The 72,089-nt window shown below is 45.8% G+C and overlaps 2 protein-coding genes across 6 annotated transcripts in view; one reads left to right on the top strand and one right to left on the bottom strand.

The window, feature by feature from the left end:
- LOC123069480 (monocopper oxidase-like protein SKS1) overlaps nt 1-1,761 on the bottom strand; it is a 3,264-nt gene extending 1,503 nt beyond the window's left edge. For all 3 annotated transcript variants that reach the window (XR_006432589.1, XM_044492353.1, XM_044492354.1), the window contains exons 1-4: nt 1,416-1,761; nt 1,065-1,335; nt 522-982; nt 67-426 (exon numbers count right to left, since the gene is read on the bottom strand). Coding sequence is in view for 2 of the 3 variants with exons in the window: in XM_044492353.1 (XP_044348288.1) it covers nt 67-426; nt 522-982; nt 1,065-1,335; nt 1,416-1,663 (1,340 nt within the window). In the remaining variant the exon portion in view is untranslated. The remainder of the gene's footprint in view (nt 1-66; nt 427-521; nt 983-1,064; nt 1,336-1,415) is intronic.
- Nucleotides 1,762-37,852: 36,091 nt separating this feature from the next.
- Nucleotides 37,853-41,761, top strand: LOC123069481 (espin). 3 transcript variants are annotated; one of them, XM_044492356.1, is made up of 3 exons: nt 37,853-38,139; nt 38,841-39,579; nt 40,253-41,761. In XM_044492356.1, the coding sequence occupies exons 2-3, from the start codon at nt 38,863-38,865 to the stop codon at nt 41,474-41,476; spliced, it is 1,941 nt and encodes a 646-aa protein (XP_044348291.1). In that variant the 5' UTR covers nt 37,853-38,139; nt 38,841-38,862; the 3' UTR covers nt 41,477-41,761. The 3 variants fall into 3 exon arrangements, with proteins under 3 accessions (XP_044348291.1, XP_044348290.1, XP_044348292.1); XM_044492355.1 differs by lacking the exon at nt 37,853-38,139 and adding an exon at nt 38,281-38,574; XM_044492357.1 differs by lacking the exon at nt 37,853-38,139 and adding an exon at nt 38,576-38,747.
- Nucleotides 41,762-72,089: the final 30,328 nt, after the last annotated feature.

Raw genomic sequence — 72,089 nt, forward strand, 5'->3', positions numbered from 1 at the left:
GATTAGCACAAAAGTAAAGATCAAACTCACACGGCGCAACCATTGATTCCAGATTGAATAATTTACCCGACGACGAAGAAACTGTGGCCGTCGAGGTGCCATGTCTGCATGGACGGCAGCCTGTTCTCGAACACGATCTGGACGTAATCCCTGTAGGAGGCGTCGATGACCGTGGTGCCGAGGGACGCGTTCCTCCTCTCCGGCCTGCCGGAGACGACCTTGAAGACGCCGGCGATCCTGAAGTAGTCGGCCAGCTTCAGTGGTGTGCCCGCGTTGGCGAAGGCCACGCCGTTCACCGTGCACCTCCGCCGGCCGCCGATGTCGGACTCGTCGTTCCGGAGGAGCAGGGTGCGGGTGACGTTGATCTCCCCGTAGTGGAAGGAGCCCTGCGGGTTGGGCCGCGCCGCGCCGGAGGTCAGGTTCATCCTGTGTGACACATGCACCCGGCCGGCCGGCAATTTTATTAATTTCTAACACATTATTCTAGTCCATGCATGGAAAGGTTGGCCTGGAACAGATACCTTATGGACATGGCCTGCTCCATGGAACGGTTGTAGTTGGTGTGCGAGGACCGGTCGTCCAGCGGCGCGTCGCCGGAAGGCGGCTGCTCGCCGGAGCCGGCGTATAGGACGGTGGCGACGCCGAAGATCTCCGGGAGGACGAAGAGGGAGCTGACGACCATGTAATACGCCTTGGGCGCCTGGTCGGCCGCCACGAGGACCGAGACGGATTGGCCGGGGTGGACGTCCAGCGACGCGTAGTGCTTCTGCAGGGTGTAGGTGCCCTCCGCCTCCACCAGCAGCAGCTTGTGGCCCTGGAGCCGGAAGTTGAGCGACGTCCTCGTGCCCACGTTCGACACGCGAAGCCGGTACGTGCGCCCTGCCTTGAACGTCACCTCCGCCTCGTACGGGCCCAAGCCGTTGATCAAGATGCCGTCCGGCGGAGGCAGTCCGCGGCCTCTGTCCAGGCGCTCTTTCATCTCCTGCTCCGACCAAAGCACACGGATTACAATCGAATTATGCACGACAATGAACATGTATGGGGAGTATACGTCCTGATGTAACCTTTGCGTCCATGTTGTACCAGTCCCCTATGAGGACGTCGAACTCGCCGTCGGGCTGGGGGAACGGGACGTCGATGACGGGGCGGTTGTTGACGCGGATGGGGCCGTGGCCGCCGGCAGCGGCGTGCAGCCCCAGCGAGGGCCGGTAGAAGAAGCTGCCAATCTCGTCCTTGGCCTGGAACACGTAGGTCCAGTTCTCCCCGGGCTGGATCGCGCAGTTCGTGCCCGCCACGCCGTCGTTCCACGAGTTTCTCCTCAACTGGAGACCGTTCCTGCACACAAACACTTGAGCTGCAGAGGAGGATGCATGTCTAGCCAGGAGAACTGCTCAGGCGCACGCACGTGCACGTACCATGTGAGGAGGAAAGGCTCGTCCAAGGTGTTGACGACGTTGACGTGGGCGACGTCGTTGGTGGTGAAGTTGAGCAGCGGCCCGGGGAGCCGGCCGTTGATGGCGATCACCCTCTTGGAGACGCCCAGCGGGGATCGCACGGAGTAGGACACCTCCCAGTTCAGGAAAACGTGCCGGTCCTCGGCGGCGACGAGGGCCGAGTGCAGGATGCCTGCTAGCACAACGGCGACAAGGCGCCCGCGGTCCATGGCGCTACCACGACCCGGGAGACGATGGTTTAGTTACTTCTCACACAAAGCAAAACAGATGCGTCTGATTAGTTTGGTGCAAAAATAACCACTCCCGCATGAAGAAGTGTATTAGTGTGAGTTACGTGGTTGTTCTGAAACTGGTGGGAGTCTGGCGGCTTGTTGCTGTGGAATAATGCTTGGGCGTGGCACACACGAGATACATGGATGTTTCAGTTTTTCCCTTGTCGGTCAACCTCTCACAAGGAGATTACGCTAGCTCATAATTATTGAAATTCAAAAATGCTGGACATACGGGCGACTTTTTATCCTAATTACTCAATCAAAACAAACCCACCTCAGCCCAGTCTGTAAAACTCCTGTAAAAACCGCGTAACTGTACCATTGCTCATGGAAATTTGCGCAAAATGGCCGCGATTACCGCTCCTTCTGTCAGGGCGACTAGGTGACGATCCCTGACCGGATCCGAGACCGCGATTTCGATGGATAGGAGGATTGAATCCAGAGAGAAGAGAGGGATTTAGACAGCAGAGGATCAAATACATGTGGGAGAGGACCCCTTGGTCTTCGCAATCCGTCGATCAGGATAGGAGCACGCGATACACTATGGGCGTGTTTGGTTGATTGCACCGATTTTCGGTGGTTGCATCGAAAAAATAAGCCAGACTGAATCGAGACTAGTTGAGAAAATACAGAATAAAATACCGTATATAGTCTTTTATTGGAATCTCTGCAACGACTTATATTTAGGAACGGAGGAAGTATATCATTTGATCCATCACGAAAAATAGTTTCATATTTTATCTATTAGGTATCTCAAATGTTGTCGAAGGGCCACATGCCGATCTTTTATTAGATAGGAAAGGGAGAATACAGCAAGGCTAAACAGTCTTAGGCGATCTAGAACTGTCAGCCATCAGGGTTTAACTCTGAATACACACTGAAACAGAGACAAAGCCCAGCCACAAGAGAGAACACCAAAGAAGAAAAACAAGTCAACAGAGATCGCCAACGCAGCCGGCAGCCCTCCAAGTTGCAATATCTTCTCTGATTAGTTCCAGCACCCTGTCCACGCTGCTAGCCACTTGCTCAAAGATCCGAGCATTCCGTTCTTTCCAAATCCTCCAGTGTAGCAGGATTGCGATAGTGTCAAAGTTACGTCGTTCCGTCTTGGGGACTTCCTTCCACGTATTCAGCCACCAGTCCTTTGTAGTACCAAAGCTATCATCTGGAGTCTGAAAGGCTGCCCTCGTCCAATCCCTGAATTTTATCCAAACATGCTGAGAGAAACAGCAGTGTAAAAACAGATGTGTGCAATCTTCGTGCGCCGAGAGGCATAGCGGGCAAGATCCATTCGAAGGACAACCCCTGCGTTCCAGATTATCCGCTGTTAAACACCTACGGTGGAGGACGACAAGCCACATAAAAAATTTTGCATCTTGGTGGTGCTTTGGATTTCCAAATCGGCCCATGGCATGCAAAGCGCACATTCGCTGCAAAGAACAAACCATACGCACTACTAACAGAGATTTTGTGGTCTCCAGTCCACTTCCAAACCAGTCTATATGTAGCTTCCATCGACAATGAAGTGCTTCGCGCAATGTCCCAAATTTTAAGATATTGAGCCATAGCCTGTACCGAAATGCCTCCAGAGATATCCCTAATCCAACGTTGCTATGGCTCAAATGTTCTTATTTTATTCTAGAACCTTGATCAAATATTCTAGAACCTTGGTTAAAAATTCAAATGGTGACTTGCACAGAAATAAATACACCTTATATTCTAGAACGGATGGAGTAGCATTTAACAATAAAAAATTACAAATATGCTTGAGATGTATCGGTCATTCAATGTGTAGGATTTTCATCCTAGTTTAGATACATGCTATCCTTGTTGTCTTCCCCTCCCATTGCCAAGTTTGATTATGATCCTGTAATCTTTTCAAAAATAGTTTTTTGAGTAGATTTTGCCTGCCTCCATCCACACACGAGTACATGTTCCATTTTAGTTGATCCAGTACTTTGCAGCCATGTATCTTTGCACTAAAAATTATTTACTGATTGTTTCTTTAAATTTTAGCACTTTTGTGTCATCTAGCAAGTACTCACCCGACAGAGACAAAAGTAAAAAAAAGTAAATGAGTTGATACAATCATGGAGATGATCCATTGACAAAGAAAATTAACAGTACTATGAGCACCTTAAATTCAGACGTTTTGGTGATAGTTCTTGCGGAGGCCAAACTAAAGTTAATCTATATCAGAATGCTAACATCAACATGACTGATAACAATGTACGTAATCATGATCACAATTTTAATCCATCTACTAGAAAGTCTACTTATCTGAGTAAGAACCAATTTTGATAATATGTATAAAGTTGGCGCGTCCCATGCCGTCAAATCTTCGTTGAATTTCCATCAGTTGCCCATTTCCACTTTCATGGGCTAGATATACTGGAGGGGTGTTTTCCAAAAGAAATTTTGAAGTATTTTGTTTGTTTGGCCTGTACAATGTAAAAGTACTTTCGCAGATATATATTGCATACCATGAAAGTCATTATAAAAGCATAAACATCAAAAAAATGCAATTTTAATTATCAAATAATATCTCCAACATGTCTATGTGATACAAACAATGATCATACATGTACTCTAATATAAACAACTATTGGCAAAATATAATGGTATTAGGGGAGGGGGGCCATAGCCCCCTACTCTAACATAAGTGGGGGAATGGTGTGGAAGCCTCCCTAATTCTAACTAAACTAGTTATGATATGATTTCTCAATGTTAAAATATTGTGCCTGACACTAAACCGCATACATTATATTGAGCTCTTTTCAGATAACTAAAATGCAAGAATACCTTAGCTGGATTAGCACATCGACTAATGGTTTGATTGGTTTAATCAATTTTCATTGCAGCAGATGTAGCACATTAAATTCAGGTGAACTGACAGGGGAGGCATTTGACGACATCTTTGGCTTTAGGTCATACCTAATGTCCTTCAGTTCTAGTTGCACAATTTGGAATTATCCTTTGGTGTGTTCTCTCTACGCATGGAGAGTTCGGAGGCTGGTGGCATACTTGTCTTCGGCGAAATTTTGGAGCCAGGAATTGTGTACACTCCACTGGTGTCTTCTCCGTAAATTTCTTAGTCCAATGCACGCTTCAATATAGATCCTTCATCGGTATATGCATATGTGGGCACAAGATATGAAGCAATAGCACGATACATGGACGAAATACAGGTTGTCCAAAAGTGAAAGTGACTAACATTTTACAAGATATGTAGTATGTCTTCAGATTAGTTGTATCACTTGGCAATAAATTTTTGTTGTATTTAAGTAAGCTTGTGTAGAATAGTGTACTCGCAAGTTCTTACTCTGAGAGTAAGTCTAGTTCAATTAACTATTGACCAACCATTTTGGGTACTCCTATATTTTGCCAAAGTTCATGCCCCAACTTTTTGATTTAAAATATAGGGAATATTTTGAACTGATTTTGGAGAGCTTTTTTTGTGAATGGTCAAGTTCTTCCATTTGATCCCTCGGTTTTTATCGGACAGAGAACTTTTGTGGATTCAGGAACTACATTGGCGTACCTTGCAAATGGTGCTTTCGACCCATTCGTTGATGGAGTTATACTAGTGATATACTTAAACCATTCTTAACTATTATGAGAAGTATGTGTCCTACTTACATTATGAAACTATTGCGTAGATAGCTGTTGCAGTATCTTCAGATATACGCCTAATGGTGAAGAACAGGGATAGATGCTTCATTACTTCTACAAGGTAATATTTTTCACCCTTTATGAAAGAACTCAACACATCTTGTTTATCCTTTCTTGTGTCATAGCCCCAGCAATGATTATATCATCCATGCGTACCAATGTAAACAACTATTGGAAAAATATAATGGTTTTAGAGGGGAGGGGGCCATAGCCCCCTGCCCTAACATAAGGTGGGGGGAAGGGTGAGGTGTCACATCCCTAGTTCTGGTAATGCCTAGTGCTAGCTTCATGTGTGCATCATGTTTAAATTCAAATGAATATGCAATGGGGATGGCAGAAACCCCAGCACCACTTAATCCAACTAGGGTTTCCTAAAATCTTTTTCAATGAACCTGAAATGCCCTTCTAAAATGTTCATCATCTTTGCCTTGGTCTAGAACCTCTCACAAAACTGGTTCACATTTTTCTAGGACAACAAAGGGTCACTGAACTAAATCATATGGTATTTGCATTTGTGCATTTAAATGCTATAAAATATTTTTAATGCCCAAATAATCATAAACTGAAATGCTTGTTGTTGGAAATATTCCAAACGGTGGCCTCAGTCAGTTGCATGATTTTTGAAAGTGCCTAGCTATTTTTACTAAATCCAGAAACAAAATAACAAAAATAGAAAAACAGAAAGAAAGGGAAGAGAGAGGCAACCCCACCTGATTTACCCGCAGCCACCTCGCGCCCCAGCTGGTGGCCCAGCCCACCTGGCGCCCCTGTCATCTTACTCCTTCGCCAGTAGGCAGAGGGCGTGTGCCCGACACACGCCGGCCACCTCCTCCCTACCTGGCTGTCCTCTCCTCCCCCTGGATGTCTCCCGCGGCGCCACGCAGCTCCCTGGATCAGTCCCTCACCCTCCTCGTCCCCATCCCTCCTCCTTGTCTCTATCTCGCAAGAACAGAGCAACCTGAGCGGAGCTCGTCGCCGCCGCTCGCTGCCACCGCGCCCACCGAGCTTCCCTCACCCCTCTGCCTTGTCCAACGGGTTCGCCTCGACGCCATGGAGCACCAAGATGAAGCACGCAACCGCAGGACGCCTGAAGCGACGCCATCATCTTTGTTTTCATCGCCGACCGCCGGAGATCCCCCTCGCTGCTACGCTCGCTCTCGTGCCTCCCCGAGTTCGCGAACGGCTCCATTCGATGCGCTGTGAGATTCTGCTCCGACCCCCTCTCTTCCCCATTTGGTTTGCCCGCTGCAGCCATGTTAACCACCAGACCCGAAAGCTCACCGCCGCCATGGTTCCTCGTCGTCGCGGCCAGGGCCACCGCAGCTCACTCCTAAGCACGGAACCGTCATCCTACCTCACCAGGAGCACGTAGCCATCACCAGCTCCTCCTCCCATGCACCGTAGCGCCAAACCCGACCCCTCCCGAACTTCGGCCGCCACCAGGAGCTCGTTTTCGGCGAGCTCCGACCACCCCAGCTGCTCCTACTTGCCCCGTTGGATGCGCGTGTTCGCCAACTCCACATAGAGCCCTTCCGCCACTTGTTTGGTCATCGGAGGGCGAAACCCGAGTCCTCCGCTGTGTCTGGCCTCGCCGGCGTCGAGTCGCCGACGGGTTTGACCCCGCTGACCAGGGGTTTGACCTCCCCTGGGTCGCTGACAAGTGGGCTCTGGCCCCTGCTAATCCTAGTTTAGCTTAACTTAAGTTTAATTAACTTCACTGACATTTTTAGTTAGTATTAGTTTAACACTAATTAACTTAGGTTAGTTAGTTAGTCACTAACGTGTGGACCCCACACGTCAGGTTTGACCTGGACCACACCCTATTGACCCGTTGATGTCATGATGACGCAGTGCTGACGCAGTAAAGCCTTTTTGGAATTAAAATAAATCAAAAAAGGTTTAGAAATTCCAGAAAATGCTTTAAACTTCTAAAAATCATAGAAATTAATCTGTAACTCCAAATGCAAAAATTTATATATGAAAAATGATCAGAAAAATCCAATCTATTCATCTGCACTGGTTTCATGCATGTTTAAACAACTTAATCTTGTTGTTTAGCTCAAAACATGATAAAGCACTATTTAAGTTCATAATTTGAGTTTGGGGTTGAACCTTTGGTTCAAAATGACTCAAGCCCATCTGGTTGTAGTTGCATTATCCCAACACACTCATTTTGCCATGTCATGATCATGCATCATACTGTGCATTGCATTGATTGTGTTTCCTCTCTGTTGCCGGTATTTGTCCCCTCTTGGTAGACGTGTTCCGGCGATGAGTTCGATGACACCGATGAAGAACTATACTATCTTCAGAAGTGCCAGGAAAGCAAAACTCCCTTGTTCATTCCGATACAATCCCACTCTCTCGCTCCTGCTCTCTTTTACTGCATTAGGACAACAACGATTCAACTGTTACATTCTACGATAGTTGAACCCGTTTCATCTGCATGACCTATCATTGCCATAGTAAATAGATGAAACCCACTCGCATGAGTAGGATTTGTTTGAGCCTTGATGTGCCTACTCATTCATGCTTGTTTGTCATGCCTGCTATTGCTTAAAGTTGTGTCAGGTCTGATTCATCAGGGATGAATTGGAATGTTGTGAAACATGTCCTACTGTTGAGAGCTAAATGTGTGAACACGATTTGGTAAAGGTACGGTGAGAGGCCATGTAGGAGTACATGGTGGGTTGTCTCATTGAAACCGTCCTCGAGAACTGAGTTAAGTGTCTATGACCCAAGACAGTTGCTACCACACATTGGGTTCCGGTAACTCGACCCCTCTCGACCCCTCTGAACTTATTAATCAACTAGTTTCGTCGGGCTCGATTGCCACGACTTGATGGGTGGCCGACTGACGAGCCACCGCATGTTTCACCCACCGCTGAAGCCGCGACCGACCGGATCGCTTGCGACAGCGAACAACGGGGAGTGAGGACACCACAGGAGCCGACCGATACTGGGTCGATGGCTGCCGGAGAAGGACGCCACATACGCACGCGCAAAAGTGTGTCGCCCCACGGACGGGGAGCACCTCGATGTCAAGGGGAGCTTCCTGAAGCGAGGCGGAGTCGTTGGTGACGAAGACAAGCGCGCCGAGACGGATCTCGCGGCCCTCAGCTAATCCACCGCCGGAAACCATGATGATAGGGATCGGAAAAATCGCAACTTCTCCAAAAAGTCGCTAAGACACCTGCCCCATGGTGGGCGCCAACTGTCGTGGTCCTAAGACAGACAGTATAATGGGGGTGGGTATGGAGAGGCAAGGTCTCAGCTATGGTGAAGTTGTACATACAAGATTTACGAGTTCAGGCCCTTCATGTTGGAAGTAAAAGCCCTACGTCTCGGTGCCCGGAGGCGATCGATTGGATTATATGCGTGTGAGTAACAGGGCGTGCGAACCCTTGTGCCAGAGGAGGAGGGTGGCTTATATAGAGTGCGCCAGGACCCTCTCAGACCTCCCTTACACAAGGTTCAATGTGTTGGAAATATGCCCTAGAGGCAATAATAAAAGTATTATTATATTTCATTGTTCATGATAATTGTCTTGTATTCATGCTATAACTGTATTATCCGGAAATCGTAATACACGTGTGAATACTTAGACCACACTATGTCCCTGGTAAGCCTCTAGTTGACCAGCCCGTTGTGATCAACAGATAGTCATGGTTTCCTGACTATGGACATTGGATGTCATTGATAACGGGATCACATCATTAGGAGAATGATGTGATGGACAAGACCCAATCCTAAGCATAGCATGAAAGATCGTGTAGTTCGTTTTGCTAGAGCTTTGCAAGTGTCAAGTATCTCTTCCTTCGACCATGAGATCGTGTAACTCCCGGATACCGTAAGAATGCCTTGGGTGTGCCAAACGTCACAACGTAACTGGGTGACTATAAAGGTGCATTACAGGTATCTCCGAAAGTAGCTGTTGGGTTGACACGGATCGAGACTGGGATTTGTCACTCCGTATGACGGAGAGGTATCTCTGGGCCCACTCGGTAATGCATCATCATAATGAGCTCAAAGTGACCAAGGTGTTGGGCACGGGATCATGCATTACGGTACGAGTAAAGTGACTTGCCGGTAACGAGACTGAACAAGGTATTGGGATACCGACGATCAAGTCTCGGGCAAGTAACGTACCGATTGGCAAAGGGAATTGTATACAGGGTTTGATCGAATCCTCGACATAGTGGTTCATCCGATGACAACATCGAGGAGCATGTGGGAGCCATCATGGGTATCCAGATCCCGCTGATGGTTATTGACTAAGAGAGTCTCGGTCATGTCTACATGTCTCCCGAACCCGTAGGGTCTACACACTTAAGGTTCAGTCACGCTAGGGTTGTAGGGATATGTATATGCAGTAACCCGAATGTTGTTCGGAGTCCCGGATGAGATCCCGGACGTCACGAGGAGTTCCGGAATGGTCCGGAGGTAAAGATTTATATATGGGAAGTCCTGTTTCGGGCATCGGGACAAGTTTCGGGGTTATCGGTATTGTACCGGGACCACCGGAGGGGTCCCGGGGGCCCACCGGGTGGGGCCACCCATCCCCGGGGGCCACATGGGCTGTAGGGGGTGCGCCTTGGCCTACATGGGCCAAGGGCACCAGCCCCACAAGGCCCATGCGCCTAGGGTTTCCAAGGGGGAGGAGTCCTACTAGTGGAAGGCACCTCCTAGGTGCCTTGGGGGGGAGGGAATCCCCCCTTGGCCGCCGCACCCCCTAGGAGATTTGATCTCCTAGGGCCGGCCACCCCCCCTTGGCACCCCTATATATAGTGGGGGGAGAGGAGGGACTTCATACCTTGTGCCCTGGCCTTTGGTTGCCTCCTTCTCCCTCCCCAACACCTCCTCCAACTCCATAGCGCTTAGCGAAGCTCTGCCGGAGTACTGCAGCTCCACCAACACCACGCCGTCGTGCTGCTGCTGGTGCCATCTCCCTCAACCTCTCCTCCCTTCCTTGCTGGATCAAGAAGGAGGAGACGTGGCTGTTTCCGTACGTGTGTTGAACGCGGAGGTGCCGTCCGTTCGGCGCAGGTCATCGGTGATTTGAATCACGTCGAGTACGACTACATCATCACCTTGCAAGCTTCCGCACGCGATCTACAAGTGGTATGTAGATGCAAACTCTCTCCCTAGACTCGTTGCTTAGATGAACTCATAGATGGATCTTGGTGAAACCGTAGGAAAAATTTTAATTTTCTGCAACGTTCCCCAACAGTGGCATCATGAGCTAGGTCTATGCGTAGTTCTCTTTGCACGAGTAGAACACAACTTTGTTGTGGGCGTGGATTTTGTCATCTTACTTGCCTCTACTAGTCTTTTCTTGCTCAACGGTATTGTGGGATGAAGCGGCCCGGACCAACCTTACACGTACGCTTACGTGAGACCGGTTCCACCGACTGACATGCACAAGTTGCATAAGGTGGCTGGCGGGTGTCTGTCTCTCCCACCTTAGTTGGAGCGGAATCGATGAACAGGGCCCTTATGAAGGGTAAATAGAAGTTGACAAAATCACGTTGTGGTGATTCGTAGGTAAGAAAACGTTCTTGCTAGAACCCAATTGCAGCCACGTAAAAGATGCAACAACAATTAGAGGACGTCTAACTTGTTTTTGCAGCGATTGATCATGTGATGTGATATGGCCAGAAGTTGTGATGAATGATGAATTGTGATGTATGAGATCATGTTCTTTGTAATAGGATTCACGACTTGCATGTCGATGAGTATGACAACCGGCAGGAGCCATAGGAGTTGTCATTATTTTTTGTATGACCTGCGTGTCATTGAATAACGTCATGTAAACTACTTTACTTTATTGCTAAACGTTAGTCATAGAAGTAGAAGTAGTCGTTGGCGTGACAACTTCATGAAGACACGATGATGGAGATCATGATGATGGAGATCATGGTGTCAAGCCGGTGACAAGATGATCATGGAGCCCCGAAGATGAAGATCAATGGAGCTATATGATATTGGCCATATCATGTCACAACTATATAATTGCATGTGATGTTTATTATGTATTATGCATCTTGTTTACTTAGGACGACGGTAGTAAATAAGATGATCCCTTATAAAATTTCAAGAAGTGTTCTCCCCTAACTGTGCACCGTTGCTACAGTTCGTCGTTTCTAAGCACCACGTGATGATCGGGTGTGATGGATTCTTACGTTCACATACAACGGGTGTAAGACAGTTTTACACAGCGAAAACACTTAGGGTTAACTTGACGAGCCTAGCATGTACAGACATGGCCTCGGAACACGGAGACCGAAAGGTCGAACACGAGTCGTATGGAAGATACGATCAACATGAAAATGTTCACCGACGATGACTAGTCCGTCTCACGTGATGATCGGACACGGGCTGGTCGACTCGGATCGTGTAACACTTAGATGACTAAAGGGATGTCTAATCTAAGTGGGAGTTCATAATTTGATTAGAACTTTATTATCATGAACATAGTCTAAAACCTTTGCAAATATGTCTTGTAGATCAATGGCCAACGCTAATGTCAACATGAACTTCAACGCGTTCCTAGAGAAAACCAAGCTGAAAGATGATGGCAGCAACTATACGGACTGGGTCCGGAACCTGAGGATCATCCTCATAGCTGCCAGGAAACAATATGTCCTAGAAGGACCGCTAGGTGACGCTCCCGTCCCAGAGAACCAAGACATTATGAATGCTTGGCAAACTCGCGCTGATGATTACTCCCTCGTTCAGTGCGGCATGCTTTACAGCTTAGAACCGGGGCTCCAAAAGCGTTTTGAGCATCACGGAGCATATGAGATGTTCGAAGAGCTGAAACTAGTTTTTCAAGCTCATGCCCGGGTCGAGAGATATGATGTCTCCGACAAGTTCTACAGTTGTAAGATGGAGGAAAACAGTTCTGTCAGTGAGCACATCCTGAAGATGTCTGGGTTGCACAACCGTATGACCCAGCTAAACATTAACCTCCCAGATGAGGCGGTCATTGACAGAATCCTCCAGTCGCTCCCACCAAGCTACAAGAGCTTTGTGATGAACTACAACATGCAAGGAATGGAAAAGACCATTCCTGAATTGTTCTCGATGCTGAAGTCAGCAGAGGCTGAAATCAAGAAAGAACATCAAGTGTTGATGGTCAATAAGACCACTAAGTTCAAGAAGGGCAAGGGTAAGAAGAACTTCAAGAAGGACGGCAAAGATGTTGCCGCGCCTGGTAAGCCAGTTACCGGGAAGAAGTCAAAGAATGGACCCAAGCCTGAGACTGAGTGCTTTTATTGCAAGGGGAAGGGTCACTGGAAGCGGAACTGCCCCAAATACTTAGCGGATAAGAAGGCCGGCAACACCAAAGGTATATTTGATATACATGTGATTGATGTGTACCTTACCAGTAATCGTAGTAACTCCTGGGTATTTGATACCGGTGCCGTTGCTCATATTTGTAACTCACAGCAGGAGCTGCGGAATAAACGGAGACTGGCAAAGGACGAGGTGACGATGCGCGTCGGGAATGGTTCCAAAGTCGATGTGATCGCCGTCGGCACGCTGCCTCTACATTTACCTACGGGATTAGTTTTGAACCTCAATAATTGTTATTTAGTGCCAAGTTTGAGCATGAACATTGTATCTGGATCTCGTTTAATACGAGATGGCTACTCATTTAAGTCTGAGAATAATGGTTGTTCGATTTATATGAGAGATATGTTTTATGGTCATGCTCCGATGGTCAATGGTTTATTCTTAATGAATCTCGAGCGTAATATTACACATGTTCATAGTGTAGATGCCAAAAGATTTAAAGTTGATAACGATAGTCCCACATACTTGTGGCACTGCCGCCTTGGTCACATTGGTGTCAAGCGCATGAAGAAGCTCCATGCTGATGGACTTTTAGAGTCTCTTGATTATGAATCATTTGACACGTGCGAACCATGCCTCTTAGGTAAAATGACCAAGACTCCGTTCTCCGGAACAATGGAGCGAGCAACCAACTTGTTGGAAATCATACATACCGATGTGTGCGGTCCAATGAGCGTTGAGGCTCGCGGAGGATATCGTTATGTTCTCACTCTCACAGATGACTTGAGTAGATATGGGTATGTCTACTTAATGAAACACAAGTCTGAGACCTTTGAAAAGTTCAAGGAATTTCAGAATGAGGTGGAGAATCAACGTGACCGAAAGATAAAATTCTTACGATCAGATCGTGGAGGAGAATACTTAAGTCACGAATTTGGTACACACTTAAAGAAATGTGGAATCGTTTCACAGCTCACGCCGCCTGGAACACCTCAGCGAAACGGTGTGTCCGAACGTCGTAATCGCACTCTATTGGATATGGTGCGGTCTATGATGTCTCTTACCGATTTACCGCTATCATTTTGGGGATACGCTCTAGAGACAGCTACATTCACTTTAAATAGGGCACCGTCTAAATCCGTTGAGACGACACCGTATGAATTATGGTTTGGAAAGAAACCTAAGCTGTCGTTTCTAAAAGTTTGGGGATGCGAAGCTTATGTCAAGAAACTTCAACCTGAAAAGCTCGAACCCAAGTCGGAAAAATGCGTATTCATAGGATACCCTAAGGAAACTATAGGGTATACCTTCTACTTAAGATCCGAAGGCAAGATCTTTGTTGCCAAGAACGGATGCTTTCTGGAAAAAGAGTTTCTCTCGAAAGAAGTAAGTGGGAGGAAAGTAGAACTCGATGAAGTACTACCTCTTGAGCGGGATAGTGACGCAGCACAGGAAACCATTCCTGTGATGCCCACACCAACTGAAGAGGAAAACCATGATAATGATCAAGGTACTTCGGATCAAGTTACTGCTGAACTTCGTAGGTCCACAAGGACACGTTCCGCACCAGAGTGGTACGGCAACCCTGTCCTGGAAATCATGTTGTTAGACAACAATGAACCTTCGAACTATGAAGAAGCAATGACGGGCCCGGATTCCAACAAATGGCTTGAAGCCATGAAATCCGAGATAGAATCCATGTATGAAAACAAAGTATGGACTTTGACAGACTTGCCCGATGATCGGCGAGCGATAGAAAACAAATGGATCTTTAAGAAGAAGACGGACGCGGATGGTAATGTTACCATCTATAAAGCTCGACTTGTCGCTAAGGGTTATCGACAGGTTCAAGGGATTGACTACGACGAGACATTCTCTCCCGTAGCGAAGCTAAAGTCCGTCCGAATCATGTTAGCAATTGCCGCATACTATGATTATGAGATATGGCAGATGGACGTCAAAACAGCATTCCTTAACGGGCATCTTAAGGAAGAACTGTATATGATGCAGCCGGAAGGTTTTGTCGATCCTCAGAACGCTAACAAAGTATGCAAGCTCCAGCGATCCATTTATGGACTGGTGCAAGCATCTCGGAGTTGGAACATTCGCTTTGATGAGATGATCAAAGCGTTTGGGTTTATGCAGACTTATGGAGAAGCCTGCGTTTACAAGAAAGTGAGTGGGAGCTCTGTAGCATTTCTCATATTATATGTAGATGACATACTCCTGATGGGAAATAATATAGAATTTCTGGACAGCATTAAGGCCTACTTGAATAAGTGTTTTTCAATGAAGGACCTTGGAGAAGCTGCTTATATATTAGGCATCAAGATCTATAGAGATAGATCGAGACGCCTCATAGGTCTTTCACAAAGTACATACCTTGATAAGATTTTGAAGAGATTCAGAATGGATCAGTCCAAGAAGGGGTTCTTGCCTATGTTACAAGGTATGAGACTGAGCTCAGCTCAGTCACCGACCACGGCAAAAGATAAAGAAGAGATGAGTGTCATCCCCTATGCTTCAGCCATAGGATCTATTATGTATGCCATGCTGTGTACCAGACCCGATGTAAACCTTGCCGTAAGTTTGGTAGCAAGATACCAAAGTAATCCCGGCAAGGAACACTGGACAGCGGTCAAGAATATCCTGAAGTACCTGAAAAGGACAAAGGACATGTTTCTCGTTTATGGAGGAGACGAAGAGCTCGTCGTAAAGGGTTACGTCGACGCTAGCTTTGACTCAGATCCGGATGACTCTAAGTCACAAACCGGATACGTGTATATGTTGAATGGTGGAGCAGTAAGCTGGTGCAGCTGCAAGCAGAGCGTCGTGGCGGGATCTACGTGTGAAGCGGAGTACATGGCAGCCTCGGAGGCAGCACATGAAGCGATTTGGGTGAAGGAGTTCATCACCGACCTAGGAGTCATACCCAATGCGTCGGGGCCGATCAAACTCTTCTGTGACAACACTGGAGCTATTGCCCTCGCAAAGGAGCCCAGGTTTCACAAGAAGACCAGGCACATCAAGCGTCGTTTCAACTCCATCCGTGAAAATGTTCAAGATGGAGACATAGAGATTTGCAAAGTACACACGGATCTGAATGTCGCAGATCCGCTGACTAAACCTCTCTCGCGTGCAAAACATGATCAACACCAGAACTCTATGGGTGTTCGATTCATCACAATGTAACTAGATTAGTGACTCTAGTGCAAGTGGGAGACTGTTGGAAATATGCCCTAGAGGCAATAATAAAAGTATTATTATATTTCATTGTTCATGATAATTGTCTTGTATTCATGCTATAACTGTATTATCCGGAAATCGTAATACACGTGTGAATACTTAGACCACACTATGTCCCTGGTAAGCCTCTAGTTGACCAGCCCGTTGTGATCAACAGATAGTCATGGTTTCCTGACTATGGACATTGGATGTCATTGATAACGGGATCACATCATTAGGAGAATGATGTGATGGACAAGACCCAATCCTAAGCATAGCATAAAAGATCGTGTAGTTCGTTTTGCTAGAGCTTTGCAAGTGTCAAGTATCTCTTCCTTCGACCATGAGATCGTGTAACTCCCGGATACCGTAAGAATGCCTTGGGTGTGCCAAACGTCACAACGTAACTGGGTGACTATAAAGGTGCATTACAGGTATCTCCGAAAGTAGCTGTTGGGTTGACACGGATCGAGACTGGGATTTGTCACTCCGTATGACGGAGAGGTATCTCTGGGCCCACTCGGTAATGCATCATCATAATGAGCTCAAAGTGACCAAGGTGTTGGACACGGGATCATGCATTACGGTACGAGTAAAGTGACTTGCCGGTAACGAGACTGAACAAGGTATTGGGATACCGACGATCAAGTCTCGGGCAAGTAACGTACCGATTGGCAAAGGGAATTGTATACAGGGTTTGATCGAATCCTCGACATAGTGGTTCATCCGATGACAACATCGAGGAGCATGTGGGAGCCATCATGGGTATCCAGATCCCGCTGATGGTTATTGACTAAGAGAGTCTCGGTCATGTCTACATGTCTCCCGAACCCGTAGGGTCTACACACTTAAGGTTCAGTCACGCTAGGGTTGTAGGGATATGTATATGCAGTAACCCGAATGTTGTTCGGAGTCCCGGATGAGATCCCGGACGTCACGAGGAGTTCCGGAATGGTCCGGAGGTAAAGATTTATATATGGGAAGTCCTGTTTCGGGCATCGGGACAAGTTTCGGGGTTATCGGTATTGTACCGGGACCACCGGAGGGGTCCCGGGGGCCCACCGGGTGGGGCCACCCATCCCCGGGGGCCACATGGGCTGTAGGGGGTGCGCCTTGGCCTACATGGGCCAAGGGCACCAGCCCCACAAGGCCCATGCGCCTAGGGTTTCCAAGGGGGAGGAGTCCTACTAGTGGAAGGCACCTCCTAGGTGCCTTGGGGGGGAGGGAATCCCCCCTTGGCCGCCGCACCCCCTAGGAGATTTGATCTCCTAGGGCCGGCCACCCCCCCTTGGCACCCCTATATATAGTGGGGGGAGAGGAGGGACTTCATACCTTGTGCCCTGGCCTTTGGTTGCCTCCTTCTCCCTCCCCAACACCTCCTCCAACTCCATAGCGCTTAGCGAAGCTCTGCCGGAGTACTGCAGCTCCACCAACACCACGCCGTCGTGCTGCTGCTGGTGCCATCTCCCTCAACCTCTCCTCCCTTCCTTGCTGGATCAAGAAGGAGGAGACGTGGCTGTTTCCGTACGTGTGTTGAATGCGGAGGTGCCGTCCGTTCGGCGCAGGTCATCGGTGATTCGAATCACGTCGAGTACGACTACATCATCACCTTGCAAGCTTCCGCACGCGATCTACAAGTGGTATGTAGATGCAAACTCTCTCCCTAGACTCGTTGCTTAGGTGAACTCATAGATGGATCTTGGTGAAACCGTAGGAAAAATTTTAATTTTCTGCAACGTTCCCCAACAGTGGTATCAGAGCTAGGTCTATGCGTAGTTCTCTTTGCACGAGTAGAACACAACTTTGTTGTGGGCGTGGATTTTGTCATCTTACTTGCCTCTACTAGTCTTTTCTTGCTCAACGGTATTGTGGGATGAAGCGGCCCGGACCAACCTTACACGTACGCTTACGTGAGACCGGTTCCACCGACTGACATGCACAAGTTGCATAAGGTGGCTGGCGGGTGTCTGTCTCTCCCACCTTAGTTGGAGCGGAATCGATGAACAGGGCCCTTATGAAGGGTAAATAGAAGTTGACAAAATCACGTTGTGGTGATTCGTAGGTAAGAAAACGTTCTTGCTAGAACCCAATTGCAGCCACGTAAAAGATGCAACAACAATTAGAGGACGTCTAACTTGTTTTTGCAGCGATTGATCATGTGATGTGATATGGCCAGAAGTTGTGATGAATGATGAATTGTGATGTATGAGATCATGTTCTTTGTAATAGGATTCATGACTTGCATGTCGATGAGTATGACAACCGGCAGGAGCCATAGGAGTTGTCATTATTTTTTGTATGACCTGCGTGTCATTGAATAACGTCATGTAAACTACTTTACTTTATTGCTAAACGTTAGTCATAGAAGTAGAAGTAGTCGTTGGCGTGACAACTTCATGAAGACACGATGATGGAGATCATGATGATGGAGATCATGGTGTCAAGCCGGTGACAAGATGATCATGGAGCCCCGAAGATGAAGATCAAAGGAGCTATATGATATTGGCCATATCATGTCACAACTATATAATTGCATGTGATGTTTATTATGTATTATGCATCTTGTTTACTTAGGACGACGGTAGTAAATAAGATGATCCCTTATAAAATTTCAAGAAGTGTTCTCCCCTAACTGTGCACCGTTGCTACAGTTCGTCGTTTCTAAGCACCACGTGATGATCGGGTGTGATGGATTCTTACGTTCACATACAACGGGTGTAAGACAGTTTTACACAGCGAAAACACTTAGGGTTAACTTGACGAGCCTAGCATGTACAGACATGGCCTCGGAACACGGAGACCGAAAGGTCGAACACGAGTCGTATGGAAGATACGATCAACATGAAAATGTTCACCGACGATGACTAGTCCGTCTCACGTGATGATCGGACACGGGCTGGTCGACTCGGATCGTGTAACACTTAGATGACTAAAGGGATGTCTAATCTAAGTGGGAGTTCATAATTTGATTAGAACTTTATTATCATGAACATAGTCTAAAACCTTTGCAAATATGTCTTGTAGATCAATGGCCAACGCTAATGTCAACATGAACTTCAACGCGTTCCTAGAGAAAACCAAGCTGAAAGATGATGGCAGCAACTATACGGACTGGGTCCGGAACCTGAGGATCATCCTCATAGCGGGGCAGCTAACGACGACGGTCCGAGGTGGGGGAAAACAAGGAATGTGGAGAGGAGCTCACATCGGGTTTGGGAGCATGCTCGGGGAGGCTGGGCGCGGACGGAGTGGAGCGTATACGGGCAGTGATAAGGACGACCGCGACAGAGGTACTAGATGCGCGCGATGCGGGGACGGCTCCTCGGCTTCTCTTCGGTGGTGGGCGACGAAGATGAAGGAGCCGGAGGCCCTTGACTTGATGACGCAGCTAGGGGTGGCTGGTGGTCGCGTGAGTTGCGGCGGTGTCGACGAGCATGCTCGCGCTCGTAGGAGGAAGAAGAGACGAGCGGGTGGGGAAGATGGGAGGTGCTAGGGTTCGCCCCAGGGGTTTGCTGGCATCCTTATCGCGTGGGGAGGCGTCGGATGCTCGACGCGTGACGATCCAGGAGGTGGACGAACGACCAACGTCCAGCAAGCCATGGTTGAACAGGGGAAGAAGGCAGAGGGAAACTTGGGCTGTATTGATTCGGCCGATTATGTGCACTTGTGGCCCAAGTGCACAGTGGGGCCTTTTTCTTTTCCTCTCTTTCTGTTTTTTTTTTCAATTTTTGTGTATGTTTTGCATTTTCTTTTAGTACCAAATGAGTTTTGCTTTGAACAAAACTTGGCACATAATGTTGGGGAACGTAGTAATTTCAAAAAATTTCCTAAGCACACGCAAGATCATGGTGATGGCATAGCAACGAGAGGGGAGAGTGTTATCTACGTACCCTCGTAGACCGTTAAGCGGAAGCGTTATGACAACGCGGTTGATGTAGTCGTACGTCTTCACGATCCGACCGATCCAAGCACCGAACGTACGGCACCTCCGTGTCCAGCACACGTTCAGCTCGATAACGTTCCCCGTGCTCCAATCCAGCAAAGCGTCGGGGATGAGTTCCGTCAGCACGACGGCGTGGTGACGATGATGATGTTCTACTGGCGCAGGGCTTCGCCTAAACTCCGCGACGATATGACTGAGGTGGAATATGGTGGAGGGGGGCACCGCACACGGCTAAGGAACGATCCGTAGATCAACTTGTGTGTCTTAGGGGTGCCCCCCTCCCTCATATATAAAGGGGAAGAGGAGGAGGGGGCCGGCCAAGGGGAGAGGCGCGCCCTAGGGGGGGCAATCCTACTCCAAGTAGGTTTGCCCCCCCCCCTTTCCTATTAGGAGTAGGAGAGGGAAGGAAGAGAGGGGAGGGAAGAAGGAAAGGGGGGGCCGACCCCCCTCCCAATTCGGATTGGGCTTGGGGGGGGCCCTCCTTTGCTCCTTCTCCCTCCTTTCCACTAAGGCCCAATAAGGCCCATATACTTACCGGGGGGTTCCGGTAACCTCCCAGATCTCCGGTATAGTCCCAATCTCATCCGGACCCTTTCCGGTATCCAAATATATCCGTCCAATATATCAATCTTTATGTCTCGACCATTTCGAGACTCCTCGTCATGTCCGTGATCACATCCGGGACTTCGAACAAACTTCGGTACATCAAAACTTATAAACTCATAATAAAACTATCATCGTAACGTTAAGCGTGCGGACCCTACGGGTTCGAGAACTATGTAGACATGATCTAGAACTGTTTCCGATCAATAACCAATAGTGGAACCTGGATGTTCATATTGGTTCCTACATATTCTACGAAGATCTTTATCGGTCAAACCGCATAACAACATACGTTGTTCCCGTTGTCATCGGTATGTTACTTGCCCGAGATTCGATCGTCGGTATCCAATACCTAGTTCAATCTCGTTACTGGCAAGTCTCTTTACTCATTCCATAATACATCATTTCGTAACTAACTCATTAGTTATAATGCTTGCAAGGCTTAAGTGATGAGTATTACCGAGAGGGCCCAGAGATACCTCTCCGACAATCGGAGTGACAAAACCTAATCTCGAATTATGCCAACTCAACATGTACCTTTGGAGACACCTGTAGAGCACCATTATAATCACCCAGTTACGTTGTGACGTTTGGTAGCACACAAAGTGTTCCTCCAGTAAACGGGAGTTGCACAATCTCATAGTTGTAGGAACTTTGTATAACTCATGAAGAAAGCAATAGCAACATACTAAACGATCAAGTGCTAAGCTAACGGAATGGGTCGAGTCAATCACATCATTCTCCCAATGATGTGATCCCGTTAATCAAATGACAACTCTTTTGTCCATGGCTAGGAAACATAACCATCTTTGATAAACGAGCTAGTCAAGTAGAGGCATACTAGTGACACTATGTTTGTCTATGTATTCACACATGTATTATGTTTCCGGTTAATACAATTCTAGCATGAATAATAAACATTTATCATGATATGAGGAAATAAATAATAACTTTATTATTGCCTCTAGGGCATATTTCCTTCAGTCTCCCACTTGCACTAGAGTCAATAATCTAGATTACATAGTAATGATTCTAATACCCATGGAGTCTTGGTGTTGATCATGTTTTGCTCGTGAGAGGGGCTTAGTCAATGGGTCTGCAACATTCAGATCCATATGTATCTTGCAAATTTCTATGTCTCCCACTTGGACTTGGTCCTGGATGGAATTGAAGCGTCTCTTGATGTGCTTGGTCCTTTTGTGAAATCTGGATTCCTTTGCCAAGGCAATTGCACCAGTATTGTCACAGAAGATCTTCATTGGTCTCGATGCACTAGGTATAACACCTAGATCGGAAATGAACTCCTTCATCCAGACTCCTTCATTTGCTGCTTCCGAAGCAGCTATGTACTCCGCTTCACATGTAGATCCCGCCACGACGCTTTGTTTAGTACTGCACCAACTTACAGCTCCACCGTTTAATAAAAATACGTATCCGGTTTGCGATTTAGAATCGTCCGGATCAGTGTCAAAGCTTGCATCGACGTAACCATTTACGACTAGCTCTTTGTCACCTCCATATACGAGAAACATATCCTTAGTCCTTTTCAGGTATTTCAGGATGTTCTTGACCGCTGTCCAGTAACCCACTCCTGGATTACTTTGGTACCTCCCTGCCAAACTAATAGCAAGGCACACATCAGGTCTGGTACACAGCATTGCATACATGATAGAGCCTATGGCTGAAGCATAGGGAATTCCTTTCATTTTCTCTCTATCTTCTGCAGTGGTCGAACATTGAGTCTGACTCAATTTTATACCTTGTAACACAGGCAAGAACCCTTTCTTTGCCTGATCCATATTGAACCTTTTCAACACTTTATCAAGGTACGTGCATTATGAAAGTCCAATCAAGCGTCTTGATCTATCTCTATAGATCTTGATGCCCAAAATGTAAGCAGCTTCACCGAGGTCTTTCATTGAAAAACTTTTATTCAAGTATCCTTTTATGCTATCCAGAAATTCTATATCATTTCCAATCAACAATATGTCGTCCACATATAATATTAGAAATGCTACAGAGCTCCCACTCACTTTCTTGTAAATACAGGCTTCTCCAAAAGTCTGTATAAAACCATATGCCTTGATCACACTATCAAAGCGTTTATTCCAACTCCGAGAGGCTTGCACCAGACCATAGATTGATCGTTGGAGCTTGCACACTTTGTTAGCTCCCTTAGGATTGACAAAACCTTCCGGTTGCATCATATACAACTCTTCTTCCAGATATCCATTCAGGAATGCTGTTTTGACATCCATCTGCCATATTTCATAATCATAAAATGCGGCAATCGCTAACATGATTCGGACAGACTTAAGCATCGCTACGGGTGAGAAAGTCTCATTGTAGTCAACCCCTTGAACTTGTCGAAAACCTTTCGCAACAAGTCGAGCTTTATAGACAGTTACATTACCGTCAGTGTCAGTCTTCTTCTCAATGGCTTGCCGATCATCGGGCAAGTCAACCAAAGTCCATACTTTGTTCTCATACATGGATCCCATCTCAGATTTCATGGCTTCTACCCATTCTGCGGAATCTGGGCTCATCATCGCTTTCTCATAGTTCGTAGGTTCATCATGGTCAAGTAACATGACTTCCAGAATAGGATTACCGTACCACCCTGGTGCAGATATTACTCTGGTAGACCTACGAGGTTCAGTAGAAACTTGATCTGAAGTTTCATGATCAATATCATTAACTTCCTCACTAATTGGTGTAGATGTCATAGGAACTGATTTCTGTGATGAACTACTTTCCAATAAGGGAGCAGACATAGTTATCTCATCAAGTTCTACTTTCCTCCCACTCACTTCTTTCGAGAGAAACTCTTTTTCTAGAAAGGATCCATTCTTAGCAACGAATGTCTTGCCTTCGGATCTGTGATAGAAGGTGTACCCAACAGTCTCTTTTGGGTATCCTATGAAGACACATTTCTCTGATTTAGGTTCGAGCTTATCTGGTTGAAGTTTCTTCACATAAGCATCGCAGCTTAAACTTTAAGAAACGACAACTTTGGTTTCTTGCCAAACCACAGTTCATAAGGCGTCGTCACAACGGATTTTGATGGTGCCCTATTCAATGTGAATGCAGCCGTCTCTAAAGCATAACCCCAGAACGATAGCGGTAAATCAGTAAGAGACATCATAGATCGCACCATATCTAGTAAAGTACGATTACAACGTTCGGACACACCATTTCGTTGTGGTATTCCGGGTGGCGTGAGTTGCGAAATTATTCCGCATTGTTTCAAATGTAAACCAAACTCGTAACTCAAATATTCTCCTCCACGATCAGATCGTAGAAACTTTATATTCTTGTTACGATGATTTTCTACTTCACTCTGAAATTCTTTGAACTTTTCAAATGTTTCAGACTTGTGTTTCATTAAGTAGATATACCCATATCTGCTCAAATCATCTGTGAAGGTGAGAAAATAACGATATCCGCCACGAGCTTCAATATTCATCGGACCACATACATCTGTATGTATAATTTCCAACAAATCTGTTGCTCTCTCCATAGTACCGGAGAACGGTGTTTTAGTCATCTTGCCCATGAGGCACGGTTCGCAAGTACCAAGTGATTCATAATCAAGTGATTCCAAAAGTCCATCAGTATGGAGTTTCTTCATGCGCTTTACACCGATATGACCTAAACGGCAGTGCCACAAATAAGTTGCACTATCATTATCAACTCTGCATCTTTTGGCTTCGACATTATGAATATGTGTATCACTACTATCGAGATTCAATAAAAATAGACCACTCTTCAAGGGTGCATGACCATAAAAGATATTACTCATATAAATAGAACAACCATTATTCTCTGATTTAAATGAATAACCGTCTCGCATCAAACAAGATCCAGATATAATGTTCATGCTCAACGCTGGCACCAAATAACAATTATTCAGGTCTAAAACTAATCCCGAAGGTAGATGTAGAGGTAGCGTGCCGACCGCGATCACATCGACTTTGGAACCGTTTCCCACGTGCATCGTCATCTCGTCCTTGGCCAGTGCTCGCTTATTCCGTAGTCCCTGTTTCGAGTTGCAAATATTAGCAACAGAACCAGTATCAAATACCCAGGTGCTACTACGAGCTCTAGTTAGGTACACATCAATAACATGTATATCACATATACCTTTGTTCACTTTGCCATCCTTCTTATCCGCCAAATACTTGGGGCAGTTCCGCTTCCAGTGACCAGTTTGCTTGCAGTAGAAGCACTCAGTTTCAGGCTTAGGTCCAGACTTGAGTTTCTTCTCTTGAGCAGCAACTTGCTTGCTGTTCTTCTTGAAGTTCCCCTTCTTCTTCCCTTTGCCCTTTTTCTTGAAACTAGTGGTCTTGTTGACCATCAACACTTGATGCTCCTTCTTGATTTCTACCTCTGCAGCCTTTAGCATTGCGAAGAGCTCGGGAATCGTCTTGTTCATCCCTTGCATATTATAGTTCATCACGAAGCTCTTGTAGCTTGGTGGCAGTGATTGGAGAATTCTGTCAATGATGCTATCATCCAGAAGATTAACTCCCAGTTGAATCAAGTGATTATTATACCCAGACATTTTGAGTATATGCTCACTGACAGAACTATTCTCCTCCATCTTGCAGCTGTAGAACTTATTGGAGACTTCATATCTCTTAATCCGGGCATTTGCTTGAAATATTAACTTCAACTCCTGGAACATCTCATATGCTCCATGACGTTCAAAACATCGTTGAAGACCCGGTTCTAAGCCGTAAAGCATGGCACACTGAACTATAGAGTAGTCATCAGCTTTGTTCTGCCAAACGTTCACAACATCTGGTGTTGCTCCTGCAGCAGGCCTGGCACCCAGCGGTGCTTCTAGGGAGTAATTCTTCTGTGCAGCAATAAGGATAATCCTCAAGTTACGGACCCAGTCCGTGTAATTGCTACCATCATCTTTCAACTTTGCTTTCTCAAGGAACGCATTAAAATTCAACGGAACAACAGCACGAGCCATCTATCTACAACAAACATAGACAAGCAAAATACTATCAGGTACTAAGTTCATGATAAATTTAAGTTCAATTAATCATATTACTTAAGAACTCCCACTTAGACAGATATCTCTCTAGTCATCTAAGTGATCACGTGATCCAAATCAACTAAACCATAACCGATCATCACGTGAGATGGAGTAGTTTTCAATGGTGAACATCACTATGTTGATCATATCTACTATATGATTCACGCTCGACCTTTCGGTCTCCGTGTTCCGAGGCCATATCTGCATATGCTAGGCTCGTCAAGTATAACCTGAATATTCTGCGTGTGCAAAACTGGCTTGCACCCGTTGTAGATGGACGTAGAGCTTATCACACCCGATCATCACGTGGTGTCTGGGCACGACGAACTTTGGCAACGGTGCATATTCAGGGAGAACACTTCTTGATAATTTTAGTGAGAGATCATCTTAAAATGCTACCGTCAATCAAAGCAAGATAAGATGCATAAAGGATAAACATCACATGTAATCAATATAAGTGATATGATATGGCCATCATCATCTTGTGCTTGTGATCTCCATCTCCGAAGCACCGTCGTGATCACCATCGTCACCGGCGCGACACCTTGATCTCCATTGTAGCATTGTTGTCGTTTACGCCATCTATTGCTTCTACGACTATCGCTACCGCTTAGTGATAAAGTAAAGCAATTACAGGGTGTTTGCATTTCATACAATAAAGCGACAACCATATGGCTCCTGCCAGTTGCCGATAACTTCGGTTACAAAACATGATCATCTCATACAATAAATATAACATCACGTCTTGACCATATCACATCACAACATGCCCTGCAAAAACAAGTTAGACGTCCTCTACTTTGTTGTTGCAAGTTTTACGTGGCTGCTATGGGCTTAGCAAGAACCGTTCTTACCTACGCATCAAAACCACAACGATAGTTCGTCAAGTTAGTGTTGTTTTAACCTTCGCAAGGACCGGGCGTAGCCACACTCGGTTCAACTAAAGTTGGAGAAACTGACACCCGCCAGCCACCTGTGTGCAAAGCACGTCGGTAGAACCAGTCTCGCGTAAGAGTACGCGTAATGTCGGTCCGGGCCGCTTCATCCAACAATACCGCCGAACCAAAGTATGACATGCTGGTAAGCAGTATGACTTGTATCGCCCACAACTCACTTGTGTTCTACTCGTGCATATAACATCAACGCATAAAACCTAGGCTCGGATGCCACTGTTGGGGAACGTAGTAATTTCAAAAAATTTCCTACGCACACGCAAGATCATGGTGATGGCATAGCAATGAGAGGGGAGAGTGTTATCTACGTACCCTCGTACACCGTTAAGCGGAAGCGTTATGACAACGCGGTTGATGTAGTCGTACGTCTTCACGATCCGACCGATCCAAGCACCGAACGTATGGCACCTCCGTGTTCAGCACACGTTCAGCTCGATGACGTTCCCCGTGCTCCAATCCAGCAAAGCGTCGGGGATGAGTTCCGTCAGCATGACGGCGTGGTGATGATGATGATGTTCTACCGGCGCAGGGCTTCGCCTAAACTCCGCGACGATATGACCGAGGTGGAATATGGTGGAGGGGGGCACCGCACACGACTAAGGAACGATTCGTAGATCAACTTGTGTGTCTTAGGGGTGCCCCCCTCCCCCATATATAAAGGGGGAGAGGAGGAGGGGCCGGCCAAGGGGAGAGGCGCGCCCTAGGGGGGGCAATCCTACTCCAAGTAGGTTTGGCCCCCCCTTTCCTATTAGGAGTAGGAGAGGGAAGGAAGAGAGGGGAGGGAAGAAGGAAAGGGGGGCCGCCCCCCCTCCCAATTCGGATTGGGCTTGGGGGGGCGCCCCCTCCTTTGCTCCTTCTCCCTCCTTTCCACTAAGGCCCAATAAGGCCCATATACTTACCGGGGGGTTCCGGTAACCTCCCAGATCTCCGGTATAGTCCCAATCTCATCCGGAACCTTTCCGGTATCCAAATATATCCGTCCAATATATCAATCTTTGTCTCGACCATTTCGAGACTCCTCGTCATGTCCGTGATCACATCCGGGACTCCGAACAAACTTCGGTACATCAAAACTTATAAACTCATAATAAAACTGAAGGAAATATGCCCTAGAGGCAATAATAAAGTTATTATTTATTTCCTCATATCATGATAAATGTTTATTATTCATGCTAGAATTGTATTAACCGGAAACATAATACATGTGTGAATATATAGACAAACAGAGTGTCACTAGTATGCCTCTACTTGACTAGCTTGTTAATCAAAGATGGTTATGTTTCCTAACCATGAACAAGGAGTTGTTATTTGATTAACAAGGTCACATCATTAGTTGAATGATCTGATTGACATGACCCATTCCGTTAGCTTAGCACACGATCGTTTAGTATGTTGCTATTGCTTCCTTCATGACTTATACATGTTCCTATGACTATGAGATTATGCAACTCCCGTTTACCGGAGGAACACTTTGTGTGCTACCAAACGTCACAACGTAACTGGGTGATTATAAAGGTGCTCTACAGGTGTCTCCGAAGGTACTTGTTGAGTTGGCGTATTTCGAGATTAGGATTTGTCACTCCGAATGTCGGAGAGGTATCTCTGGGCCCTCTCGGTAATACACATCACTTAAGCCTTGCAAGCATTTCAACTAATGAGTTAGTTGCAAGATGATGTATTACGGAACGAGTAAAGAGACTTGCCGGTAACGAGATTGAACTAGGTATTGGATACCGACGATCGAATCTCGGGCAAGTAACATACCGATGACAAAGGGAACAACGTATGTTGTTATGCGGTCTGACCGATAAAGATCTTCGTAGAATATGTAGGAACCAATATGGGCATCCAGGTCCCGCTATTGGTTATTGACCGGAGACGTGTCTCGGTCATGTCTACATTGTTCTCGAACCGTAGGGTCCGCACGCTTAAGGTTTCGATGACAGTTATATTATGAGTTTATGAGTTTTGATGTACCGAAGGAGTTCGGAGTCCCGGATATGATCACAGACATGACGAGGAGTCTCGAAATGGTCGAGACATAAAGATTGATATATTGGACGGATATATTTGGACACCGGAAAGGTTCAGGAGAAGTTTGGAGCTCCGGGAGGTTACCGGAACCCCCCGGGAGGTATATGGGCCTTATTAGGCCCATGTAGGAAGAAGGGAGAAGGAACAAGGGAGGGGGGCGCGCCCCCCCAAGCCCAATCCGAATTGGGGAGGGGGGCCGCCCCCCCCTTTCCTTTCTCCTTCCCCCTCTTCCTATTACTACTACTAGTACTACTTCCTAATACTAGTACTCTTTCCTTCCTCCTCCAAATAAGATAAGGAAAAGAGAGGGAAACCTACTTGGAGTAGGTTTCCCCCTCCCCTATGGCGCGCGCCCCTTGGGCCGGCCACCTCCTCCCTCCCTCCTTTATATACGGGGGTAGGGGGGCACCCTAGGACACACAAGTTGATCATTGAGATCGTTCCTTAGCCGTGTGCGGTGCCCTCCTCCATGATATTACACCTCGGTCATATTGTAGCGGTGCTTAGGCGAAGCCCTGCGACAGGAGAACATCAAGATCGTCGCCACGCCGTCGTGCTGACGGAACTCCCCCTCGGAACCTCTACTGGATTGGAGATCGAGGGTGCGTCATCGAGCTGTACGCGTGTCAAGAACTCGGAGGTGCCAGAGTAACGGTGCTTGGATCGGTTGGATCGGGAGGACGTACGACTACTTCCTCTACGTTGTGTCAACGCTTCCGCTTCGGTCTACGAGGGTACGTAGACAACACTCTCCCCTCTCGTTGCTATGCATCACCATGATCTTGCGTGTGCGTAGAATTTTTTTTGAAATTACTACGTTCCCCAACAGTGGTATCAGAGCCAGGTTTTATGCGTTGATGTTATATGCACGAGTAGAACACAAGTGAGTTGTGGACGATATAAGTCATACTGCCTACCAGCATGTCATACTTTGGTTCAGCGGTATTGTTGGATGAAGCGGCCCGGACCGACATTACACGTACGCTTACGCGAGACTGGTTTTACCGCCGTGCTTTGCACATAGGTGACTAGCGGGTGTCTGTTTCTCCAACTTTAGTTGAACCGAGTGTGACTACGCCCGGTCCTTGTGAAGGTTAAAACGGAGTCTATTTGACAAACTATCGTTATGGTTTTGATGCGTAGGTAAGAACGGTTCTTGCTCAGCCCGTAGCAGCCACGTAAAACTTGCAACAACAAAGTAGAGGACGTCTAACTTGTTTTTGCAGGGCATGTTGTGATGTGATATGGTCAACACGTGATGAGATATAAGTTGTTGTATGAGATGATCATGTTTTGTTGAAGTTATCGGCAACTGGCAGAAGCCCTATGGTTGTCTCTTTGTTGCATAAGATGCAAGTGCCAAATAATTGCTTTACTTTATCACTATGCGATAGCGATAGTTGCAAGAGCAATAGTTGGCGAGACGATCATGTGACGACACATTGATATAGATCAAGATGATGAAGATCATGGTGTCGTGCCAGTGACGATAAAGATCAAGACAGTACTTTGGAGATGGAGATCAAAGGCGCAAGATGATCATGGCCATATCATGTCACATATTTTGATTGCATATGATGTTTATCTGTTATACATCTTATTCTTGCTTTGATTGACGGTAGCATTTTAAGATGATCTCTCACTAATTATCAAGAAGTGTTCTCCCTGAGTATGCACCGTTGCCAAAGTTCGTCGTGCCGAGACACCACGTGATGATCGGGTGTGATAAGCTCTACGTCCATCTACAATGGGTGCAAGCCAGTTTTGCACACGCAGAATACTCAGGTTAAACTTGACGAGCCTAGCATATGCAGATATGGCCTCGGAACACGGAGATCGAAAGGTCGAGCGTGAATCATATAGTAGATATGATCAACATAAGATGTTCACCATTGAAAACTACTCCATCTCACGTGATGATCGGTTATGGTTTAGTTGATTTGGGTCACGTGATCACTTAGATGACTAGAGAGATGTCTGTCTAAGTGGGAGTTCTTAAGTAATATGATTAATTGAACTTAAATTTATCATGAACTAGTCCTGGTAGTATTTTGCAAATTATGTTGTAAGATCAATAGCTTGCGTTGTTGCTTTCATATGTTTATTTTGATATGTTCCTAAGAGAAAATTGTGTTGAAAAATGTTAGTAGCAATGATGCGGATTGGATCCGTGATCTGAGGTTTATCCTCATTGCTGCACAGAAGAATTATGTCCTTAATGCACCGCTAGGTGACAGACCTATTGCAGGAGCAGATGCAGACGTTATGAACGTTTGGCTAGCTCAATACGATGACTACTTGATAGTTTTGTGCACCATGCTTTATGGCTTAGAATCGGGACTTCAAAGATGTTTTGAACATCATGGACCATATGAGATGTTCCAGGAATTGAAGTTAATATTTCAAGCAAATACCTGAGTTGAGAGATATGAAGTCTCCAACAAGTTCTATAGCTAAAAGATGGAGGAGAATCGCTCAACTAGTGAGCATGTGCTCAGATTGTCTGGGTACTACAATCGCTTGAATCAAGTGGGAGTTAATCATCCAGATAAGATAGTGATTGACAGAATTCTCTAGTCACCATCACCAAGTTAGTAGAACTTCGTGATGAACTATAGTATGCAAGGGATGATGAAAATGATTCCCGAGTTTTTCATGATGATGAAATCGATGAAGGTAGAAATCAAGAAAGAACATCAAGTGTTGATGGTTAACAAGACCACTAGTTTCAAGAAAAGGGCAAAGGGATGGAAGGGAACTTCAAGAAGAACGGCAAGCAAGTTGCTGCTCAAGTGAAGAAGCCCAAGTCTGGACCTAAGCTTGAGACTAAGTGCCTCTACTGCAAAGGGACTGGTCACTGGAAGCAGAACTACCCCAAGTATTTGGCGGATAAGAAGGATGGCAAAGTGAACAAAGGAATATTTGATATACATGTTATTGATGTGTACTTTACTAGTGTTTATAGCAACCCCTCGGTATTTGGTACTGGTTCAGTTGCTAAGAGTAGTAACTCGAAACGGGAGTTGCAGAATAAACAGAAACTAGTTAAGGGTGAAGTGACGATGTGTGTTGAAAGTAGTTTCAAGATTGATATGATCATCATTGCACGCTCCCTATACTTTCGGGATTAGTGTTGAACCTAAATAAATGTTATTTGGCGTTTGCGTTGAGCATGAATATGATTCGATCATGTTTATTGCGATACGGTTATTCATTTAAAAATATAGAATAAATTGTTATTCTGTTTACATGAATAAAACCTTATATGATTACACACCCAATGAAAATGGTTCACTGGATCTCGATCGTAGTGATACACATATTCATAATATTGAAACCAAAAGATGCAAAGTTAATAATGATAGTGCAACTTATTTGTGGCACTGCCGTTTAGGTCATAATGGTGTAAAGCGCATGAAGAAACTCCATGCTGATGGGATTTTGGAATCACTTGATGCTTGCGAACCATGCCTCATGGGCAAGATGACTAAGACTCCGTTCTCCGGAACAGTGGAGCGAGCAACTGACTTATTGGAAATAATACATACTGATGTATGCGATCCAATGAGTGTTAAGGCTCGCGGCGGGTATCGTTATTTTCTGACCTTCACAGATGATTTGAGCAGATATGGGTATATCTACTTGATGAAACATAAGTCTGAAATAGTTGAAAGGTTCAAAGAATTTCAGAGTGAAGTGGAAAAATCATCATGACAAGAAAATAAGGTTTCTACGATCTGATCGCGGAGACAAATATTTGAGTTACGAGTTTGGTCTTCAATTAAAACAATGTGGAATAGTTTCACAAATTCATGCCACCTGGAACACCACATCATAATGGTGTGTCCGAACGTCATAACCGTACTTTATTGGATGTAGTACAATCTATGATGTTTCTTACCGATTTACCAATATCGTTTTTGGATCATGCATTAGAGACAGCTGCATTCACGTTAAATAGGGCACCATCTAAATCCGTTGAGATGACACTATATGAACTGTGGTTTAGCAAGAAACCAAAGTTGTCGTTTCTTAAAGTTTGGGGCTGCGATGCTTATGTGAAAAAGTTTCATCCTGATAAGCTCAAACCCAAATCGAAGAAGTGCGTCTTCATAGAATACCCAAAGGAAATTGTTGGGTACACCTTCTATCACAGATCCGAAGGCAAAACATTCGTTGCTAATAAATGGATCCTTTCTAGTGAAGGAGTTTCTCTCGAAAGAAGTGAGTGGGAGGAAAGTAGAACTTGATGAGGTAATTGTACCTTCTCCCTTATTGGAAAGTAGTTCATCACAGAAATCTGTTCCTGTGACTACTACACCAATTAGTGAGGAAGCTAATGATGATGATCATGTAACTTCAGATCAAGTTACTACCGAATCTCGTAGGTAAACCAGAGTACGGTCCGCACCAGAGTGGTACGGTAATCCTGTTCTGAAAGTCATGGTACTAGACCATGATAAACCTACGAACTATGAGGAAGCGATGATGAGCCCAGATTCCGCAAAATGGCTTAAGGCCATGAAATCTGAGATGGGATCCATGTATGAGAACAAAGTGTGGACTTTGGTGGAGTTGCCCGATGATCGGCAAGCCATATTGTATAAATGGATCTTCAAGAGGAAGACGGACGCTGATAGTAGTGTTACTATCTACAAAGCTAGACTTGTCGAAAAAGGTTTTTGACAAAGTTCAAGATGTTGAATACAATGAGATTTTCTCACTCATATCGATGCTTAAAAGTCTGTCCGAATCATGTTAGCAATTGCCGCATTTTATGAAATCTGGCAAATGGATAAACAAAACTGCATTCCTTAATGGAGTTATTAAAGAAGAGTTGTATGTGATGCAACCAAGAGGTTTTGTCGATCCTAAAGGTGTTAACAAAATGTGCATCTATGGACTGGTGCAAGCATTTCGGAGTTGGAATATACGCTTTGATAAGTTGATCAAAGCATATAGTTTATACAGACTTGCAGTGAAGCCTGTATTTACTAGAAAGTGAGTGGGAGCACTACAGCATTTCTGATAAGTATATGTGAATGACATATTGTAGATTGGAAATAGTGTAGAATTATTCTGCAAAGCATAAAGGAGTGTTTGAAAGGAGTTTTTCAAAGAAAGACCTCGGTGAAGATGCTTACATATTGAGCATCAAGATCTATAGAGATAGATCAAGACGCTTGATAAGTTTTTTCAATGAGTACATACCTTGACAAGATTTTGAAGTAGTTCAAAATGGAACAGTCAAAGAAAGAGTTCTTGCCTGTGTTACAAGGTGTGAAATCGAGTAAGACTCAAAACCCGACCACGGCAGAAGATAGAAAGAGAATGAAAGTCATTCCCTATGCCTTGGCCATAGGTTCTATAAAGTATGCCATGCTATGTACCAGATCTATTGTATACCCTGCACTGAGTTTGGCAAGGAAGTACAATAGTGATCTAGGAGTAGATCACTGGACATTGGTCAAAATTATCCTTAGTGGAATAAGGATATGTTTCTCGATTATGGAAGTGACAAAAGGTTCGTCGTAAAGGGTTACGTCAATGCAAGTTTTGACACCGATCTGGATGACTCTAAGTCTCGATCTAGATACATATTGAAAGTGGGAGCAATTAGCTAGAGTAGCTTCGTGCAGAGCATTGTAGACATAGAAAATTGCAAAATACATAACGGATCTGAATGTGAAAGACCCATTGACTAAGATTCTCTCACAAGCAAAACATGATCACACCTTAGTACTCTTTGGGTGTTAATCACATAGCGATGTGAACTAGATTACTGAATCTAGTAAACCCTTTGGATGTTGGTCACATGGCGATGTGAACTATGGGTGTTAATCACATGATGATGTGAACTATCGATGTTAATCACATGGTGATGTGATCTAGATTATTGACTCTAGTGCAAGTGGGAGACTGAAGGAAATATGCCCTAGAGGCAATAATAAAGTTATTATTTATTTCCTCATATCATGATAAATGTTTATTATTCATGCTAGAATTGTATTAACCGGAAACATAATACATGTGTGAATATATAGACAAACAGAGTGTCACTAGTATGCCTCTACTTGACTAGCTTGTTAATCAAAGATGGTTATGTTTCCTAACCATGAACAAGGAGTTGTTATTTGATTAACAAGGTCACATCATTAGTTGAATGATCTGATTGACATGACCCATTCCGTTAGCTTAGCACACGATCGTTTAGTATGTTGCTATTGCTTCCTTCATGACTTATACATGTTCCTATGACTATGAGATTATGCAACTCCCGTTTACCGGAGGAACACTTTGTGTGCTACCAAACGTCACAACGTAACTGGGTGATTATAAAGGTGCTCTACAGGTGTCTCCGAAGGTACTTGTTGAGTTGGCGTATTTCGAGATTAGGATTTGTCACTCCGAATGTCGGAGAGGTATCTCTGGGCCCTCTCGGTAATACACATCACTTAAGCCTTGCAAGCATTTCAACTAATGAGTTAGTTGCAAGATGATGTATTACGGAACGAGTAAAGAGACTTGCCGGTAACGAGATTGAACTAGGTATTGGATACCGACGATCGAATCTCGGGCAAGTAACATACCGATGACAAAGGGAACAACGTATGTTGTTATGCGGTCTGACCGATAAAGATCTTCGTAGAATATGTAGGAACCAATATGGGCATCTAGGTCCCGCTATTGGTTATTGACCGGAGACGTGTCTCGGTCATGTCTACATTGTTCTCGAACCGTAGGGTCCGCACGCTTAAGGTTTCGATGACAGTTATATTATGAGTTTATGAGTTTTGATGTACCGAAGGAGTTCGGAGTCCCGGATATGATCACGGACATGACGAGGAGTCTCGAAATGGTAGAGACATAAACATTGATATATTGGACGGATATATTTGGACACCGGAAAGGTTCCGGAGAAGTTTGGAGCTCCGGGAGGTTACCGGAACCCCCCGGGAGGTATATGGGCCTTATTAGGCCCATGTAGGAAGAAGGGAGAAGGAACAAGGGAGGGGGGCGCGCCCCCCCCCCAAGCCCAATCCTAATTGGGGAGGGGGGCCGCCCCCCCCCCTTTCCTTTCTCCTTCCCCCTCTTCCTATTACTACTACTAGTACTACTTCCTAATACTAGTACTCTTTCCTTCCCCCTCCAAATAAGATAAGGAAAAGAGAGGGAAACCTACTTGGAGTAGGTTTCCCCCTCCCCTATGGCGCGCCCCCTTGGGCCGGCCACCTCCTCCCTCCCTCCTTTATATACGGGGGTAGGGGGGCACCCTAGGACACACAAGTTGATCATTGAGATCGTTCCTTAGCCGTGTGCGGTGCCCTCCTCCATGATATTACACCTCGGTCATATTGTAGCGGTGCTTAGGCGAAGCCCTGCGACAGGAGAACATCAAGATCGTCGCCACGCCGTCTTGCTGACGGAACTCCCCCTCGGAACCTCTACTGGATTGGAGATCGAGGGTGCGTCATCGAGTTGTACGCGTGTCAAGAACTCGGAGGTGCCGGAGTAACGGTGCTTGGATCGGTTGGATCGGGAGGATGTACGACTACTTCCTCTACGTTGTGTCAACGCTTCCGCTTCGGTCTACGAGGGTACGTAGACAACACTCTCCCCTCTCGTTGCTATGCATCACCATGATCTTGCGTGTGCGTAGGAAATTTTTTGAAATTACTACGTTCCCCAACAAAAACTGTCATCGTAACGTTAAGCGTGCGGACCCTACGGGTTCGAGAACTATGTAGACATGATCTAGAACTGTTTCCGATCAATAACCAATAGTGGAACCTGGATGTTCATATTGGTTCCTACATATTCTACGAAGATCTTTATCGGTCAAACCGCATAACAACATACGTTGTTCCCTTTGTCATCAGTATGTTACTTGCCCGAGATTCGATCGTCGGTATCCAATACCTAGTTCAATCTCGTTACTGGCAAGTCTCTTTACTCGTTCCGTAATACATCATTTCGTAACTAACTCATTAGTTATAATGCTTGCAAGGCTTAAGTGATGAGTATTACCGAGAGGGCCCAGAGATACCTCTCCGACAATCAGAGTGACAAAACCTAATCTCGAATTATGCCAACTCAACATGTACCTTTGGAGACACCTGTAGAGCACCTTTATAATCACCCAGTTACGTTGTGACGTTTGGTAGCACACAAAGTGTTCCTCCGGTGAACGCGAGTTGCACAATCTCATAGTTGTAGGAACTTTGTATAAGTCATGAAGAAAACAATAGCAACATACTAAACGATCAAGTGCTAAGCTAACGGAATGGGTCGAGTCAATCACATCATTCTCCCAATGATGTGATCCCGTTAATCAAATGACAACTCTTTTGTCCATGGCTAGGAAACATAACCATCTTTGATAAACGAGCTAGTCAAGTAGAGGCATACTAGTGACACTATGTTTGTCTATGTATTCACACATGTATTATGTTTCCGGTTAATACAATTCTAGCATGAATAATAAACATTTATCATGATGTGAGAAAATAAATAATAACTTTATTATTGCCTCTAGGGCATATTTCCTTCACATAAATCTAACACAATACCTTGAGATGGAACACAAAGTTTGGGGTCAAAAGGACTCGTCTAATCAATTTTAGAAATTAAAAATGCCAATCCAAATGCTGCTGGAGCACTAAATTAATTTCCATGGGAATTTTGGGAATTCATAATAGGTTGGTTTCAACATGATAGTGATCAGGGAAATTTATAGGATAAGGCGAACCTTTTAGTTTTACCGCTCGAAGAAATAATTTATTCCACTTATTTTAAATTTGAAAAAGGCTTTGATTTTTTGGACAAGTGGCAAACTGCATAGTAATCACGATGACATGGCCACCGTTAGGCAGAGATTACTGTAGCATGATTCTCGGGGTGTTATAAGAATTGAGGTCGTTCTTTCGGTATATCGGCGACAGGTTTTTATGATATATATATATATCACCTTGCAGTGATTTTTATATTATTTTTTAGCATACTTCTAGAGAGACTAATTGTGATTTAGCCAAACTAGCTAGAAGCAAGATAAGTGCGGGGTGAATGAAACATTGACCTATAGAGATCGTTCATACTCTCTCAAAACATAACATGATGATCATCATGCAATAGAGAGTTCTTTGATGTCTAAAAAGGAGGTCACTGGAAGCACCATAGAAAACGTGCTAAGTGTAAGATCGTGTCTCCTAAAAACACAATTAATTATGCTAAAAGGGATAAATAACCCTTTTCAACCGTTGAAGAAAACATATCGCAACAATGTCTTTTTCTAGCTTGGCAGCTATCACCCGACTTTTTCTAGGTTTGGCAGCCGGAACGAGATTTGCCTTCGAATTGCAGGTCCAAATCATTATCCTCTTTAGCCTGCCTCCTACCTTTCGGGTGGCCAGCAGGCATCCTTCTCTTGTATCTGGACAAATCCTCTTCCGCGTGAACCAGAACGCCCGCACACTTCTGGAAACCGGCTAAGGCATTCCTGGCTGTAGAATAAGTAAGTTCCAAAGAAGAACTTGATATTTTATTGTTGTGAACAGAAACTGAGGTTAAACGGCCGCCCAAGCTGGTTTGACGGAGCTTCACAGGATAGAAAACTCTAAGGCAGCGGCAACAGTAGGTAAGCCCAAACTCGCTTGTTTCTTGCTACTAGTTTTCTCACGCAGATCAATTAGTTAACCTTTTGTTGCAAGCAAAACTTGTGCCTGCATTCTTGGTTCTTGCCGTAAATCCATTTTTCTTTTTGGAGGGAGGGAGGGAGGGAGGGAGGGATGGAATGGAATGGACCTGGTCCCATTCTCCAGACTTTGTCTTGCGTGCCCTTCTCTGAATTCTGCGCTTGAAAAGGTCTCCAGAGCTCACATGGCCCCTCTCGTTCCATTTCCTCTTGACGGCCTGCCTCTCTCTTGTGGTTGTGGCCTTGTGGGTTCCGGCGGGCTGAGCTGGCCACTCGAGACAAGCACGAGGAGATAGGTCCCAGAGATGGAGCCTCTGCCTCTCTCTTGCAGTTGCTCCCATGGCCATGGGCTACGATTTCCATGCCCGTATCTCTGAGGTATTGTAGCTTACTGTTGAGTTAAATTAATGCTTCAACCTGCCCGCAACGCGCCGCCCAGCATGGGCAGTTCCCATTCCTGATAACCCCTTCCATAATTGCTCGCACACGGAGTATAATTCTTTGAAGCTGCCGCAACGGCCCAGTTGCTTTGATGTTCGATCATAAAAATGGTTACTTATTGCCCCAAATTCGCAGTAGTTTCTCTCGATTTGTTCATGGCAAATGGGTGGGGGTGGGTTAGCTCAACTTCGTCGTTTCTGCAGGTGGATTAACCGGTAGCGGCCCATGGAGGAGGAATCCCACTGCCCGCTCCGGTGGGAGAGCACGGGCGACCAGTGGTGGTACGCCACGCCGATCGACTGGGCGGCCGCGAGCGGCCACTACGACGTCGTCAGGGAGCTGCTCCACCTGGACGCCAACCTCCTCATCAAGCTCACCTCCCTCCGCCGCATCCGCCGCCTCGAGTCCGTCTGGGACGACGACATGCGCTTCGCCGACGCCGCCACCAACCGCGCCTCCGTCGCCCGCTGCCTGCTCCTCGACTGCGAGTCCCGCGCTCGGCCTGGGGGGAGCCGCCTCATCCGGGCCGGCTACGGCGGCTGGCTGCTCTACACGGCGGCCGCGGCCGGGGACGCGGGCTTCGTGCGGGAGCTCCTCGGGAGGCAGCCCCTGCTGGTGTTCGGCGAGGGGGAGTACGGCGTGACCGACGTCCTCTACGCCGCCGCCAGGAGCAGGCACCCGGAGGTGTTCCGGATGCTGCTCAACGCCGTGCTGTCATCGGCCGGAGAAGACGGAGCTGGGGGAGGTGCTCCTTCTGCTGCCACTCGTGGGGGATACATGTTCAGGCGCGAGATGATGAACCGGGCAATGCACGCCGCGGCGAGGGGCGGCGACCTGGAGATCCTCAGGGAGCTCCTGCAGGGTTGCTCCGATGCCGCTGCGTACCAGGACGCGCAGGGCGCCACCATCTTGCACGCTGCGGCTGCAAGGGGCCAAGTTGAGGTGATACTACTTCTGCTTCTGAATCTTGATACCTGAGTGCCTCAGTTTCAGTTTCATGATTCTTTTTGGACTAATTGATGTGTTGTCCTTAGCTATATGTATTAATCGAATTAAAACGCATTAAATCGATTGAGATTTTACTCCAAGTGGCGATGAACAGAGCTAAATCTAATGAGATTAGTCACCATTACAGTAATTAAACCTGAGAATAATAGCGCACGTTCTGTGACATGATTGTTGCTATAAGTTGATCTTGTGGACATTCAACATGCCAGCCAGGTTGTGATTCTGCTTGTGCATAGAAATATAATACTATAATTTGTTGGTGATAAGTCTTTTGGCATGCTTTAATTATTGTAATGGTGCTCTGTTTGCTTGGGGGACAGTCAGCTCATGATATTGCCTGCATCTACAAAAGTGCTTAACAACTAAGTTGAGTAAGTTCTCACGCTTGCAGGAATTATTCAGTGCTATTCTATATTTTGTTCGTACTAGTACTACTATTATATTGTTCATCAAAAATTGATTATCATTCTAAATCATATGGTGTCTCACAGTGGGAAGCTAGTATTTCATCATTTCTTTTGCTGCAGCATCAGGTTCATTTGTCATTGAAGCTATTAATGATTTTGCAGCAACTGCCGGGTGCAGTACTAACACATTCTTACTGCAGGTGGTGAAGTATCTGATTGTGGCCTTCGATATCGTCAACTCTGTAGATGACCAAGGGAATACAGCGTTGCATATAGCAGCATTCCGAGGTCACTTACCGGTGGTCGAAGCCCTGATGACTGCATCACCATCACTTGTATCAGCTAGAAATGAAGTTGGTGACACGTTCCTCCATATGGCACTGACTGGCTTCAGAACTCTTGGCTTCCGAAGGCTTGATCGTCAGATGGAGCTCACGAAGCATCTGGTCGCTGGATCAATCATGGATGTCAGCGATGTCATCAACGTGCAAAACGACGATGGAAGGACCGTTCTTCACCTGGCAGTGGTTGGTAATCTGCACTCCAGCCTCGTTGAGCTCCTGATGACCGTGCCGTCGATCGACCTGAACGTCCGTGACAACAACGGCATGACTCCACTGGATTTACTGAGGAAGCAGCCGCAGACAGCATCATCCGAGATACTCATCAAGGAGCTGATTCTGGCCGGCGGTATCTCGAACTCGAGGGATCACGAGACGAGGTCCGCCATTGCTTCTCAGCTGAAGATGCACCACATTGTGGGCAGCCCGGGGACTTCTTTCAGGATCTCGGATGCTGAGATTTTCCTCCATGCGGGTATTGATGCGTCAGGCGTCAGTGAAAGAACGAGAACGAGAACGACCTCATTCTCTAGTGTTGGCAAGAGTGCCGAACTTGGAACCCTGGGACCTGGTCTTAAGAGGCTGAATTCCATGCAGAGCGCGGCAAGACACCTCAAGGTCCTGCTCAGATGGCCGCTTCGCAAGGGGAAGAAATCAGTCGGCAGCCCCAAGGAATCGGATGACGATGCCTCCTCGGTGGATTCTGTCAAGAGCTGGAGCCATGTGGAGACCACCCCGACACCGCTGAGGCAGAGGTACTCCAAGGTGAGCTCCCTGTTCGGCAACAAGCGAACCTTGGCAAGCCCATCAATGAAGATGAGGTCTGCAGCTGACCACACACTGCCTGAATCTCCTTCGGTTTCGGCCTCCTGGTCTTCGTCGTCGTTGATCGACAAGATCGAAGCAGTCCATCTGGACAAAGACGAACCATCACCCAATGCCACTGCGTTGATCAGGCACACACCAAAGAAATATGGATCTCTGAACAGTAGACTTATGAACCAGTACTTTGGCACTGCAGCGCAATTGGGGGATTCAACATCGGGGCAGCGGTCGAGACGATCGCTTCTATCAGTAGTCTGATCAAATGAGTTAGATGATGCCACTCAAATTTGACACCGCCTGTTTCCCTGGATTCGACGCTTAAAAGTTACAGCTACTCTGGTAGCACCAGATAGACGACTTTAGTCTTCATTGTCGGAGTCCTTGTGGTGTTACTGAGGAGGCCGAGATAGCTAATCATATATGCTAAATTACTAATGTAATTCGGTTCCAATGTTAGTGTGCCTTTTGTGGGCTGGTAAGTGTAACTGAGAGCATGATTTGGAAATGAATGAATCATACAGTTAATTACCAAACATCGCCAGATGAGTTCTCCGGTACGCAGTTCTTCAGAATGATTCGTTATACATCTGCAATACCACAGTGCTCACCTCTGGATCTTTACATAATGTCTACATGAAGGTGCAGATTTGTCAATCATTCTTCACATGTGCCTGCTGTTATTCTTTTCATTTTATTTAAGAAGACGTGTACTTGTTTATGTGTATAAAGCTGTGTCGGCCACTCTTTCTCATGTAGCCACGGTGGAGAAGTGCGCGTCGGTTCCTTGATTTCAACTACCAATGACTTTTCTTTTCCTTTTCTTGAGAAGATGTATTTTTTTAAGGGTCAACTACCAATATCTTGATACTAGGTTAGTCGTTGGGTAAACCGTTTTGTAGATCGGTGGTGGTGGGATGCATTTCAGGATGAATGTGTTTTGTCTAGAGAGATCTTTTTTTCTTTTTCTTTTTGCGGGGGAAATATTGAGAGCTTTATTACTTGAAAGCGTTCGCTGGGCAGTCAGCCAATAGGCTACTGATCAGGAAGCTAGGAGTACTTTCGATCCAGCTTTCGGTCACGTCAATTGTGCAAGCTTGCTTGGCACAAATATGAGCAGGACCATTAGCCGATCTTACAATATGGCGAATATCAAAAAAAGTGAAACTACCAGAGAGCTCTCCAATTTCTAACAAAATGGGTGCCACGACCGATCGAGAGTCGTGGCGATTGTTCCAGAGGTTGGCGACCTCCGAGCAGTCCGTCTCCACAATGACGCGTGAAAAAACCCTCAGACATGCGAAGATAACTCCGTCGCGCACTGCCATCGCCTCTGCAATGAAGGGATCCGTAACTCCGGGGTATGGCTTACTCCATGCACCCAGAAATGAGCTAGAGGATCGGGCAACACCCCCTGCTCCTCCTTTGCCATCTTCTCGCTTGATTGCCGCATCAGTGTTGATGGTGACGAAACCCTCTTCGGGCGGCCGCCACCCATGCCCGGGCATGGTCAGTGCTAGCTGCCGCGGCACCTCAAGAAGAGATAACGCCTCCCGAGTGCGTCGTACAGAGCTTGCCGGATCGAGCTTATCCTCACCGTGTGTCAATCTGTTCCTCGAGTGCCAAATGGACCACATGACCGAAACGATCACTGCTCGGTCCCTGGAAGTAAAGCGATCATCACAAATGATGTCTTCTGCCCAGGTCACAGGGTGTAGCCGCGGTAACTTGAAGTCGAAGAGCTGCTGCGCTTCTTCCCAAAATTGTCCCGCATGTGAGCACTCCAATAGTGCATGCAATAGGTTCTCCTGAGAAGCCAGACATATCTTGCATAGATTTTGTTGTCTGATGTGCCGGTGCATGAGTGTGCTTTCATCTGGTAAAATGCCTCGAAGCACTCGCCAAAAACACACACGCACCTTGGGCAACACATTCAATTTCCAGAGATCATTCCACATCCGTTGTTTATCTGTTGAAGATCCGGTAGCCTGCCCTTCCTCTAGAGCCTGAAGCTCGTTACGAGTCACTAGAGCGCGGTACGCCGACTTAACGGTGTAGTTGCCTGATATTTCATGTGCCCAAGCCAAGAAATCATCCCCTCCTCCAGCACGTAGTGGTATATTCAAGATTGCTTCTGCGTCCGGAGTGATGAAGTTTTCACGGATAAGATCCCGCTGCCAAGTCCAATTGTCCGTGTCAATGAGGTCGCTTACCAATGTGACGTTTGCTGCGGGTGGACGAAACAGTGGAGTCATAGTGTGTGTTGATGGTATCCACCGGTCATCCCATATAGAGATTGTCGTGCCATCTCCCACGCGTTTGATGAGCCCCGTGATCAAAGCCTCCCTGCCCGCTATGATGGCCCTCCAGGTGGCGGAGGAAGAACTTGGAGTTGTAGCGTGCATGAAGTCTGTGTCGGGGAAGTACCTGCCCTTGAGTACTCTTGCACATAGGGTATTAGGATTCGTGATCAAGTGCCAGCCTTGTTTACCCAGTAGTGCTATGTTGAAAAGGTGGAGATCTCGAAATCCCATGCCACCCTTACACTTTGGTGTTGTCAGTTCCTTCCAAGAAATCCAGTGCATAGACCTCTTATCGATTGAACTACTCCACCAATACTTGGCCATACAAGACCTCAAGCTCTTGCATACCTTTTTGGTTAACAGGAAGACACTCATGCTGAAATTTGGGATAGCCTGGATGATTGATTTTAGCAACGTTTCCCGCCCAGCACAAGCAAAGAGTCTTTCTGACCAGCCTTGCATTTTACTTCTGGATCTTTCCCCTATGTGATCGAAGGTGCCGCTGGTGATTTTACCCACTGCGGTGGGGAGCCCCAAATATCTCTCACTGAATGCCTCGACATGAACATCCAGTATGTTTTTGATAGTTTGCCTGCATCCATGTGTTGTGTTCGGACTGAAGAAAATTGCACTCTTTTCTCTGTTTACTCTTTGCCCCGAAGCCGCGCCATAGATGCGCAATATACTGTTCAATCTTGCCGCACTCCTGGAGTCGGCCTTCATGAAAATGAGGTTGTCATCTGCAAAGAGCAGATGATTTACCCAAGGTGCCCGAAGATTCGCTCTTATGCCTCTGTCGACAACACCATAATGTTTTAGAAGACAAGAGAAACCTTCTGCACATAAAAGAAAAAGGAAGGGTGACATGGGGCAGCCTTGGCGCAGGCCCCTGGATGGATCAAAATAAGGTAATAGCTTCCCATTCACCCGAACTGAGAACCGAACGGAAGTCACACACTTCATGATCAGACTTACAAAATTTGCCGCGAATCCAAACTTGAGCAAGATAGCTTCCAAGTAGCTCCATTCAACACGATCATACGCTTTCATCATATCAAGTTTGACAGCGCATGCATAGTTCTTCCCCTTCTTCCTCCGTCGCATTGTGTGAATGCTCTCAAACGCCACAAGGACGTTATCTGTGATCAGTCGCCCGGGGATGAATGCACTTTGTTCTTCACTAACAATCTCATCCATGAATTCTCGAAGTCTGTTGGTGATAACCTTCACCGCTAGTTTGTATAGGACAGGGCAGAACGAGATTGGATGATACTGAGAAATTGACTGCGGATTCCGTACCTTGGGAATTAGTGTGATTGACGTGTCGTTCATGCCCAACGGTAGTTCTCCTCCGTTCAAAAAATCCAGAACTGCAACTGTTACATCTTCACCAAGAAGTTTCCAGTGTTTTTGAAAGAAACCTGTCGTAAATCCATCGACCCCTGGTGCTTTCGATGGAAACATCTGAAAAAGAGCCGTGCGCACTTCGCCTGGTTCGAAGGGTTTATTTAGTGCATCGTTCATGGCGGGTGTGACACGCTCAGGGACATGTGATAGCATCTCGCTGGCGTCCGAAGGCCCCTGCGATGCATACAAATTCTGGTAGAAGTTCAAAATCTCCACCTGATCCTCCTCTGCATTAGCACAAACCGTTCCATCCGGCCTTCGCAGCCCAGATATCATGTTGATTCTCTGTCTCTGTTTCGCTTGCGCTTGAAAGTAGCCCGAGTTGCGATCCCCGTCGCGTAGCCATAGCACACGCGAGCGTTGACGAAGCCAGATTTCCTCCTGGCGAAGAGCTTCCCGTAATTTGGCCATCGTGCTTTTCTCCTCCTCCGAAGGACATCGTCCAACTGACTGCCTCCGCAATTTATCCAGCTTTTGCTGTAGTTTCCGGACTGTCCTCGCGAGGCATCCGAATTCTTTCTTTCCCCAAGGTTCAAGTTTCTGCTGCATGGCACTCAGAGAGTTCAACACTCCTTGCAGGTTAGGTGTGCGTTGCTGGTCTACCTAGCATTCAGCCACCACGCTCTCATAGTCCAAATGTGTCTGCCACACGTTTTCATACCGGAAGGGTCGTTCACCCCTACACATTGCGTCACCGCGCTGCTCCCTATATTCCATGCGCACAAAGCAATGATCTGACTCGACTGCGCTGATGTGACGAACTGCAATATGCCCGAACTGTTGCCTGAATGCCTCGTTTGCGAAGGCCCGATCAATTCGCGCTTTTACATTGGCTCCACCCGCCTTACGGTTGTCCCAAGTAAAAGGAACCCCAGTCCAACCAAGGTCTTGGAGCTCACACTCATCAATAGCTTCCCGAAACGCCCTCATCTGCCCCTCTGGACGAGGCGAACGACTATAATGCTCTTCTCCATAGAGCGTTTCATTGAAATCACCAATGCATAACCATGCATTGTGAGGAATGGCGTGCAAAGTTCGAAGGAACCGCCAACTGTGCTTCCTGTCTTCGACTCTTGGAGCGCCATAGAACCCTGTAAATCTCCACTCAAAAGAGTTTTGATCTTTCTTCCGCACCACTGCATCGATGTGGCCGGAACTAAAGTTTTTAAGTTCAACTGAGACATCTCTTGACCAAAACAAACCGATGCCTCCGCTTAAACCAACACTGTTTACTGCAAAACAACCCTCGAAACCCAAAGTGAACTTCAGGTTCTCCACCCTTGCTGCCCTTATCTTTGTTTCCATGACAAAGAGTAAGGTAGTCCCTTCTTGCTTCACGACGCTGCGAAGCTCCCGAACTGCCTCAGGGTTCCCAAGCCCCCGGCAGTTCCAACTAATAACACTCATTGGGATGGGCAGCGCTGCGCCGCAGCTGCTGCCGAGTTCTCTGGTGTAGGTCTCTTTTTCTTAGGCTCTCTCTCCAAGCCCCTGAGCTCATCCCCTTCTGCATCCCCACTCACTCCCTCTGCCCCTTCTGGGTGTTCACTGTAGTGATGTTCATCGGCAGTAAGGAGTAGAGGGGTTTCAACTCTACGATAGACCTGCTTCGGTACATCCTTCCATTTAGCATTAACCCTGTTTTTTACCGGAGAATTGACCTCTGCAGTTTCTCCCACATTGCTTGAGTTTTTGGATTCTCTCCTGCTGCTGGGTCCAGATTTTTCCTCTTTGTTCTGGTGCTCACCCGATGCAGCTTTCCACTTATCGTCAGGTGCTCTCAGCTTTGGTCCGAACATGAGATCTCCGTTCTTGTCCCGAGGGCCAGGTGCTGGGCAATATAGATCACTATGTCCCAAGCGGCCACAAGAGAAGCATAAGTGGGGGACTTGTTCATACTGGATATCATATAGTTCCTCTTTCTTTCTCTTGGCCGAGTTGATCAAGATCCACCTCCGGAGAGGTTTATTAACATCGATTGACACTCTTGCTCGCAGAAAGCCCCCAATATGGTCAAAGTGGACTGAAGTAGCGTTCTTATCGATCTGCTGAGCAATCAGACGCCCCCAAGAATCATCTCTCAGATTATAGGGCAGATTTGGGATCCTAACCCACATGTGTAGACGGTCAAAAGTGACCTCATCTGGCCTCATATGATCCTCAAAATCAGCAAGAATTACTGCATGCTTGCTAACATGCCACGGCGAGCCCGCCCAGATGCGATCGCGATCTCTCTGGGTCTCGAACTCTGCCACAAAGGTGTTCTCTCCCATGGATCTGAACTGCAGACCCCTAGGGTTTCCCCACGCTGGCCTAAGTGTGTTGCGTATAGTCTGGATGTGTAGTAGATGACGATGGAGCACCTTCCCGGCCAGTAGCCACTTCTGCGGCTTCCCTTCATCAGCATCATCGATCACAAGAGGCGTAGCCTCTTCGTCGGTGATCCCTAGCTTCCCGAGTTCCTCTTCCAGCCTCGCCCGGGCCGACCGAGGGGAGTCGGGGTCCGCCCCTCTGCTTGCGCTTGAGGGCGACGCTGCCATCCTTCGTCGGAGATCAGAAGCGGCCCGCCCGATCAAGTCCGGCGGCCGCCGTCAAGTCCACCCCGAAACCCTAGTCGCCCAAGGGTTTTTAGGTTTCGAGAGGAAAAGCCCCGTCTTGTCTAGAGAGATCGATGGGATGGTAATTAGATGAACACCAAAGTACCACTATGAAATACAGTACGTACAGCTTTATCCTCCTTCGACAGGCCATAGGCAAACAATCATCAGTTAAATAGCCTTGGAGGAAATAGAAAGAACATATATAATACTCCCTTCGTAAAGTAATATAAGAGCGTTTAGATTACTAAATTAATGATCTAACGCTCTTATATTAGTTTACAGAGGAAGTACACAACAACGATAGCTCAACTTCATATTAAAAAGAAACATGATCCAAGGACCGGAGTTGTGAGGAAGAGGAGAGGCGATTGGAAGCATGCTTGTCTATGCCCATTGACATGAAACTCAACGATATATCCAATGCCTTTGTCATTTTTTTTGAAAAGAAGGCATACCCCCGCCTCCTGCATCTCTTGATGCACACAGCCATATATTTATTGAGATAAAAGGTTTCGAAATAGGTTCCAGCAAGCAGTCTCGAAACGAAGCAAAAAGTCTAATAGCAAAAAAAAGCCACAACGGGCAAAAATAGGACTAGGAGACTAGACGCCTATCCTATTATTGGACCGTCATCCAAACAGGTTGTATGTATCCCGTGCAACCATCTCTCATCCAATATCCATATGCGCCCTGTGGTCCGCATGGCTGAGTAAGGACCACGTACTGATCCAAGTAGACGCTCCGAAGATGACCTGTAAAAAGTTTATGATGGTTTGTCTGTTAAAGGAAACATCATTCCGACAATTCCATATTGCCCAAAGTAATGCACATGCTCCCACACGAATATGTGCCACGGTCTGAGGCACTACCCCAGCCAACCAGTTATCAAAAATATGTGCTATCATGATAGGTGGAGTGACGTTAAACGTTACGTGAATAGTTCTCCAAAGTAACTTATCAAGCGGACAATTGATAAACAGATACTCGATTGTTTCACCCTGATCACAAAAGCAACATCTTTTACTTCCTTCCCACTTGCACTTAGCTAAGTTATCTTTAATTAGAATTACGTCCTTATGCATGAACCACATAAACACTTTTATTTTTAGAGGTACCTTAATTTTCCATATATGAACAATCCGCGGGATAGTCCCGGTGTTAATCAAATCCATGTACATTGATTTAACCGAGAAACTCCTGACCTGGATAGCTTTCGGTGTAGAGAGTCTGGATCATCTGAAAGGTTAACCCCCATTAACCTACGCACGAGATGTAACCATCTATCCCACCGCTCACCTATAACTGGCCGCCGAAACTGCATATTAAGTGGAGTGGATCCCAAAACTGAGGCAACAAAAACCTCTTTCCGTTGAGCAATGTTGTAAAGGGATGGATACTGCATGGCCAGTGGGGTTTCTCCTAGCCACGTGTCCTCCCAAAACCTTGTATCTCTTCCATTCCCTACAATGAATTTAGTCCTGTTGAAGAAGGCGACCTTTGTCTTCATAACCCTCTTCCAGAACGGAGAATCAGATGGTTTAGCCGTAACCTGGGCAAGCGTTTTGGAATGGAGATATTTATTACGCATCAACTGAATCCAACCCCCTTCTCTTTCTACTGAAAGATGGTACAACCATTTGCTGAGCAAACACCTGTTTTTCACCTCTAGATTTTCAATACCCAAGCCTCCCTGGTCCTTCGGCCTACAGATAATGTCCCATTTTGCCAATCTATATTTAACCTTGTTTTCATCAATTTGCGAAAAAATCTAGATCTATAAATATCCAATCTTTTCCACACCCCAACCGAGACTTCAAAGAAAGAAAGAAGAAACATTGGCATACTTGTGAGTATTGAATTAATAAGAATCAATCTTCCTCCATATGACAAGAGTTTGCCCTTCCAGCAACTCAGCTTCTTTTCAAACCGATCCTCAATACGTTTCCATTCTTTATTCGTGAGCTTGCGGTGGTGAATTGGAATCCCTAAGTACGTGAAGGGCAACAAACCTAATTCACACCCAAATAGTTCCTTGTAAGTTTCTTGTTCTTCTTTGGCGTGTCCAAAGCAGAACAGCTCACTCTTATTAAAATTAATCTTCAGCCCTGACAATTGTTCAAAAGGGCACAACACTAACTTCATGTTTCTAGCCTTAGCAAGGTCATGTTCCATGAAAATAATGGTGTCATCGGCATATTGAAGAATGGAAACCCCACCATCTACCAAATGTGGGATAAGACCACGTACTTGGCCATCTTGTTTTTCTCTATTAACAAGAACAACCAACATATCAACGACGACATTAAAAAGGATTGGAGACATCGGATCACCCTGTCCCAGTCCTTTTAGCGTCTAAAAATAATGACCAATATCATCATTTACCTTGATTCCGACGCTACCTCCCAATACAAAGGACTCAACATGTTTCCTCCATTCCTGATCAAACCCTTTCATACGCAAAGCCTGCTGTAAAAATGGCCATTTCACTTTATCGTAAGCCTTTTCGAAATCGACTTTGAAGACCACTCCATCGAGCTTCTTCGAGTGAATTTCGTGCAAGGTCTCATGTAAAACGACCACTCCCTCGAGAATGTGTCGCCCTGGCATGAAGGCAATCTGGGTTGGTTGCGCCACCGAATGTGCAATCTGTGTCAAACGGTTAGTGCCAACTTTAGTGAAAATCTTGAAGCTCACACTGAGCAAACATATCAGTCTGAATTGCTCAATGCAAATTGCTTCCACCTTATTTGGTAACAACGTGATGGTGCCGAAGTTTAACTTAAAAAGTTGAAGGTGGCCACTAAACAGATCATGAAACATAGGCATCAAGTCAACTTTAATAATACCCCAACATTTCTTATAGAATTCGGCAGGGAAGCCATCTGGACCAGGTGCTTTATTATTTTTCATTTGTGATATCGCTTCAAACTCCTCCTTCTCAGAGAAAGGAGCAGTGAGCACTACCTCGTTCTCATCATCCCGCAGCTGATGAATGTCGTCCACCATGCTCTCATCGAGGGCGACATAATTCTCTTCTGGGGCCCCAAAAAAAGTTTTATAATAGTTGGTGATATACATTTTTAGATTTTCATGACCAACAATCGTACCCTCATCCTATTCAAGTTGAATGGTTCTCTTTTTCCTATGTTTCCAATTGGCAATCATATGGAAAAATTGTGTGTTATTATCTCCTTGAACAACCCGGTCTGTAGGGGTACGCCTTGGCCTATTTGGGCCAAGGGCACCAGCCCTAAAGGGCCCATGCGCCAAGAGGGAGGAGAGGGGAATAGTCCTAAGGGTGGAAGGCACCCCCCGAGGTGCCTTGGAAGGGAGGAAACCTCTCTAGGCCTGGCCACACCACCTGAGGAGGGGCCCAGGCTGTGCCCCAATCCTTCCCCTTGCCTCCTATAAATAGTGGGGGGGAGGTAGGGGCTGGACACACCAAATCCCATGCCCCAGCGGTAGCCCTACCTCTCCAAAACTCCGCTTTCTCCTCAGATTGGTTCCGGCAGCATTTGGTGAAAGCCCTGCTGGGATTGCACCACCACCATCTCCACCACGCCATTGTGCTGGTTGAGATCCCATCTACTTCTCCTCTCTTTCTTGCTGGATCAAGAAGGAGGAGACGTCATCGTGCCGCACGTGTGCTGAATGCAAAGATGTCGTACGTTCGGCGCTAGATCGAATTGGATCGTGATTGGATCACGAAGAGTACGACTACATCAACCGCGTTATATACGCTTCCGCTTTCGGTCTACAAGGGTATGTAGACACATTCCCCTCTCATTGCTTTGCATCTCCTAGATTAGATCTTGGGTGTTTCGTAGGATTTTTTTTGATTTTCATGCAACGTTCCCCATCAACTTTTCCAAGCTAACTTTCAAGGAAATCAACCTCACTATATAGAGGCCTAGGGAGTCCACCAGACAGTAGTGGAACCGATTCTTAGATAAAATGAATCAAATTTGAGATTTCCGAACACAAAAGCAATCGCTACCTTTAAGCACAACATACGTGATGAGCAACTCGCTCAAGAGCTCGGGAAGGAAAGACCTCGGTCGATGTCAGCACTCACTCATTTAATAACCTGATTATGTGCATGAGAGGATGGTTGGGATGTCCACAGTAATAGCAATTCAAGGGTCCTCAAGGAGCATAACGCGAACACCAGTCCTCAGTGAATTGTTCACCCCAACATCCCCAGCACCAGCGACACCGATGAAGAGGCAGTCAATGCTGCGGCTGCACATCAACACAGAGGCTACAAACAAAAACCCATCCATAGGGACATGAAGGGTCCCTCGACGCTGGATCGGGCATGCGCTATCCATGGTAACCCTGGTAGGCCGACCACTCATTCCAATCAAAATTGCTGGGTGTTCAAGCAAGTCAGTAAGATATCAGCCGAGCACCGGGATAGATATCGAGGTCGTAGCACCTACGAAGACCGGCTTGAGCCAAGCACCACCGACCAAAAGAAATTCCCTTCCGAGGTGAAAGACGTCAATATGCTACACTCAACTCGTACTCCAAGAGCGCATGCACGGGTCACACACGGTCTCAATTCAACCCACCTTGTCAGGGGAGGAGATTGGATTTTTGATCATACGCAACTTGCTAGCAAGCTCGGAGGAGACCAGTTATGAAAAGGTGTCCGCACTAATAGTCGACCCCATCGTGGATGGCTTTTACTTGACCCGTGTCCTGATGGATTGTGACAATAGCTCCAACCTGCTCTATGCAGACACCGTTAGGGAGATGCACGTCCACCCCGCAAGGATAAGGCCGAGCAATGCCATAATAACAGGCTTTACGCCAGGAACCTTGATCCTAAGCATTGAAAATATTACGCTAGATATAGTATTCGGTACACCAGAATATTTCCTAAGAGAAGGTCTAATCTTCGAGATAGCGCCCTTTCATAGTCACCATCAAGCACTGCTAGGTCGGCCTGCTTTCGCTCGTTTCCATGTTCTCCCACTTTATGGCAAGTTTCAACTCCAGATGAACGGGCCCAAAGGCATAACTTCAATGAATGGAAAGGTGGCGTCTTCCGTTGAGCGTAAATTTTTTAACATTTTTGACCATGTATTAAACACATGATGGAAAATTTTGATCATGTATATAAAAATGTTAATCAGGCATTTGAAAAAAATATGGAACAAGTGTTTGAAAAATGTTAATCAAGCATTTTTTAAAATGAAATGTGTTTAGAAAAAATGTTGAGCTTGTGTTCAAAAAATGTTAATATTGCATTTAAAAAATGTTAACCAAGAATTTGAAAAAAAAATGTTAAATGTGCATAGAAAAAATGTTGAACATGTATTGAAAATGTTAATCTTGTATTTGAAATAGTTCAAAAGTGTGTATAGGAAAAATATTGACCATCTATTGAAAAAATGTTAGTCTTGTATTTGAATTTTTTTAATCAAGTATTTGACATATGTCTAAAATGTGTATAGTTTTTTATCATGTATTACAAAAATGTTTAATTTGTGTTGGAAAAATGTTAGACGTGTATTAGAAAAATGGCGCACACTACCCCTCCGCGCTGGGCCGGCCCATCTCCACTTTTTTGTTATCTGCTTTTTACAAAGCAAAAATAAAAACCACTCGAGAAGTGAATCGAACCAGCTACCTCCCGCGTCGTAAGTTTTATCTTTTTCTATTCTTTCTTCTTTAGTCTTTCATTTTTTTTCAATTTATTTTTCCTTTTGCTTTTCTATTTTTTCTTTCTACCTTACTCGCTGGGAAAAATATAAATTCGTGAACTTCTTTGTAAACATCTATGAACTTTTTTCATTTTTGGATAAACTCTTTTTGATGATGTATGAACTTTTTTTGAATTTGATTAATTGTTTTTCGAAATCTATGAACTTTTCTCTAATTAGATGAGTTTTTATCCCAAATTGATGAAATTTTTTCAAATCCGAGGACATTTTTCAAACCCGATGACCTTTTTTGAAATTTGTGAGCTTATTTGAATTTTTTATTTACATTATTTAATTCATGGAATTTTGCGGTTTTTTTATTTATTTTTAAGTCAACCGTTGACCAGTCAATCGCGACCAAACCTTGTCAAACAGTCAACACCGAAGTGACGTGCCTAGCCAGCGAACCGCACGCGTTTTAATCCAGGCCCAAGAGTGTGCCTGCGTTGGCGCCGGGAACCCTACTTGGCGCCAAAGGCGCGGAGGTCCTATCGATCCCAGATCCTATTCGGCGCCTTAAGCTTCGAATACAGGCCATTTCGTAGCGGGCGCACACCCCCCGATCTCTCTCATCGATGCTATTTGGGCCGGCCCTTTTACCTTAATTCTGTTTCTGAAAACGCATAGCAAAAGAAAAGGGGGTGCACTGGGTTTCGAACAGCTAACCACCTGCTTCGTCATACAATGCACGAACCACCACGCCACACAAGCCTATGTGATTGCATGCATCTTTCCAGTTTCTTTCTTCCTATGCGATTACATGCATTTTTTTCATTTTTCATTTTTCTTCTTTCTTCTTCCTTTTCTTTTTTCTTTCTTCCTCATTGATGCAAAATCGGTGAACTTTTTCTCAAACTCGATGAACTTTTTTCAATCTTGATGAACTTTTTTGAAACTCGATGAACTTTTTTTCAAACTTGATTGACTTTTTTTCTCAACTTTGATGAACTTATTTTCAAACTTGATGAACTTTTTTGAAGCTCGATGAACTTTTTTTCAAATCTGGTGAACTTTTTTCAAATTGGTGAACTTTTTTTTATCAAAAGTGATGAGCTTTTTTTTAAATTTGTGAACTTTTTTCAAAATCCAGTGAACTTTTTTCATATTCATGAACTTTTTGTATCAAATCCAATTTATTTTTTGAAATCCATGAACTTTTAAAAAATCCGTGAACTTTTTGTATAAAAATCAATAAACTTTTTTCAAAATCCGGTGAACTTTTTTCAAATCCATGAACTTTTTTAGAAGAATTGATGAACTTTTGTTATTTTTATGAACATTTCTTTGAAATCCGTGACCTTTTTGCAAAATCGATGAACTGTTTTGAAATTCGTGAATTTCTTATTCAAATTTGCGTTCCCTTTTTTCAAATAAATTGTACTGGGGCTGAACACTGGTCAAATGGAACTGTTTTCGTTTATAAAACAATTGTGTTATCCTGGTGTAGTGGTTGACGCGCGTAGTCCGTCAGCAATGGTAAGTGGGTTCGAATCCTGCGTGCTACATATTTTTCTACCACTTTCTTTTTTGAGCATCTGGCGCGAGGGATGCTGGGCCAGCACACTACCGCGTTCCTTCAGGCGCCAGCTACCTTACGCGACGCAGAGGGCGCCGAAGAGGAGCACGGGAGGTCCTATGCGCCGCTCGTTGCGGCGAATTGCCGAGCAAACGCACAGGGGCGACGCCAGCTGGGCCGGCCCATTAGCGAATCACAGTAAAAAAATACAAAAAAGACCAAAACTGCTGGAGGAGGAGGTAGGAATCGAACCTGGCACCTTCTGTGACTTACGCATGACCCTAGCCAATGGGCTACATAAGTTTTCTTGTTTTACTATGGCGCGCGCAGCTAAAGGTAATGCAGATGCGAACATTATTTTGAGAAAAGTATTTTTTTAATGCGAACGCTTTTCAAATTTGAGAAGAAAGACTAAAAAAATATAATCAGAATTTACTGAAACAACACGAGTTTTAAAGAAATCGATAAACACAAAAAAGTTTTTCGAAAATCTGAACAAGTATTTAATAGTGATTTTTGCAAAAACATGAATATTTTTGAAAGGAGAACAAATTTTGAATTCTGAACAAAAACAATTTGTAAACATGATTTTTTTGTACACATGAACATTTTAAAAAATTTGGAACAAAATTTTGAAATGGGAACAATTTTTAAAATAACAAACAAATTTTGAATTTTTGAGAACAAATTGTAAAGTGGAGAACAATTTTGAAAATCCCAAACAAATTTGAAATATGAACAATTTTTTAATAAGTGAACAATAATTTGAAAAATAAGAACATTTATTTGAAATTTGTGAACAATTTTTGAATACAGGCATTTTTTGAAATCCATGTCTTTATTTTCAAATTTCTCAAAAAATGAAAAAAAAAGTTATTCAAACAATTTTTGAAAAAACAGGAACATTTTCTGAAAATTCGTAACAAAAATTTTGAAACCAGAAACATTTTTTGAATTTATGAACAAATGTTGTATAACGGGAACATTTTTTGAATTTGTGAACAAAATCTGAAAAACAGAAACATTTTTTGGAATTCGAATTTTTTTTGAAAATAAACTTGAAAAGGAAATAAAAGATAAAGGAAAAGAAAACAGAAAAAAAAGACAGAAAAAAGAAAAGAAAAAAGAAAAAGAAGATAAATAGAAAAAATAAAAACGAAAAAGAAACTGAAAAAGAAAAAGTCGGTTCAGGAACCTTCTAGAAGGTTCCCAAAACCGTAAAAACCCGGCTGGAAACATTAACGCTAAAACGGGCCGGTCCACTCCTTCGCTGGCTCGCACCTCCCTGTGCGAAGTTTCTACAGCTTGCCGCAGCGAGCGGCAAGTAGGATTTTCCGAGGAGCACTCCCTATCGATCCCTGCTTCACCCCTTTCCTCTTCAATTTTTACTTTAACTACGTGTGCGTGAATGGTCTGGCCCAATTAATATAGAAACTTCAGCGAGACTTTCTAACGACTCGCTTTTTTCTTCGTTTTTTCTTCCTTTTTCTCTCTTTTCTTCTCCGTTTTTCATTATTTTCTGCATTTTGTTTCTTCGGTTTTATTTTTTATATTAATTTTTCTATGGTATATTTTCTTACTTTTCCGGGTTTGTTTATTATTTTGGTTTTTATTCTACATTTTTGTATATGTCAACAACATTTTTCTAATACAAGTCTAACATTTTTCCAATACAAGTTTATCATTTTTGTAATACATGGTCAAAACAATTCTATACACATATTTATTATTTTTCAAATAATTAATTAACATTTTCAAATACAAAATTAATATTTATTTAGTGAAGAGTTAACATTTTTCTATACACACTTTTAAACGTTTTTGAATGCTTGATTAACATTTTTTAAATACAAGATTAATATTTTCTAATACACGAACATCTTTTTTCTATGCACATTTAATATTTTTTTAAATGCTTGATTAACATTTTAAAATGCAATATTAACATTCTTAAACACATGCACAACATTTTTTTTCTATGCTTTTTAATATTTTTCAATTACTTGTTCAACATTTTGTGAAATGCTTGATTATTATTTTTATATACATGATGAAATTTTCCATCATTTTTCAGTACATGTTTAACATTTTTTTCTATACACACTTAACAAAAAAAATGATTGATTAAAAAAATACATGTTCAACATTTTTTCAAATGCTTGGTCAACATTTTTATATCTATTTTTCATCGTCTTTTAAGACATGATCAACATTTTCCCCTATATACATTTAAACTTTTCGAAATGCTTGATTATCATTTTGCAAACACTTGTTCAACATTTTTTTTAATACTTGATTAAGTTTTTAAATTACATGATCGAATTGTATCATACACTTTTTTTTGTATACACTTTTCGTATACATGATAAACATGTTGTTTGTACAGACTTAACATTTTTGAATGCTTGATCAACATTTTTCAAATATTTTATGTAGAGTGATGTTTATATATATTTATTTAAAATATTTGGAATTATAAACAAAATAAAAAAGAAAGCAAAAAATGAAACAAAAAATGTGGAAAACTGGGGCCACCCTTCCGCAAGAGTTCCCACCATTTCGCTTAATGCAAGACATATGGTTGCCCCTCATTTAATGTGAGTTAAAGTTGCAACGTGCGTCGCTAGCTTCGGTTCGCTAAGCGACGCGCACATGACAACTTGTTCACGAATTGCAAAAATGCTCCTGTATTAAGTACAGATTGCTAGGCCCAGGATCCGATAAAATGGCAACTTTTTTTTCCGCGTCACTAGATCCGGTAAATGCTTCGATTTGCTTAGATTTCTTTTTCCAAATTCGTGAACAAATTGAAGACATTTTTTTTGAGAAATCTTACCTGCTTTATTCATTCAAAGGAATTGTCATAGGTACAAGGTTCGGGTCATGTGGGTAACCCAACCAAGCATGTCTACCTATGTTAAGATTACAAGCGAACTTGGCAAGATTATGAGCCTCGAAATTAAAATTCCTACGCTCGAAAACAAATGAGCAAGACACAAAACTACTACTATGGTTCGTTATTTCATGCACTAAAGCTGCATTACGGCCTTCCGTCCCTCTGTTTATGTCGTTCACCGCCTCCTGGCAATCCGAGGCCACATATATCTTCTGCTCCACAAGATCATCCGCCAATGCTAATGCTTCATGGCAAACAAAAGTCTCCAGCAGCAGCGGGTCAATAATGCCATAGTACACCACCGCTGATGAGCCCAGGTAGTTGCCTTCCTGGTCCCGGCATAGCGCCGCTACTGCTCCTCCTCGCCTTGTTCTCCCAACGGCTCCGTCCACATTAATCTTCGCCATCCCTCCGGGTGGTGGTAGCCACCGCTTGGGCTGTTGAGCCGGGATTGATCTTGTGGTTGCATGTTCACTTCCAACGCGTAAATTGCCCAACTCCGCGATGTAGTTGTCAATGAAAGATGCCGTTTGTTGTGGGCTCTCAAAAATTGATTCATAAATTTCCTTTCTCCTTGCATACCATATGGACCAAAGCGTAATGACCATCCTTGTGAACTTATCATGATCCAAGCTCTCATTCAACTCGAACAGCCAAATCCTTGCATTGGCCTCCATGTTGTCCGACATCCGGGAGACCAACGTGTCGTCTGACAGTGCCGAAACGCAATGTGACATCGTACATGCAACAAGGGCATGCCGCCAAGAATCCTCACACCCACACAGGGGGCACACGTCTTGAGCTGACATATTTCTTCGCTTCAAAACGTCCATTGTCGGGAGGGAATGATGAGCAAGTCTCCACAGGAAAATCCTTACTTTCGATGGGACTTTCAATTTCCATAATGCACTCCAAGCTCTTTCGTCCTTCTCAGAACTGGACATCCCGCTGCCACCATTTAGCCACTCCTCCCGCTGTAGCTTGGTCTTTAGCAAGAATCTGTAGGCTGAGCTCACACTAAACTGGCCCTTTTTGTCCAGGTTCCATGTCCAAAAATCTTGTATATTGCGCGTGCAAACAGGTATCTTCAATATTGCATCTACATCGATAGGCAGGAAGATGGTCTGAACCAACGCTACATTCCAGGAGGCAGTCGCCGGAGAGAGCAACTCAGAAACAAGCCTGGGAGGATCCGCTACCAAAGAGGTGATAGGGCGAGGGGTCATCTTCTTCGGTATCCAATTGTCGTTCCATATGTCAGTTGTTTGGCCATTACCAATCCGTCGTATGATACCTTGTTTTAGCAAATCCCGTCCTTCCAGAACAGCCTGCCAAATCTGAGATGGCCTGGACCCTAATTCAGCTGCAAGGATCGATCTATCTGGATAATATGCCGCCTTAAGTATTCTTGCACTCAGGCTTGTTGGTTCATTCAACAATCTCCAGGCCTACCGTGCCAACAAAGCAAGGTTAAAGATCTCAAGATCTCTAAAACCGAGCCCTCCCAAGTGCTTTGGCCGTGTCATCATGTCCCATGAAACCCATGCAGGTTTGCGCTCTCCTTGTTTGCAGCCCCACCAAAACTTCCTGATTATAAATTTAATATGATTGCACAAGCCTCTTGGGAGCTTGAAGCATGACATAGAAAAAACATGTATTGCTTGGGCCACTGATTTGATAAGCACATCCTTCCCTCCGGCAGATAGGCATTTGCTCATCCATCCCTTCACCTTATCCCAAACTCTATCACTCAAATATTTAAAAGTCCCTTTCTTTGAGTGTCCCACATCCGTCGGCATACCCAAATATCTGTTATTCAAGGATTCATTCGGAACTTATAGGTGTCCTTTGACCGCAATACGCACTAGTTCTGGACAGCCCTTACTGAAAAAGATCGAGGATTTATCTCTGTTTATCCTCTGTCCCGATGCCATGCAATAAGAATCCACTAGGTTTGATACTTCTTCTGCTCCATTCACACTTGCCCTGAAGAACAGCAGGCTATCATCCGCGAATAAAAGATGGTTCACCACCGGTGCTGACGGTGCCACCTTAAGGCCGCTGAGCTGGGATGATTGATTCTAAGATTTTAAGAGGCACGAAAGGCCCGCTGCAGCAATCAAGAAAAGGTACGGAGAGATTGGATCTCTGAGTCGGATTCCCCTTGTAGGTTGGAAAGATTCTGACTTCACACCATTGAACATTACTGAAAAAGAAACTGAGCTCATCATATTCATCACAACTGTAACCCAGGGTGCCGCAAACCCTAGCTTCTCCATGATAGACTTCAAATAAGACCATTCCACCCTGTCATATGCCTTCATCATATCAAGCTTCAAAGCTGCAAATCTGTTATCTTTTGCTCTATTCCTCTTCATGAAGTGCAAACACTCATAGGCTGATATAATGTTATCAGTTATTAGCCTCCCAGGCACGAAAGCGGACTGCTCTTCAGATATTATGTCAGGCAAGATCAGTTTTAACCTGTTTGCTAGCACCTTCGAGGCAATCTTGTAGAACACGTTACACAGACTAATAGGACGGAATTGGGATAACAAAGTTGGATTTGATACCTTAGGGATGAGAACCAGCAGCGTGTCATTCAAACATGTAGGCTCTCTTCTCCTTTTACAATAGCCAAAACTGCCCTGGTGACTGTGTCTCCACAAACATCCTAGTGCCTCTGGAAGAAATGAGCAGGAAAGCCGTCGGGGCCGGGAGCTTTCGTAGGAAACATCTGAAAAGTGCGGTTCTTACTTCCTTCGCCTCAAAAGGAGCTAGCAGCGTTTCATTCATCTCCGGTGTCACCTTCACTGGGACATGTTGAAGAACATCTTCCACACCCTGTACTCCTTCCGAAGTATAGAGTTGCTTATAAAAATCAAATGCCATTTGTTGCATCTCAGTAAACTCCGTGGTTACTAGCCCATCCGACTTTTCCAGAGCCTTTATCAAATTCTTCCTCCTCCTCATGGAAGCCCTCATATGAAAAAAGTGGGAGTTTCGATCACCTGCAGAGAGCCACTCGACACGTGAACGTTGTCTCCACATCAACTCCTTGCGCAAGTATAGTTCAATCAAGCGATCATTGATCTTGATTTCAGCATGGGACGGCCCCATCCGCCCGACATCACTACGTAGCCGATCCAGTTCCTTTTTTAAACTCCAAATTTCCCCCCTCACACTACCAAAAGTGGTCTGTGCCCACTCACCAAGGTTCCTGGACAAAGCTTCAAGATTCGTGTGGACTTCACCCACCGATAGATTCTGACCATTCGCCTCCCAAGCAGCTTCGATCGTTGGTTTAAGATCGGAGTGTGTTTCCCACATCACTTCATACTGGAACTGTTTCGTTTTCTTGGCACCTCCGTTTGCTTGTGCTAGCTATAACAGGATGGCCGAGTGGTCTGATGTAGCCACTGTATGATGTTCCACAGCTGCAGATGGAAAAAGCCCACACCAGTCAACCGAGCCAAGGGCTCGATCTAATCTTACGCGGGTATACGTTCCTCCCGTGACTTTCTTCTCGTAGGTCCACTTAGTGCCTTTGAATCCCAGGTCAACTAGACCACATATGTCCACCGCATCCTGGAAACCTTGTATCTGTGCTTGGCTCCTTGACCCAATCCCATCATGTTCGTCGTGCCTCAAAACTTCATTTAAATCCCCTATACAAACCCACGGAATATCATGGAGGGTAGATAGGTTCTTCATCGTGGTCCAGGTATGATGACGTAGATGGGTCTGTGCTTCACCATAGAAACATGACAGCCTCCAAGGTTGATCACCTACACCAGCAATCTTACAATCTATATGATACTTCGAGTAACCCAAAATCTCATTCTTTATTTCATCATTCCAAAAGATAGCTAGGCCTCCACTTCTAGCAGAGGCATCAACAGCAAAAGATTTATCATAGCCTAGAGTACTTTTTAAATTTTCTGCTCTCTCCCCACTGATTTGGGTTTCAACTATACAAAGTACTCTCGGGGCAAACTTATTTGCGAGTTCGCGAAGCTCTTGAACTGTCGGGGCATTGCCAATCCCCCGACAGTTCCAGCTTAACAGATTCATTGCGTCCGGCGGTCCTCTGTCGCGGAGGCCGCCGATCTCGCGTCCGAGCCTTTCCCACCATTGAGGGTCTTCTTTACAGTGGTTGCACTAGTCTTCTCCGCTACGTTTCCTCCTTTGTCAAGCTACCCCATTAGCTTGGACCGTTTTGGTTCTTGTTTTGGGGGAGGGCTGACTGGCACCGCCCCCCCCTGAGTTTGCCGCCAGAACCAACTCCAGCCCCGTCACAGCTTTGGGACCCGGCGCGATAACAGTTTGGTCCGACGTGCGCTTCCTGTTGATACCAGCCACCTCCACATCCATGACATGTTGATCCTGACTGCCCTGGCAGCTCGGTTCCGAAACGGGCTCCGTCGGCCCATCCCTATTCTGTTCTTTCTAGTTTCTGTTCCTCCGGCGCGTACCCCAGGCTGTAGTTGCATGTGCTCGCAGGTTTTTGAAAACCAGAGCAGAAGGAGGATGAACGCCATCGCCATGCTCTTTAAACTCGTGGCCCATCATGCCACATACCTGGCACCAGTCAGGCAAACGTTCATACTTGACAGCGAAGATCTCCCTCTCACGACCACGGATCAAAGATATGGCTTTCTTCAGCGGGTTATGAACATCAAGGCTGACCCTGACCTGTAGAAATTGCCTTCAAAATCGAAGGAGGAGGGCTCTGAATCAACGAACTCTCCGATCTTTGAGGCTAAGGCCTTTATCTTCCCATGATAAGCAATGGGGAGGTCGATGATCCTCGCCCAAATCTCAATCGTATAGAGCTCGGTCGAGGAAGGCTTCGTGTATCCATCATATGGAGCGATGACAACTGGGTTGCCCCGGAAGTGCCACGGTCCGCCCTCGTGACCTGTTCCCAATCACCTAAGCAATCAAATTGCATCTGGAACAAGTTTTCCTCCAAGGTTTTGATCTTCACTGGCCTGACCAAGTCCCATGCCGTTTTCATATTTCGGAAGAACTAGTAGTTGCTGAATCCTTTGTCCATATGGACTCGAGCGAGGATCATCCACCGGAGTTTCTCATCCGTCGGGGCATCATCATCCTCAAATATCACATCGTCGAGATTGTCTTCTTTGAGGGCCAACTCCTGCATGATCACCTCCAAGGTGCCTTTTCCCTTGCGGTCACATGACGAAGAACTTCCATGGTTAGCCATCTCGTGTCGCCGGCGGAACCGCTCGACCACGAAGCGAAAAACCCTAACCCTCACGAGATCGAAGATCGTTGCAGGGTCGGGGAGGCAGACTGTGCTCCCCCCACGGCGGCCCCGGTTCAGATCCCGTCTCTGCCGGAGAGAAGGGAGATAGGTTCTCAACGTCGCTGGGAGGCGGCGAGAGGAGTCGAAACCCTAGCTAGAGGGAAAAAGATACAAATTGAAGACATAGTAGCAACGATCACTCACAGGATCCGGTAACTGGGCCAAGCCCAGGGCGCGGGAAGCAGATTCTCCGCATGTGCTCCATCAAGTACAGATTTCACTACTAAAAAATCAAGTACAGATTTCCTGTTTTTTATTTTACCTTCTGTTTTTGCTTTTTATATATTTCAAAAATATATATTAATGTCGGATACAAAATAGCAGTATAGGCCGTTGGATGCACATGCTTTGATGGCCTAGATTAGTAGGATCGGCCTATTGGATATTTCTATACTTGACCAAAAAATGTTCGTGTATTTGAAAAACGTCAAGAACTTTTGATGTCCTGAGAATTAATTCAAAACGTGAATAGTTTTTCTAATTTAAAACATTTTATGAAGATTTTGAGTATATTTTTCAAAATTTATGAACTTTTGAAATGAAAATGAAAAATAGAAGAAAATAAAAATATTTACGAATTTCAAAAAAAGTTCATGAGTTCAATTTGTTCATGAATTTGGAAAAAAACATCATGTATCTCAGAAAAATTTCATGAATTTTAAAAAGTTCATGAATTTGTAATTTCTGGTGTGTGAGATTTGTAAAATGATTGCGAAGTTGAAAAGATGTTCACGAATTTTAAAAATGACCATGAATTCAAAAAATGCTCCTGTATTTGAAAAATGTTCATGAATTTGGAAAAATTCATGCATTCTAAAACCGTTCATGTATTTAAAAAAGGTGAATAATTTTGTAAATCCTAAACATTAATTTTTAAATGTCAACATTATTTGAGAATTTGATTTTTTTTGGAATTTGTAAATTGAAACAAAAAGAAAAGAAAAGAAAGGAATAAATAGAAAAATGCAAAAAAGAGAAATAAAAGTAGAAACTCAAGTAAATAACGAAGAAGAAAACTTAACATAAAGGAAGAAGAAAAAACCTTCTAGAACCATCCTAAAACCGAGCAGGAGGTTCTAGAAGTTTCACAGAACAAGCTCACGTGCTCTCGCTCTCTCCCTCAAAATGGGTCGGCCAGCTCAACACGCGTTGTAGGCAAGAGCTATGATAAAGGTTGTAGCGGGCAATACCTATCACTTGTGGTTGTGCTGCCTATGATCATTGGAGAGAACTAAGGCGCGTTCTTAAAGGGTCGATCACTACGTGAGAGATATTCAGGTGCTCACATGGGTTGAGATGCTATCTGAGAAAAAGCTCACTATGTGCAATTCATTGCGAGGATGAGCTGATTGAGTTTGGATGCATCCTTAATTATCAAATAGGCCAGTTATGCCTCTGAGTTTGAAGAGACTCCCGAAAGAGGATTTTCAGGACCGGATTGACAAACTTAGAGGAAGATTGGTACCATGGTGTACATGATTCCTTTAACAAAGCAGTTGCCTAATTTAGTCCAAATTATGCTCTCTGCCATCTCGATTTTCCACTTAATGTCCTTGGACCACCCCTCTCTGTGGGTGTTTAAGGACATCGATAAAATCGTCGAGCTTTCTTATGGAAAAGGTATTAATGTAGTGAGTGATGGTCAATGCTTACTGAGTTGGATGCAAGTTTGTAGGATGAAGTCGAGTGTGGGTCTTGGATTTCGGGACCTTGAGATCATGAACACTGCACATCAGCTTCGCTGGGCTTGGAGGGTGCATCTTCCAAGAACAGCCCTTGAAACATCTTGTTAAACCCTTTGGAGCAACAGGAACATCAAATTTTAACGTCTGGGCTCGGGTCATTGTTGGGATTTGGGAATGCTCTCAAGTGTTTCTTATGGAGCGATAAATGGATTCGTTGGGTGTCGGCTGAAGACCTTGCGCTCGACGTGTTCAGCGATGTTCACCCGGTCGTCATAGCAAGAAGAACGGTCGCGGATGCCACCGTAAATGGCACTTGAATTAAGGGCATCAGAGGGTAGATCAGTGTTTGAACTTTCCATCAAGTGTTCACGTTGTGGGGGGTTATTTTTGAAATACGTATCGTGCCTATTGTTGTGGATAAGTAGCACTCGTCATGAGATTCAAAAGGTGTTTAGTCGACCAAATCCATTTATATGGCTTTCCTCCAAGAGACAATCAAAGGCGGTACTAGCTACACCACTTGGAAGTGTTGAGCATCGCTGATTTTTTTTTTTGAAAAGGAGGAAGCACCCCCGGCCTCTGCATCTGGACGATGTATACGGCCATTTTATTAATTATTAAGCACAAAAGACCTTACAAAGTAGTACATCAGTAAGCCTGAAGCCATCATCTAGGCAACATCTGTCGCTACTCCTACCCCCTTGATGCAGTGGTGCCGAATGTCCGAGCCTAATACCAAACAGACATCGCACCAAATCCTAACATCTAATGCAGGATGCCCCATCCTAGCCACATACCGGGACTGGGTCACACTTCGGTCCGGCGCACTCATCGAGGCTGCCGCCGCCTTCTTCCACCGATCCATCTCCAAAGCAGGTACTGACGCACAGACCTTTCCAGGCCTGCCGTCGACGCCACCATGGCGCCAGACAGCTCGACCACCCTGCGCTCGTCCATCCAGCCGCATCCGTCGTCGATATGCAGCTGCACCATGCCGCCACCACTCGTCGTCAATGACGCGGTTGATACAACGCCGCACCACCTGGCAACCTCCACACCATCGCCACTACTGGAGCTACTCGGAGCCCACCATCCACGACATCTCTCCCCGAACAGCAGTTCCTCCCAAGACGGCGCCTCCATGGAGGATACGACGCGCAGGACGCCGCCACCGCCCAATCCAGACTGAATTTTGGACTTTCGTCCGGGAGGGGTTCGGGGGTGGATAGGGGGGACCTCGGCTTCGCCTCCAGGAAGGGTAACGGCGTCAAGTGACGTCGCCGATGCCGGGCCAAACACGCCGCTCAAAGTTTCCTCCGGTCCCCATCCTATGCCACCAAATCTCCGTGTACTCCGGATCCGGCAAGCCACGATCCAAAACCGCGAAGATGAAAGAGCCATGGGGCTCAACCCACCAGAAAGGAGGATCGAGAAGAACTCCTTGTAGGTATCCAGACGCCGAATCCAACGATCTGACGTGGCCAGCGACGATCATCACCACCCCGCGGCGGCCGACGGAGTCCGAAAAAAGGATCCAGATGGATCCGATCTAAATCCGGCGGCACCCGCGACCACCCGTCAGGCCAACGCAGCCACCACCTCACGACATACAGGTCGCCGCCGTCGCGCCGCGCACGACGCCGATGGGAGACCCGTCCGCCGCGCCGCCGAACCCCACGTTCGCCCGACGTTCCTCTGGATCCCGCTGTCCCGTGCCAGCCAGGACGGAGAGGATGGGGAGAAGCCCCGCCGCCATCCAACCAGCCAGGCTTCGCCCGGCGGCGCTATGGACGGCGGCGAGGAGGGGGAGAGGAGGATGAGACTCGAGGGGCGGCGGCTAGGGTTTTCCCCTCGGGTCGCCCGCGGGGGCGACGCGAGGGGCGAGGGGGGCGAGCTGATAGGTGAGGAAACAGAATGAAGCCGAGCACCGCTGAATGTCAAGCTTTTTTCTGTGGTTGGTCGTTAGAGGGCAGGTTTGGACTGTTTGCCGTCTCGCAAGGCAGGGATCCGCATAATGAGTCATGTAGTTTTTGGAATCATGCTCGGGAAAAATGGTTCATCACCTCTTTATGGGCTATAGGCTATAGCGTCGTGTCAACCTCTGCAGTTATATTCTTCAATGGGCTAACTTAAGTGAGTCCACCCCCTGGGTTGCTTCTACTCTCTGAGATTGGTGGCAAAAGGCCAGCTTCAACATTCAAGACATCAAGAGGATCACGCTGAATTAACTTGTGCCTCTTATGGTGTGGATCATTTGGATGGAGAGAAACGATAGGGTTTTCGACAACACTCACACGCCACTGTAAATAATAATAGACCAAATTAAGGCCAATGCTAGGTAGTGGGTTGAGACGAGCTCTGGTTGTTTTATCTCCAGTAGGCTATTCGGGCACAGGGCTTAGTTATCTTGTTCTAGGGTAAGGTCGTTTTGTAACGACCGTGTTGTTTTCTCTTTGCGCTCTTTCTAGTTTTTGGACTGCTCTTGATCATGCAACTCTCTCTTATAAGACATGCATGCCTCATGCATGTTAAAAAACAAGACAAGAGTACTTGTGGAGTTGGCTTACAAGGAGTGCGTCATGTACATTTTTTTTTTGAAAAAGGAGGAAGACCCTGGCCTCGCATCTGGGCCATGCATACAACCACTTTATTAATTATTCATAAAAGACCTTACAAGAAATACAACAGTAAGTCTGAAACCACCGCCTAGGCAACATCTGTCGCTACTCCTATCTAGTTGATGAAGGGATGCTGATAGTCTGGGCCTAATACCAAACAGACCTCGCAACCAAGCCTAACATCTAAGACCTAAGGCCGCAACCAAGCCACTTGCCGGGTATGGGGCACACACTGGTCCGACGCACTCTCAGAGGCCGCCGCCATCAACTGCCATCAATCCATCCTCAGAGCAGTACTGATGCATCAACCTTGCCCGGTCTAGCGGCCGTCGACGCCGCCACGGCTCCAGACAGCCCCACCGCCATACACTCGTCTATCCAGCCACATCCGTCGTCGAGATCCAACTGCACCATGCCATCAATACTCGTCCTCATCGACGCGGTAGATACAACACCATTCCTCCTGCCAACCTCCACACCGTCGCTGCTGCTGGAGCTACGCAGATCCCACCACCCATAGCACCTCTCCCCGAACATTTGAGCCTCCCAAGATGGCGCCTCCATGAAGGTTACGACGCGCAGGCCGCCGCCGCCGCCCAATCCAGTCTGAATTTGGACTTTCGTCCGGTAGTGTTCAGAGGTGGATAGGAGGGACCTCGGCTTTGCCTCCAGGAAGGGTAACGGTGTTTGTGGGACGCCGCCCATGCTGGGTCGGACTAGCCGACCAAAGTTTCCTCCGGTCCCCATCCTATATCACCAAACCGTCGTCTGCTCCGGATCCGGGAGCGAGCCAAGAACTGAAACCTACATAGATGAGATTGCCATGGGGCTCAACCCAACAGGAGTCGAGAAGAACATCCATAGTAGATATCCAGGTGCCGAATCAGCCGATTCGAGTGGCCAACGGTGAAGACCACCACCCCGCGCCTGCCGACCGCGTCCAGCATCAGATAGAGATCCGGTTTGAACCCGGGGGCACCCGCAACCACCTGGCCGAGTCCACCACGTAGCCGTCACCATGCCGCGAGATGGGATCCCGCCGCCGCCGCCGCGCCGCGCACGACGTCGGCAAGGGTAGCCCGCCCGTCGAGATCCAACTGCACCATGCCATCAATACTCGTCCTCATCGACGCGGTAGATACAACACCATTCCTCCTGCCAACCTCCACACCGTCGCTGCTGCTGGAGCTACGCAGATCCCACCACCCATAGCACCTCTCCCCGAACATTTGAGCCTCCCAAGATGGCGCCTCCATGGAGGTTACGACGCGCAGGCCGCCGCCGCCGCCCAATCCAGTCTGAATTTGGACTTTCGTCCGGTAGTGTTCAAAGGTGGATAGGAGGGACCTCGGCTTTGCCTCCAGTAAGGGTAACGGTGTTTGTGGGACGCCGCCCATGCTGGGTCGGACTAGCCGACCAAAGTTTCCTCCGGTCCCCATCCTATATCACCAAACCGTCGTCTGCTCCAGATCCGAGAGCGAGCCAAGAACTGAAACCTACATAGATGAGATTGCCATGGGGCTCAACCCAACAGGAGTCGAGAAGAACATCCATAGTAGATATCCAGGTGCCGAATCAGCCGATCCGAGTGGCCAGCGGTGAAGACCACCACCCCGCGCCTGCCGACCGCGTCCAGCATCAGATAGAGATCCGGTTTGAACCCGGGGGCACCCGCAACCACCTGGCCGAGTCCACCACGTAGCCGTCACCATGCCGCGAGATGGGATCCCGCCGCCGCCGCCGCGCCGCGCACGACGTCGGCAAGGGTAGCCCGCCTGCCGCGCCGCTGTACCCCACGTGAAACCAGCGCCTCCTCGCGATCCAGCCGTCCCGCGCCAGTGGAGATGCTCGAAGAGGAAGAAGTCCCGCCGCCGCCCTGCCGGTCAGGATTTCCCTGGTGGCGCTGCAGACAGCGGCGAGGAGGGTGGGAGGCGGGAGGGCTGCTAGCCCCCCCCCCCCCCCCCCCCCCCCCAATGTGTCATGTACATCCATAAATCCATATGAGTCTTGCAGAGCACGCATGTATTCATCTTGCTTTCGCACGCAACTTTGGAAAGGATCTGACATATTTCAATGGCGAGTACTTCGTGAGTTGGCTTACGAGGAGTTGATAGAGGTTCACGACAGCACCCTACATGCCCTATGGGTTGGATCGTCGATTAACTTTTCAGGCCTATCTAGATCTTGCCTTTCGAGAGACTATTTGCCATCGCTCCCAACATTACATCTAAATGGGAGCGATGGCACCACACTAGACCCACCCATGTCTAAGGCATGTATGCAATATTGAGAATCGGCGGATTGTTCTAACTCAATTCATTTTACTGAAGCGTTTGCACGAGAGAGCACGATCGAATTGTTATATTTCTGATTTCCTGTATTATTGACTGGACCATTCCGGGTCCAAAAGCACATTCCTCAGCATCTAACTCCGTAAGAACGATCTTCTGAACAACATCAACTGGTAGCACACTAACTACAGCGCTACTAGTATCCCTTTTAAAGTTTCACTCAAGTTATAGGTCAAAATCTAGTTACATGCGTCCTGCTTCCCCTCCCTCGGATGCCTTCGGTCCTCCGGCCATCGCGCGGACGCACGAGGCATGGATCAGGGGTCAAACTACAAGGCACCACAGCTATAGCTGGCTAGGTACACTCCACTGTATACCAACTTTCTTATAATTAATTAGCCATTCTACATGATACTGTACCAAATGAAAGCAAACTCGACGGATCCCCTCCCCAAGATCGGCTGCACGTACGTACTACTACTGCACACGCTCAGCAGTTGATAATAGAGGTGGTCGCGTGACTCGTAGTCGTCGTAGCTAGGTCTAGGCTCTGGTTGGGGTTTGGGATGCGGCGGGCACGTGCGCGGTGCATGGGTGCGCGAAGCGGACGGGGAGGTAGGCGACGGCGCAAACGACACCAAATGGAATATCTGCCCGTGGATGCATGCATGCATGCCCCTCATGCATCTCTGTCTCCCGCAAAAGACGACTATGCACGTACACTACACTAGCAGTTGTGTAGTAACACGAGGACAAAGCTCGTCGTAGACTCGTAGTACTACTGAGATACTACTCCTTACTTTTAGTGGCTTGAATGATAATCCTTTCTCCTTTTATTTCAATGTCTTAAAAACGCTTAATAGCTTGATTGATAATCCTTTTCCTTGTATTTTCCTTGTATTTCTTGAGAGAGAGAGAGAGAGAGAGAGAGAGAGAGAGAGAGAGAGAGACCACTGGTTCTCGTAGTCGTGGAGGTCGGGAGGGGCAGAGCATATGGATTGAATGTATGCGCGGACTTAAAAAAAAAGATTTATGTGCATGCATGCAGCATGCGTGTACGTACGCTGGCATGCAACAAAATTCACACGCAAGCATGGAATTAATCCTCATCTTTTGTCGACCTCGACCGCCGTTTGACCAAACTATAGGGCGTGTCCATTCCGTAACTTTCTGCACAAAATTAACCCCATGCGCGTCAACATCTGGTCACTCTGTACGCAGGTCCTTATGGACGTCAAAATCAAACACGTCCGCATGCATTAAGTTGTACACACATGCGTGCAGCTGCATAAGCACATACTCCCTCCGTTCGAAATTACTTGTCGCATAAATGAATGTATCTAGGCATATCTTTGTTTCAGATACATCCATTTATGAGACAAATAATTCAGAACGGAGGGAGTAGTAGCTAGATAGCGTGCATAAAGATACAAAACACGCTCCATTTATAATGACCGATCGATGATAGCCGCTGTTCAACGGCATCAAGAAAATCGTGATGCTTGGACAGTTGGATGATCTTACTACCATGCATGCCTACACCTAACATTACACTTAAGTAACTGACATGCATGCTGGTGCAGTCAGCTGGTCACATGCACGAATCAAGGGTTTGTCTCACTTAGATTCTCTACCATGGAAGGAGGGACCTGTCAGAGGTTAGCTAGCTACCCCATGTTCAAAATCTCTGACTACTGTCTAAATTTTTATAAAACTGGGCTGTACTATAGGAGTACGTAACTGGTAGGTAACTTGGCCATAGAGATTACTGTCGTGTTAACCGCAAGAAATCTGAATTAGCAGGGCAGCTACATGCACTGTCTTGTCGTGTCTCTCCTAAGCTACGCACTGCGCCACGGTGAAAGAAGGAACGGTAAAAAGAAATCACGTCTTAATCTTTCTTGTTTTTTTTAGAATCAATCATTTTTTGTATTTCTCTTCCAGCTGATTGTATGGTTTAGAGATGTGCCTACACATGCACGCACTAATTCTTTCTTTGCAAAAGAACACATGGCCTTTAGATGAGCTGTGATTTAGCTAGCCAGTCAAAAAAGCAATCGATCCCATCCAACGCTGATTTTAAGATGGACGCATGGGTTCATATAGTAAAATTTCGAACTGAAAGCGCCATGAACATGCAATGTCAGTGAGTCAGTCACCCAGTCGCAACGTGCTGGATTAAACATTTGCCAAATCGTCCGAAATCCAAAGCGATCGATCGGACACCACCGCAGCAAGATCGCATCAAGCTGCAAGTGCAAGGAGGATCATATCTCACGAGCTGCACAGTAGCAGGTGAATATTTTCAAGTGTGGGAAGGGCGTCTGCTTGCGAGCTGACTTTAGTCCAAGCAGATGCTACGATGACCGACTAACACTGGCCCCCACGTCGGTGATAATGAGCCTTTTCGGCCTTTGGGGATTGTTTAGCGTTAACGACTTGGACTCTAGCGTATGAACTCTTGCAAGCCCTAGGATATTCTCCTAGAGAGGGGCTCCACTGCTCTCCACTGCCTTTC

The sequence above is a fragment of the Triticum aestivum genome, chromosome 3B, assembly GCF_018294505.1.
Source record: "Triticum aestivum cultivar Chinese Spring chromosome 3B, IWGSC CS RefSeq v2.1, whole genome shotgun sequence".
NCBI lineage: Eukaryota > Viridiplantae > Streptophyta > Magnoliopsida > Poales > Poaceae > Triticum > Triticum aestivum.

Bases quoted from the DNA above. Each gene is read 5' to 3' on its own strand.
- LOC123069481 (XM_044492356.1), top strand. From the start codon at position 38,863: ATGGAGGAGGAATCCCACTGCCCGCTCCGGTGGGAGAGCACGGGCGAC. The intron at 39,580-40,252 runs GTGATACTACTT...TTCTTACTGCAG, and splicing joins CTGCAAGGGGCCAAGTTGAG to GTGGTGAAGTATCTGATTGT.